The sequence below is a fragment of the Tuber melanosporum genome (genome assembly GCF_000151645.1).
Source record: "Tuber melanosporum whole genome shotgun sequence assembly, scaffold_44, strain Mel28".
NCBI classification, from domain to species: Eukaryota; Fungi; Ascomycota; class Pezizomycetes; order Pezizales; family Tuberaceae; genus Tuber; species Tuber melanosporum.
This window is the reverse complement of record NW_003299089.1, coordinates 9,004-61,093: the sequence shown is the minus strand read 5'-3', so window position 1 is coordinate 61,093 and position 52,090 is coordinate 9,004. Positions and strand designations below refer to the sequence as shown.

The 52,090-nt window shown below is 47.1% G+C and overlaps 6 protein-coding genes; 4 read left to right on the top strand and 2 right to left on the bottom strand.

Moving 5' to 3' along the window:
- Window positions 1-16,345: 16,345 nt before the first annotated feature.
- GSTUM_00008262001 (uncharacterized protein) lies at window positions 16,346-17,917 on the bottom strand (the record flags this gene model as incomplete). XM_002839950.2 has 1 exon in its annotated part: window positions 16,346-17,917. The coding sequence occupies exon 1, from the start codon at window positions 17,849-17,851 to the stop codon at window positions 16,346-16,348; it is 1,506 nt and encodes a 501-aa protein (XP_002839996.1). The 5' UTR covers window positions 17,852-17,917.
- Window positions 17,918-18,194: 277 nt separating this feature from the next.
- On the bottom strand, window positions 18,195-19,913 carry GSTUM_00008261001 (uncharacterized protein). XM_002839949.2 has 3 exons: window positions 19,502-19,913; window positions 18,851-19,444; window positions 18,195-18,789 (listed from the first exon to the last, which is right to left on the bottom strand). The coding sequence occupies exons 1-3, from the start codon at window positions 19,713-19,715 to the stop codon at window positions 18,518-18,520; spliced, it is 1,080 nt and encodes a 359-aa protein (XP_002839995.1). The 5' UTR covers window positions 19,716-19,913; the 3' UTR covers window positions 18,195-18,517.
- Window positions 19,914-23,520: 3,607 nt separating this feature from the next.
- Window positions 23,521-25,547, top strand: GSTUM_00008260001 (uncharacterized protein; the record flags this gene model as incomplete). XM_002839948.2 has 4 exons in its annotated part: window positions 23,521-24,013; window positions 24,069-24,540; window positions 24,608-25,036; window positions 25,099-25,547. Exons 1-4 carry the CDS (start codon window positions 23,843-23,845, stop codon window positions 25,545-25,547), a joined length of 1,521 nt encoding a protein of 506 aa, XP_002839994.1. The 5' UTR covers window positions 23,521-23,842.
- A 9,581-nt stretch (window positions 25,548-35,128) lies between these two features.
- GSTUM_00008257001 (uncharacterized protein) lies at window positions 35,129-37,154 on the top strand (the record flags this gene model as incomplete). The annotated part of the gene is made up of 3 exons (XM_002839947.1): window positions 35,129-35,425; window positions 35,811-36,167; window positions 36,729-37,154. 3 exons carry the CDS (start codon window positions 35,129-35,131, stop codon window positions 37,152-37,154), a joined length of 1,080 nt encoding a protein of 359 aa, XP_002839993.1.
- A 10,703-nt stretch (window positions 37,155-47,857) lies between these two features.
- Window positions 47,858-49,629, top strand: GSTUM_00008256001 (uncharacterized protein; the record flags this gene model as incomplete). XM_002839946.2 has 1 exon in its annotated part: window positions 47,858-49,629. The coding sequence occupies exon 1, from the start codon at window positions 48,034-48,036 to the stop codon at window positions 49,627-49,629; it is 1,596 nt and encodes a 531-aa protein (XP_002839992.1). The 5' UTR covers window positions 47,858-48,033.
- A 1,549-nt stretch (window positions 49,630-51,178) lies between these two features.
- GSTUM_00008255001 (uncharacterized protein) overlaps window positions 51,179-52,090 on the top strand; it is a 2,085-nt gene continuing 1,173 nt past the window's right edge. The window contains exon 1 of the mRNA XM_002839945.2: window positions 51,179-52,090. This exon is cut by the window's right edge and continues 1,173 nt beyond it. Coding sequence (XP_002839991.1) covers window positions 51,553-52,090 — 538 coding nt within the window. The 5' untranslated portion in view covers window positions 51,179-51,552.

Below are 52,090 nucleotides of genomic sequence, written 5' to 3'. Positions count from 1 at the left end.
GTATTGGTCCCTTATATTATTAGACGTCGGTCGTACCTAGAGGAACAGGTATCAATATAACAGTAAGACCAATGGAGTGTACTTTTTTCAAGTTCAAGAGAAGGAGTACTGTGGAGAGTGCAAAAGTCTTTCCATTTGTTATCAATATCTTTTGCTCTTTCTGTTCCCGCTGTCTTGTACATGGTATAAGAGAAAAGAGCAGAGGAAGGGGCCGATTAGCCGTAGCTAAGGTTGGCTCTCGTTCAATACAGATGTGGTCAGGGCTGTCTTAGCTTTGTCTGGTATAGTCATAGACATGAAGAGGATTTGAAAGTGCTTGGTTTTCGTAGATGTGGGAGAGGGTATCAGCTAAATAGTTGGTTCTTTCAAGGGTGTAGATAACTTTTGCATTGTATTTGCTGATTTCTCCTATTAATCATGTTCTTCTTCATCCTAGGATCTTGTCAGTTTTCAGGATAGTGAAGGGTTGGTGGTCTATAACAATGATAAAGGAGTTGTCCATTAAAATGTGGTTGAATGTGGCAAGAGTATAAATTACTGTAAGGGCTTCCTTGTCTGTGATTCCATAATTCATCTGTGAATTAGTGAACTCTCTGCTGTGTAATGCTGCTGGTCTTGTTATTTCATGTAAAGGTCCTTGTCCAACTCTTGTACCAACACTAACATCTGATGTATCAGTAATCAGCTATAATGGTTCCGTTTTGCTGTAGTTGGTAGACTGTATAACATTGGCATTGTTAATTAATTCCTTAATGTTAGTAAAGGCTTGGTTATGAATGTAGGTCCATACAAATTCCGCATTGCCAGTAAGGTCTGTGAGCGGTACAGTTATAGTGATGTAGTATGGTAGGAACTGGGGGATGTAGTTTATAAGTCCAAGGAATCATATAAGTTCTTTCTGATTCCAGGGTATTGTCCATTCTGTCAAACAAGATATCTTTTCAGGATCAGCATATCCCTTCATCATCAATTACATGCCCTTAGATTTCAAGGCTATTGTAACGATCCCTCCTTAGATGGTTAGGTTTTGGTGACGGGGAACGATACTTCTCTTTTTCTTCTTCTCCTCTTCTTTGTCTTACAATAGCGCTAGGCCTCTGCCTACGTTACCAATAGTACAGGACCTCAGTGTTCCATCGGAAATGCCTATTGTAAGCTTTCTCTAACTCTTCTTCGTAAAGAACTTTCATTGGTGTAACAATAATGTTGCAATAAAGATAAAGATCGTAAAGGTGTTTTATATTCGTTAACGTAATAAGTAGGAAAAGTACTTAGAAGTCAATCTAATTTTATTTAAACTCGTACCGCCAACACTGGCATACGACGAGCCCCAGGGCCGGGCCCCCAGGTTGTCGCATCCCGGATACTACTAACTACAAACTAACTAAACCTCCAGCCCCATACCTCAAACAAGTCCGCGCCATGCCCTAACATGAACACTAAGTACAAAAACCATCATCGGTAAAGAAAATCCTCCTCAGCCCAGCCTGCCCGCCAGCCAAGTTACCCATACAAAAATACAAAAGTTCTACTACCGCCACCTAAATGTGACCCCGCAATAACCCCCTCCACAGTAGAAATCCTCCCGAATGCCCCCACTCAATGATCTCAGGACATCCCCGCCAACTACCAGGCACCCTCCCCCAATCCCAAACAAAAGAAACACCCAAAACCCAAGCGCTTAAGCCCAACAGGAAAGCTGACCTACAGGGCGAGGGCTCCCTAACCGAGGGGGTACGAACCATAGTAGAGAATCCGGGGTGCACCACACCGGCAGAGCAGCCCAAAAACCTCGACGGAAGCAGCCAGGACGATATAGTCCCCAAGCCACCGGCACTTGACCGAACATGCCGAGGTATTCAACTCCTCCTCTAACTCCTCAGCTCGCTCCGCAGGCGGTGAACCCACCGCGGACTCTGTAGCAGCCGGTTTGCGATAGCGAACCGGCGAAGGCGATGACCCTTCCGAATCGGGAACAAGTGGCACAGGTGAGGTCTGATCTTACTTGACCCGGCGCTTCTTGTTTCTCTTCCTCTTCCCACCCGCGGGCACAGGTCTAGCAACAGGAGTGAACGGGCCACCCTGATCACCACCCACCACCACAGGAGGGATGCCACTAGAGGCGCTTCCCCGACCAGCCACGGGCTCAGCCACAGAGGACTCAGGCACCTGCCCCCCCAAAGGGGGTGATACCACCGCAGCTAGTGTCACCACACCAGGATCCACCCTATCCACACCAGGAGCAAGCGCCTCCTCCGATCCTGACGAATTAGGAACAGGACGACCCACACCACCATCCACAACCGTAGCCACAGGGGGGGCAGGGATAACCGCCGGCGCAACATTCTCCCGAGGGAGCTCCTCCGCTTGACCCTGAGAACTCTCGGGGTCTAGCCCACCCCCCCCAACCGAGACCACCGTAGTAACCAAAGCGACCGAGGGGACAGGTGAAGAGAGGATAACCGTAGGCGCTTCAGCCACTAAAATCGTGACCAAACTGCGAACCGTATCGCGTTCAGAGGCCAGGGCAGCCGACAAGGTAGATATCTCCTTTTCAGTGCAATGAAATCGCTGAGAAAGGACAGAGATGTGATGCCGAAGGTGAGAGACTTCGGCCTCCAGGGCGAAGTTCTTCTCAACGGCACAAGACAGAACCATCGACGAACGTAAAGCGGATGTGGCAGAGGGGATAGAGGCTCGCTTAGCCATTGCGACCGTGAGGAGGCGACGTAAATGAACAAACGTAAAAATAGGTAGAAGGAAGAAAGAACTTCCAACAATCGTAGGGGAGGAATTAACAACGATGCCCCCAAAAGGTGATCGAAGTTCAAGACTTGAAGCCTATCGTGAGATAGAAATCAAGGGCTCTGATTGAATTGACACCGAACCTTCACGTTCCGACATGGGGTGAAAGAAAGAGGAAAAGTACTTAGAACAAAGCGTGAAGAACCTATCCTCTTCAGCTGCATTGGCCTTCTTATATAGTATTCTTCCCGCCCGTAGTCATGTGACCCAAAGTGGTCACCTGTGCGAAATCAAATCATAACAAACTAATCATGTAACCAAGATTGTCACATGCTCAAAACCCATGACCTCAGAACGAGGTCATGTGCAAAACTCATAAACCAATCATAACGCAATAAATAAGTCATATGACTCGACTGAGTCATATGCGTGAAATCCATGACCTCATAATGAGGTCATGTGCAAAACATACATTATATGCACCAGGCCTACCCACAAGGCACACTCGCAAGGCATACTCGCCAGGCGCACTCCCATGACTCATATTTGAGCCATGTGTGAAGGCATCCCAAATCCCACACATAACAAATCATATGACTCAAATGAGTCATATGTGTGAAACAATAACATACCTGTAACTCATAACTATGTGTCACGTGAAAACCTTTTCCTCACCAAGCAATATTCATGACAGCTATCTGTAAACAGAATAGATTTATTTAGACTAGTGTAGAATTTAGCTTCTCTCAGCTTGGTATACACTAGACCAATATAGTCTATATGTTCTGCTTTAGAGTTTGAGTAGATGAGGATATTGTCAATGTATACTTATACAAAGTGGTGGAGGTATTCACTAAGCAGGTTTTCCATAATTCATATGAAGGTGGCAGGTAAATTCATGTCACCTTGTAGTATGACTCAGCTACTAAAACTTCCGAAGGGTATCTTGAAACAATTATAGCATTCCCTCTCAGGGTCTATCCTTGTTTGGAAATAAGCATCGCTTAAGTTAATCTTACTTCGGGATCTAGCTCTTCCAACTGCATTTAGAATCTGAGTTTGGTTTAGGATAGCAGAACTGTCCACTAACCGTGTTCTCATTCCGGACATAGAGGTCAACTAGGAGGTGAATTCTTCTACCATCGACCTTGAGTTGGACAAACATAGGTGCAGTACCTAGTGCTTATATTGGGTATGTAATGTGTTCACAAGGTGCTAATCACGTTATCGGTAAAGATACGATAGTTGGCAGGTGGCCTGCTCTTCCAGAGAGGAAGAGAGAGCTGAGAACTAAAGGAGGCTTCGAGGGTGTACTGAGGAACAAAGAAGTAACCGTTCAACCAAGTATATTGAAATGCTGTCTGTCGAAGTGTGCCTTTTCTATCATAGAAACAGGCGGTCTTTAAATACACAAATCTGTTCATGTCTTAACATGAACGAAACTAATCAAAGGTATCAATCGATACACTTTGGTAAAACTTCTTAAGTATCAAAGCGATACTTAAAACAAAACATAAAACAAAACCCAGTATCAAACGATACTTAAAACTAACCAAGTATCAAAGCGATACTTAAAACAAAACATAAAACAAAACCAAGTATCAAACGATACTTAAAACTAACCAAGTATCAAAGCGATACTTAAAACAAAACATAAAACAAAACCAAGTATCAAACGATACTTAAAACTAACCAAATATCAAAGCGATACTTAAAACAAAACATAAAACAAAACCAAGTATCAAAGCAATACTTAAAACAAAACATAAAACAAAACCAAGTATCAAACGATACTTAAAACTAACCAAGTACCCGTACCGGTTACAGGGTAGATGATTCCTCTCTTCTGGTTTTGGTTTATTCAATCGCATAGTGGGTTCTTGTATACATAAGAGATGGAGTAAGTTGGTTGGTTCTTTAGATTAGAGGGATACCATAGGCGGATATGGTAGTTTAATTCCCTCATAGGTGGTATTTCTTCTGGGATCTGGTACGGGAATATATCAGAGTATTCATTCAATAGGTATTAAGTAGTTGTTTCACAAGCTGCAGCCCCATATTCTCCGCTTATTAGCTTACATGAGACTCTGATCCTCTGTTCTGGGAAATTGATAATAGATTCTTCACATTTGATTATAGCCTTATGGTGATTTAGGAATAGCATCTCAATCAGGACATCGTATTTAACTAGGTTTCCTACTAGAATCTCCTTTAGGGGTAGGATAGCAGATCCAAGCTGAACAATTGTGCTGCTGATTTTCTGGCTTGTAGATTGTAACCCTTTGATAGCTATATTGACTGGTATAGGTTGGCTAAGGTCTCGGATTTAGAGTCCATGAGCTGCGACGAAGGCATTACTGATCATATCTCTTCCAATTGTACTAGTATCAAACAAGACTCAGGCCTTCTTGCTATTAATCAAGATAATACCTTTTAAAGTTATGTGAGTTTTGAAAGGTAAAGGTGGTCAGACACTATTGCATTCTGTGTCGATATATCCAATGTAGATCTCTTCGTACCCACTGGATTGAGCATTATTACTGTCACTTTCTATCTTATTAGCTAATACTTCTTATTTGATTGCTTTTTTTTTGCTCCTCTTATTGAGACTATTCTTTACCATATGACTAGTTTTTCCACACTCAAAATATTTACCATTCTGGCGTCTGGATTTCTTAGTGGATTTCATCTTCTTCTTGAAGGTTCAAGGTGTTCGAGATGATTCTTCATTAGAGTTATTGGAGGACTTGTATCAGTATTGCCTGTTATTCATAGAGGATGTCTGAGATTTGTATGTCTTTGTTTCATGAAGTCTAGCATTCGTTTGCTCACCTTTTGCAATTATTGTTTCCATCTCATTGCTATCTTCTCAAGTGTTTCCACTTCTCATCAGAGGGTAGGATGCATGGCATCGTAGAATCGTCACTTTAGGACATATCCTGAGATACTTGCTTTCTTTATTCGGTCTCTATAAATCAGGAGGTCCATGGCTACATCTGTGATTCTTTTAACATGTACTCCATTGACTTGGTAGCGCTTATTAAACTTCGTATATAACAGGTTGTTTATAATCGAAGATTGAAATCAATTCTTGAGGTATTCAAGTACTATTGCTCCTCTCTGTTGACGATTTCCACTATATTCCTTGTAGCATTGGTAGTAAGTGTAACCGGTATGGGTACTTGGTTATTGGTTTAGTTTTATGTTTTGTTTTAAGTATCGCTTTGATACTTGGTTTTGTTTTAAGTATCACTTTGATACTTGGTTTGTTTTAAGTATCGTTTGATACTTGGTTTTGTTTTATGTTTTGTTTTAAGTATCGCTTTGATACTTGGTTTTGTTTTAAGTATCGCTTTGATCCTTGGTTTGTTTTAAGTATCGTTTGATACTTGGTTTTGTTTTATGTTTTGTTTTAAGTATTGCTTTGATACTTGGTTTTGTTTTAAGTATCGCTTTGATACTTGGTTTGTTTTAAGTATCGTTTGATACTTGGTTTTGTTTTATGTTTTGTTTTAAGTATCGCTTTGATACTTAAGATGTTTTACCAAAGAGTATCGCTTGATACCTTTGATTAGTTTCGTTCATGCTAGACATGAACAGATTTGTGTATTTAAAGACCGCTTGTTTCTACGATAGAAAGAGCAGACTTCGACAGACAGTATTTCAATATACTTGGTTGAACGGTTACTTCTTTGTTCCTCAGTACACCCTCGAAGCCTGCTTTAGTTCCCAGCTCTCGCCTCCTCTCTGGAAGAGCAGGCCACCTGCCAACTATCGTATCCATTATCGATAAACGTGATTAGCACCTTGCGAACACGTTACATTTTTTTAACCTCAGCAAGTGGTTGAGAACCTGTCCCCGAATTTAGGCCTGATCAACCTATCGATATCCACCTCAGAACGCTAGCGGAGTGAAGCGGCAGAATCAGAGCACATTCGGCTTCATCTCAAACCCAAGATAGAGTCTTTGACGACCAGGAGTGAGAAGCAAATCCCACGGCAAGACCTTACAAGGAAGAAACAACCCCGGCGCTCGGTTAAAGAGCCGGGCGATCCTGCAAACACGGAAGATACACAACCTCCAGGAGAATTCCCTTCTACTCCAGCAAAGAAGCCTTCCTTTGAACCTCCAAACGACCCCGAATCTAGTAGCAAATCAGATATGGCTAGCACAGGAGGAGGGCCTTTTGGAGGAGGGAAGTCTCGGGCAAGGCCTGAAGAAGAGGAGGTACCCGCACCATTTGAACCCCCTAAGTTTAAACTTCACCTCCCAGCGAAGTTCACAGGCGAAGGGAAAGATCTCAAACCTGAAGCCTTTGAACGATGGGCCACAGAACTCTCACACTTCCTACTCTTACAAGGAAAAGATGTGGAAGACCCTACAACCGGACTTATCATTGGATCATTCTGTGAAGGAAAGGCAACCGACGCATACCACCAATGCTATAAGGATTTCGGCGGGAATGTAAGATTAAGATGATCTACAGTTCTCGATTACCTGAAAGGACGATTCCAATCCTCTATCACCAACGACCTCCTATACAACAAATTCAACCAGCTCCAGCAAGTTAACGGAGCGCATGTCAAGCTCATCACCAATGTGGCTACGGACCTAATAATGTATAAGGACCGAATGGAGAGAGGAAGTATCTCCAAATACATCCTGAAGCGACGATTCTACAACACCATGCACCCTACCCTCCGGCGAGAAGTAGAACCACTCGAGGAAGATGGCGATGATATTGCAATAATAATGGCAAGAGCAGAACGAAAGGACGCCATTCTCCATGAGACCAAGGCCTACAAAACACAGACATCCTCTAGTAGGAACAGCCAGCCACGACACAAAGCCTCCAGCAACTCTGAAGACGATACCCCACGGGTTTTCAAGAAGAAAATAAAATCCTCCAAAGAGTCGAGCCGGCAAAAAGGAGAATGTTTTGAATGTGGAAAAACAGGGCACATGGCAAAGAACTGTCCTACAAAGAAAGGAAAAGGAAAGGCAATTAAGCGAGAGGCGTCGGCCAACAATGTCGAAAGCAATAACGCCCAATCCAGTGAATACGAAGAGATCCATATAGGATATATCGATGTGGAATGCAATAGTGTTCGACCTCCGGCTACATTCAAAGCACACACCGCTCCAGAAGGTATCATCTTGATAAATGGCAAAAGGGCTCGAGTCCTATTTGACACTGGCGCGATCGGAAGAGATATGATCAGTAATGCCTTTGTCTCTGTCCATGGACTCCCCACTCGAGACCTTAACCAACCCATACCAGTCAATATGGCAGTAAAAGGATCACGATCTACAAGCCATAAAACCTGTAGTGCGACCATTCGACTTGGTTCTGCAGTCCTACCCCCCCAGGAAATGCTGGTTGGAAATTTGGCCAAATACGATGCCCTAATAGGCATGCCATTCCTGAACCGCCACAAAGCTATAATCAGGGGTGGGGAATCAACTATCGATTTCCCAGATCAGAAGGTCAGAGTCTCATGCAAGCCAACAAGCGGAGAATACCGAGCCGCAGTCTGTGAAACAACTGCCCTACGACTATTGAATGAGTGCTCTGATGTTTTCCCTGATCAAATACCCGAAGAGCTACCGCCTATGAGAGAGGTGAATCACCACATCCGCCTCCGAGACCCCTCTAATCTAAAAAGCCAACCCACTTACTCTATCGCTGACGCATACAAAAGCCCACTTTGTGATTGGATCAACCAACAACAAAGAAGAGGAGTCATCTACCGTGCAGAATCCCCAGGTGCCGCTCCTATGTTCGTTCAACCCAAAGCAGATGGCAAAAGAATCCGCCCCTTGGTTGATCTCAAGCTACGGAACGATAACACGGTTATGGACAGTGCCGCTATCCCAAACCAAACCCAGATCCTAAACGTAGTTGGACGGGCTAGATTCCAAAGTAAGATTGACCTAAGCGATGCCTACTTCCAAACAAGGTTAGATCCAGAAAGCGAACGTTACAACAGTTTCAAAACACCCTTCGGAAGTTTCATTAGCTGAGTTATGTTACAAGGTGATATGAATGCGCCCGCCACCTTTATGAGAATTATGGAAAACCTCCTAAGCAAATACCTCCACCATTTTGTTTGGGTCTACATTGATGATATTCTCATCTTCTCGAACACCGCAGCAGAACACGCCTACCATATAGGTTTGGTTTGTACCAAACTTAGGGAAGCTAAATTCTACGCTAGCAGAAACAAATCAATCCTGTTTACCACAAACTCGATATTTTAGAACATGTCATAGATGATGAAGGAATACATGCAGCCCCAGGAAAAATAGCCTGTTTAACGGAATGGTCGACACCCCGTAATCAAAAAGAACTCCTGCGATTCCTAAGACTAGTCAACTATATTGCCCAGTTCCTACCACACCATGCCACTGTGACAGCGCCACTCACAGACCTCACCGGCAATGCAGAATTTGTCTGGACCCACACTCATGACCAAGCCTTTACCAACATCAAGGAATTGATTAAAAACGCCAAGGGTATTCAACCTATCAACTATGGTAAACCAGAACCAATATGGCTAATTACTGATGCATCGGATGTTGGAGTTGGAGCATGGGTTGGGCAAGGGGCCTCCCATGAAACGGCGAGGCCGGCGGCATTACACAGCAGGAAGTTCACTAACTCTCAAATGAACTACGGAACAACAGACAAGGAAGCCCTTGCTGTGATGGATGCTCTCGCCGCTTTCAACCACATCCTAATGGGCAATACCTTTACTATTGTCACCGACCACCAACCTCTCACTAACCTTAAAACAGAAAGAATACCGGGAAGAAGAAGAACGAGATGGATAGGCGAGATCAGCAAATACGATGCAAAAATCATCTATGCCCCTGGAAGAACGAACTATTTAGCTGATGCTCTCTCCCGCCTATATGAGAATCAAGACCTTGCAAACCCTCCCCTTGTTCACGACCACACAAGACAAAGCGAGGACACCCCTGACGACACCTCCTATGAACAAGAACCATCAATGGCTACCGCCAGCTCTGCCGCTCCCTCCAATCCTTTCTCTTACACCATGTACAGTGCTGCCGGAACAGAACTGAGGAAAGGACATTGATGAAGAATGGAAAGACAATTGCACGCTCCGCAGCACACCTCCTCACGAACTTGAACAAAGCAGACTGCACTGGTCCCACTGTTATCACGACACCTGCCCTTTTCACCAAACTGAAATCAAGTTCGGCAACAGATACCAGCGACCGTACTATATGCCTGCTGATGATTCCAAAGACACCAGCTTCGATACTGCAGAAGGAGAAGAAGAGATGATCGATGAAAATAAGCAAACCCAACACCATCATGTCCTTAACCCTGCTCCAACGCGATACCAAGGTCTTGAAGAACTCGAACAAGCAGCAGCCTACGTGGATGCAATGTCATATTTACAACCCCCACAGTCAGCCCCGCCATCCTCTCCTCCTATAATCGATTCACAACCACTATATGGTGGACCCTTACGAGTATACAACAATGAAACCATTGTCTCGGTCATACCCCCTACTATTCCCGAGCATCGGCGTCAACTGTACGAAACCTTTGAGGAAGAGGAAGCCCCTATCGAACCAACAAGAGGATCCCTAATCGAGGATGAACGAGATGTTAGATCGACCACAGAAGAATTAACCTCCTCATTCCGAAGCCAAATGATAGCAGGATATCGCCATGACCCGATTTACTTCAAAGCCATGGATAGCTCCAGGCATGGAGACCTCGCCCCCTACAACATATCTAATGGAATGGTCTTTACCAGCACCCATTATGGTGAACATTGCCTATACATACCAAAAGGTTATATGTTCAATGGAATGACTATTAGAGAATATGTCATATCCGAGATTCACAACAAAGGACACCATAGTGCCGACCGCAACCTTCCATATACCTCAGAAGATGTTTACTGGCCTGAAATGCGAAAGGACTTCCGCGATTTTGTCAAACAATGTGAACTCTGCCAGGCAAATAAGGAGCGAACACAACTACCTGAAGGGAAAGCACAGACCCTCCAACTACCATGTGAAATATTCGAATCATATGCCATCGATTTCGCAGGACCATTCAACAAATCCGCTGGATTTGACACCATCTTGGTAGCTGTGGACCGATTTTCTGGATATACCTGGCTCCTTCTAATGAAAGTTACCGATTCCTCCAAAGACGCCTGGAATAACCTCCAACGATACCTGTTTACCCCCCATGGGTACCCCTTATCTATTGTCAGTGACGCTGATCCCCGTTTTACTGCCAGATTCTGAAAGCAAACCTTAACCTCCCTCGGAATAAACCATATTATGGCTGCCCCTGGACACCATGAGACTAATGGCCAGGCAGAACGAAAAATCCGCGAAGTTAAGACCGGAATTAGGAACATGATCAATGAACGACAAACCAACTGGGAACCAGCCCATGGTGAGCTCGCTGCATATATCCATGCCGGATTTTCAGATACCTTGGGAATGTCACCATACAAGGCAGTCTTTGGCCGTCAATACCCCCTCCTACCTACAACACTATTCAAGAACTCCTCAGTCCCTGCCTCTGACGACCACCTAAACCGCCACCAAGCAATTCGGAACGATGCCTTCCAAGCTGTTAAAGCTGCCCGATTCCGAAGCACCACTACTGCCCAGAAACGACGACGCAAACATATCCCGATCTCACCAGGAGACATGCTCATGGTACACGGTAACATGTTCATTACCAATGTTGGACGCAGCAAGAAACTGCAACCCCGATGGCGTGGACCCTTCAAAGTCATATCCTTTGACGAGCACACAGAGAACTACACTCTCCAGATGGATGGACGCATGTACCGCCGCAATACTGCAGTCTTTCACGCCTCTGCTGTCAAACGGTTCCACCCAAATGACGACTCCAAGGTCCCCGGAAGAACCCACTCTCGACCCGCACCTATCATCATTGAAAAGAAAGATGAATGGGAAGTTGAAGAAATCCGAGACCACCGCCTTTGGCATGGAAACCATCAGTTCCTAGTCAAGTGGAAAGGATATCTGACGAGCGAAAACAGTTGGGAACCACTAGAAGGACTAGAGCACGCTATTAATATGGTGAACGAATGGTGGAAAGACAACATGCCAAACGAATCCCTTCCCCCAACAATCAATTATATCACCATGTGCTGGACACCTACAATGCCAGAAACTGAGCGATGGCACGCGGAACTCGAAGCTAGAGATGGATTTTGGGCACCACACTTTGAGTCGGAGTTTGAAAGCAGCGATGAGGAGAATCAAGCCATGGAGCAGGCCCTCGACAACTTTATCTAGTCACCAATCACCATCCGATTACCATAACGATGTCAAACTATGTGGAGCTCAATGTGAGGCAGCAACAACAGGTTGTTGGACTGTTGTTGAACCGCGATGCTATCCAACTTGAAGACTATTTCGAAATCCTCTGGATTGACTACTGTCCTGATTGTGATCATGCTTGGGTTGATGTACAGCACGAATCTGGTATTCGTGACTACTGTGATTTAGACTTCTTCAAGTCTAAATGTTTCCTTAGAGTTTCATCTTGTCCTTGGTGTGATACTTATGATGAGGAATTTCTTGCGGAAACTGAAGCCATGAGTTTTTCGGAATCCGCTTTTGATGATTATTAGATTTTTTTTGTTTAAACAGTTGTTTTGTTTTGGGGAATGTAACCGGTACGGGTACTTGGTTATTGGTTTTGTTTTATGTTTTGTTTTAAGTATCGCTTTGATACTTGGTTTTGTTTTAAGTATCGCTTTAATCCTTGGTTTGTTTTAAGTATCGTTTGATACTTGGTTTTGTTTTAAGTATCGCTTTAATCCTTGGTTTGTTTTAAGTATCGTTTGATACTTGGTTTTGTTTTATGTTTTGTTTTAAGTATCGCTTTGATACTTGGTTTTGTTTTAAGTATCGCTTTGATACTTAGTTTGTTTTAAGTATCGTTTGATACTTGGTTTTGTTTTATGTTTTGTTTTAAGTATCGCTTTGATACTTAAAAAGTTTTACCAAAGAGTATCGCTTGATACCTTTGATTAGTTTCGTTCATGCTAGACTTGAACAGATTTGTGTATTTAAAGACCGCTTGTTTCTACGATAGAAAGAGCAGACTTCGACAGACAGTATTTCAATATACTTGGTTGAACGGTTACTTCTTTGTTCCTCAGTACACCCTCGAAGCCTCCTTTAGTTCCCAGCTCTCGCCTCCTCTCTGGAAGAGCAGGCCACCTGCCTACTATCGTATCCATTATCGATAACGTGATTAGCACCTTGCGAACACGTTACAGTAAGTATCTGTTGCCTTTTCTTCACAGAATGATCCTATATATAGTCCAGATGTAGGTTTTGCTACATATACCTTTTTCAGGAGGAGATAGTATGCAAGTTTAGTTGTCTATTGATCAAAAGCTTCTGGTTTGAGGTCTTTCTCCTCTCCAGAGAACTTTGATGATAAGTGGAATTTGAGTCCAGCGAGGTCTGTCAATTCGAGTTCTTCTTCTTTTTCTGGTCACACACTTGATTTTCCTCCTCCTGAAGGTCCTCCTCCTGATGGTCCTCCACCAGTACTAGTCATATCAGATTCGCTACTGGATTCAGGATCATTTAAGGATTTAAATATAGGCTTCTTAGCTGAGATAGGAGGGAATTCTCCTGGAGGTTGTAGTCCTTCCATGCTTGTGGATTCTTCTGGCTCTTTAGTAGAGTGCCGGGATTGTCTCTTTGTTGTAAGGTCTTTCCATTAGATTTGTATTCCACTCCTAGTCATCAATAACTCTATGTTGGTGTTGAGATAAAGCTGAATGTACTGTGATTCTGCCGCTTCTCTCTACTAGTGTTCCAAGGTGGATGTCGATAGGTTAATCAGGCCTAAATCAAGTAACAGGTTCTCAACGACTTGCTGAGGTTAAAAAAATGTAATGTGTTCACAAGATGCTAATCACATTTCGAAGTAAGATATGATAGTTTAACAGGTGGCCTGCTCTACCAGAGAGGAGACGAGAACTATAACTAAAGGATACTTTGAAGGTGTACTGAGAAAACAAAGAGTAACCGTTCAACCAAGTATATTGACATACTATCTGTCAAAGTCTGTCTTTTTCCATTGTAGAATCAGACGGTCTTTAAATATACAAATCAGTTCGTATCTAGCATAAATAAAACTAGTCAAAGATATCAAGCGATATGCTTTGGTAAAACTAATTAAGTTTCAAAATAATACTTAAAACAAACATAAAACAAAACCAAGTATCAAAGCAATACTTAAAATAAAACATAAAACAATACCAAGTATCAAGCAATACTTTAAAACAAACCAAGTATCAAAGCGATACTTAAAACAAAGCATAAAATAAAACCAATAACTGAGTACCTGTACTGGTTATAAAAGATACGAAGGCCAGAAGGCACAGTTCTACCAGCAAAAAGTGGATGAAGAAATGGCACGGTATGATAATTATGTTAAGGTCTGCTGAAATGAAGCGGCTTATGCAAACTTGAATCTATTAGTCGATCAACTCAATAACCTACTTGTGCTAGCTCAACTACTAGGACGATGCTTACTTGCACTGGATGTAGCGAAATTTCATTCTACAGAAAGTGTTTTTGACTACCCTACAATCTCACGATATCATTCCTTCCTTAATTCCCCCTGGATATACTGGATTAGTCCAGCCACTTGATGTTTCTGTCAACAAGCCTTTCAAAAGCATTTTACGCGATATTCTTGAAGAGCTCCTGGATCAGTATGAGAAGACCAATCACCTTAATCACAGTGAGATTTCGAAGTCAAACATGTCTGCCATTGCATAGCGCCAAGTTATTGTTACGTGGGCAGTTGGAGAAGCATGGGATCAATTTTGCTGCAAGCATCAAGAACCTGTAGTTGAAACCTTTCGCAAGTTAGGCCTCACACTACCTATTGACGGATCATCAGATGATGAGTTAGCCGTAAAGGGGATTGAAACTACACTTCTCGAAATGGGTGATTGGAGACAGAACGAGCAAATGATGGCAAGCCCAGAGGAAGGGCCTCCGATTGATGAGGAAACTGACAATCTCGGGATTGAATTTGTTGATAGAGAATAGGTACTAGTAAATGGGAGAATGGAAAAGAGAAAGGAAAATCCCCCACAGGTGTCCGCCAACAAATGAAAGATCACTTGTTCTTTTTTTTTATACTCGCTTATTTTGCCACCCCCTCAAAAATACGCCACATACTGATCCTTCGTGTTAGCGCCATTTCCAGTATGGCCAGATAATGCGGTAATAGCTAGCCCGGGCAGGACTATCGAGGGGTTTGAAAGTGGCTACGGTGCATCATAAAAGTACCTCCCCGTGATACTGTACCCCAGCTGGAGATCGGTAGGCGGTATTGGCTGAGCCGAGTTTAGATTATACTAATACGTACTGTACTATTCAATGCATTGAATTTCGGGCGGGGGGATTATCTAGACTTCTGCCGTCGCAAACCAAGCAATGAGCTCCTCTTGAGGCGAGCGCTATGCTCGCATACATCAGGTTCCCTCTCTTCTGTCGAAGGTTCGGGTTAGATGCGGATTGGTCAGGGTAGATTGTGGAAGCTGTGGGAGTCTGGCGGATAGCTCGGAGGTTCAATAGATCAGTGTGGGGGTTCAGAGATTGGCAGGGTGGATTCTCTATGCTTGTCTTTCCTTTGTTATAACGGGAGTGTATCGTACGGAGGAAAGGACAGTGCGCATGGAGAGCTAGTGATGGGTGTGGTGATCCAAGGAGGGATCAGGATTCATTGCTTGTGTTTTACTTATACTGCTGTCTTTACCGTTTTGGATATGATAGGAAGAAAGGGACGAATGAAAGTCACTTTTTACCTTACCTCTTACTCTTGTCCACATACTGCTATCATTCTCCACACATATCCACTTGGTCTTCCCTCCACCTCTGTGCGATTGGTCCTCCACCATTATTCTATACTAATACTTGTATCTTCAACCTAAGACATGCTTCCCGACCACAGGATAGTGAGTTGCGATGTGTAATTTAGTTAAACTGCAATGACCAACCCAGCCAATGGTTGGAACACCTATACTCGAGTAGGCTATTGACCCTTGCGCACCGGTTATCGTAGCAGTCGCACCGGATGAGGCAATATCATATATCTCGGAAATCACGGATACACAGCACTCAAAAATTGCATACAAGTGCAAGTCCCTCAAATAAAAACATCTATGTCCATGAGCTCCCGAGCAGAACATGCACCTAATAAGAGTGAGATCCAATGCACTTGACATAAACCCATATCCAAGGAAAAATTCCACCACTACCAGTATCCGCAACGAAAAAAACCGCAAAACCCATCCGGCCAAAGAAACTATGAAAAATAGCACTCAAGTCTCCGGATTGGAGTTACGTTTCGGATTATTATTTTTTAGTGACACGCTAAGAAAAATGCAACTCCAACCCCGCGACGACACTTCCAGCCTAAACTCCCACCCAGAAGAAACCGACCCAGTTCTACATTCATCCAATAAAGCATAGTCGTGGAAACAAAGGAGAGCAATAAAACCCAGCCAGTGGAGTGGTCCGCGCTCACTCATGAATCCCCTTAAACCTCACCAAGAGCAGTGGCCCTGAATCCCAGTGCGAAACCAACAAGACAAACTTCTCCGTCATGGCACCACATAGCCGCGGAGCTCTATCCCCGCCGACCTTCCCTGAATTCGGGAGATGGAGAAAGCGGAACCTGGCTTCCATCTTCTCAGGTGTGCGATAAGCCATTCCCGGAACAAAAAAATCCGAAGACGGAAAGCCGTCCTCACCCCCTTCTCCATCCGGTGCAATGTGGTGATTGTAGCAGCAGATCAAGCCGTTGTACTCGTGGGCAAATAGGTCGGTGGAGATTTGCTTCCCGCAGGCCTCTAGGTTGAACATATCCCCGTAGCAGTCACCAGTTCGAAGGTCAAAGACAAGTCTACTCGCCCTAGACACCTTACTCGTGCATGCGGTCCGATTGTAGACCTCAAAGTCAAAAACAAAGTCGTAACAGTCATTCCCAGAGTATAGAGGCAACCCATCCCTCAGCTCCCAATTGTAGTCCTTGCCCTCAGGCTGCGGTTCCAAAACCATCTCCTTCAACGCCACCGCCCCGGTTGAAAGATCTAACATGTGAACCACCCGCTTCTCGAGAGGTATCGATTCAGTGAGTGTCCAGACCCTTTTTCTCTCCGCATCAACCAGTAGCCTATGGAACCTCATATCCGAACCCGCGATATTCCAGAGCCATTCAATAAGTCCCCCTTCATATGTCTTTGAAGTCTCTTTCACCACATCGTGAACGACCAGGATCTTCAACACTGATATGGCGACAAAATTCCCGTCCCCGTGGATACTAGTAACACGCGCGTTGGGCAACTTGAAGCTATGCCATTCCATCGTTGACAAGTTCCAAGCGTAGCACACCCCCATAGAAGTAGCCACAACAACATGCGTAGGAAGCAATTGTACCAGCAGGATACGAGATCTATTCGGCAAGAACATCGGCTGAAGAACCTCGGTGATGGGAGATGTAGACAGGTCCACGACCTGAAGTTTAGTAAAATTATCAAACACGTATGCAAACTGTGACGTTCTATGACAGAAGGAGGTCATATTCATCGTAGTGGAATGCTCGAGCTCTTCAACGCTGTGAGACTCTCCATTGAGGAATGCCCATCGACGCGAAACCCTATTCTCATAGTAGATCCTCCATGACCCCGGCTGTGAGGGGTTATCTTCCAGCGGTAAAAGCTTGTTGGATAGAAAGCGACAAACGTCCTCCGATGTGAATATTTCATGGTAACGCTTCGACACGCGACGGATCCTGATGGTGTCAATCGGGTCAAGGTGCTGAATCACCTGGAAGACGAGCTCAACCGAGAGTGCGCCAATGATATCCACGAAGAATGGTGTCTGTTCCAGCAGAGTATGTATGTAATTCCAGTCAGAAGGATGGAACTTCCGTGCGAGCTTTGAGAGAAAACATCTTCGAGACGATGGGGACGATCTTTCAAAGAGGTCGATGGCCAGTTGGGAATCTATGGAGGAAGAAGTCGACATGACGAAATGAAGGAACGACAAACCTAATAGTCACCAAAAGGACCATAGAAGATTCCCTACCCAAGCTGAAAGCGGAAGGTCACGATGATACCTGAAGGATAATAATTGGTTGGTTTTTTTGGGGGGTAACTGTGACTTACCGTACTAACACCCGAATTGGACAGCCTGATTAAGCCATCCGCGGCAAACCGCTTTGCTTCCGAAGGATTTAATCTTGAAAACAAAGAGCTCTTCTACAAGCACAGTGCAGTATGGCGGAGCAGTCCCCCGTACTGTAGAGCCTCACAACCCAAAATTCGATACTCTCCACTGGGAAACCTTACCAATGTATTATCATACGACGGAAGAAAAAAAGGCAAAAATTCTCATTAGACTAATAATTCGAGAGATGGCTCTCGTGCATAATAATAACTATTATCAAGTGGGAACATCAACCATCCTTCCCTCGTGTCAACAATCCCGAAAACCCCAAACCATTACTTTTGTTTGATACACCCAAATCCCATTCCAACGGAATCCAACCTCAGCCCAAATACCCAAACGGGGACGAAAGGGTCCAGCTAATCCCCAATATCATTTTCCCCAACAAGGTAAGTTAAAGTAGAAATCAAGAAATCAAGAAATGAGAAACACAATCCCAGCCAGACAGCTAAGCGTATCGGTCTCTTACATCTCCGATACAATGTGAGCGTTCAAAGCCCTATTGAAGGAGGGATCCAGGTCATCCCCAAAGTCCGAGGGGCGACCGGCGCCACTGCTAGGGCCTTCGCCATTGCCGACGGAAGCCTGGAGTGACTGCTGAAGGCTGGGATTTGAGGTGGGTAGGAAGATGACTTTGGCGTTTGCCGTCTTTGCCATTGCTTGCATTGCCTCGAGTTGACGGATCTGCATTGCTGGCGCACTGGAGAGGATATCGGCAGCCTGGCGCATCAATTTGGCTATAGAATTGTCAGCAATTAATGACGGTCAAAGCATCTTCGAAGACCTCAGATGACTTACCGGACTCAACTTCTGCCCTGGCGGCAATGATCTTGCTCTCACCGATACGCTTGCTCTGGGCGGCCATGGAAAGGGAATCCTGAAGCTCACGGCTAAAGACAATATCCTTGATCAACATGCTTTCAACGTGCACACCCCAGCCAGTCGCGACATCCTCGATTATCTCGGAAATGCTTTGGGCAAGCTCCTCCCTGCGCTCAATAACATCCTGCAAAACACGAGCACCAACCACGTGCCGAAGGGTGGTCTGTGTGCGCTCAATGAGCGCCTGTCGCACATTCGAGATACCGAAAGTAGCTTTGTGCGGCGAGTCGATATTGTAGTAGATAACAGAGGTAAGGTGAACCGTGACGTTATCCTTGGTCATACAGACCTGCTGAGGAACCTCGCAGAGTTGGATCTTCACGTCGACAGGAATGAGCTTTTCGGAAAGAGGATTGATCTTGACGAGACCAGGGTCGACTGCGCGATGAAATTTCCCAAACTTGGTAACGAGACCGACACTACCTTGGTGGACCGGCTTGTAAGGATTCGGGCAAACAATGCAACACGGGACGGCACCAAGAAATCCGATAACAGATCCCAAACCGCTAACTGATAAAGCACGTCAGTGATAGGCCAAACCATGGTTAGAATATCCGTGATGCGTACTCATAGACCCATACCATCCTGTGGTAGACGCATCGTTCGGATCCTCCTCAAGGACCTGGGCATAGGAAGGTTGCAAATCGCTACGCTTGGCGGGTTGAACCGTAATCAAAGGAGATTCAGTGTTTGTCGACCTTGCACCACCACCACCGGACGCTGAAGTAGAAGCGAGATAGCCCCCAGCACTCTCGCCGACAGGGTTCTTAGTAGTACTCATCACTTCCGAACTTTTTCCTCTCGTGGTGGTATGGGTGGTAGGTGTGGAGAAGTACGTTGAAACGAGAACAACAAGATGTTGGCGAGGGCGATCAACTGGAGTGAGAAGGGGCACCTTAATTTATACTTGGATGTGGCAGAGAGGCAAGATCCCGCACACAAACGGCACCTAGGATAACAGAAAAGTAAATGCGGGGGGGGGGGGACGGTGTGTGTGTGGAGGGGGCAAGGCAAACTGCAGTTGGCTGGTTGGCACCGGCAATGGAACAATGTGTTTAATAACAAAAACAGGGCACGATAGACCATACGGAGGTAGAGCTCCTAAGTTTTGTATGTTACACTGAGCGCAACATACAAAACTCAGGCGCTGTATCATACCTCTGCAAACTCGAGTATGATACATATGATATTAGATTAGTACCAGTACTCGAGCACTGTACTAGTATTTACAGTACATAGGATATCGGTAAATACCCTTTTCTGTTACTGGTATCATATGATGCCACAGTACGAGTAGCACGAGTACTGGGGGTTAGTGACAAGTTCAACCCAACCCAAGAAACCCAAGAAGGCAAGTGAAAGCACAGAAGCTCCAGAGTGTCCAGAGCATAGCCACAACAAATTTCTTCGAGCTCTGCCCCTTCAACCACACGCATCCATCACCATCAGCGACTTCCTCCGTCCATTGCGAAGGGATTGCCAGCATCAGCGCACAAGTACCTCCCCAATCACCATAATATAGGTATAATCACGTTACCGGTATCCAAGAAGTTCCCCATCCCCAAAATTTCCTCGGCAGAATTCCCTCCACCCAGAATACCGGTACAAATACAGTACAGTACATATCACACCACGCAACTCCCTCGCAACATCCGTTCCATCCGCCCCAAATCCCCTGCCCCAAAGCCTCATTTCTCACTCGTCCACCTTAGGAAAGAATGGAAGCCCACCCTTGCGACCACCAGGCAATCCTCACCTCGTATCACAATACGATACCTCAAACAGTCCAGGTGACAATCTTTTCAAAAGAAAAACCGGAATCCTTGCCATGACGAGTGCTGACTCAACAAGGTAACAAAGAAACCAGAGATATGTCCTATTACTCCCGAAACGGGAATACTTCGAGAATGTCCCTTGGTGCTAAGCCTTACGGCGATATCTCCGTGTCAGTCTGTTCGAGTATTATACAACCCTATACTGGAGAATACTGTGGTTGCAAGTTAAATCATGCCGTACGGAGGAAGGCATTGGCATCTGAGTACGGTACTGTGCCGGTACCGTACACGGCGCGGTGGATGGACGGCTGTGGTTCCGTCTATCGTTGGATGGAAGTTGATGCGGCGTGGACGCACAATTGGCTGGCATGGGTTGGCATGGCACAGTTACTCATCGTACTGGAAGCTAGGTGGACTTTTACCTTTGAATTCGTTTTAAAGGTTTATTGTACTGGCACAGCACGCCTCAACCCAGCCTACTCGAACACAAGCGACACACCAACAGCTTGGGGGCTGATATCTGGGTCTCCTCTGACACCCCGACCGCTATGAACATCGGCTTCCAGCATGCCGGATTATTTTACCCTATCCTACGGAGGTATATCAGGACATAAAGCTCGAAACTACGGCACGACGTTGTGCATGAAAAAAGCGATTCCCTCACCAATTCATCCACCTATATTAGCTACGATCCCTCTTCCGTGATGAATAACGAGTTCACCTGGCCCCGAACCTATTCCCGGAAGCGTCCTGGCAAAATTGATTCATTGATTCTTGAGGTGTCTTTAACACCATTTAGTGGAAAAATGGGCGTCAGCAGTCACGAATACATTGCGACCCAATCTCTCCAGCACCGGCTTCCTCAGATGTTGCAACCTCAAGCCGCAGCAAGCATTTCTTTTGTAAACTAGATTCTCCATAGTTCAAGAACTTCCCCTTTCACCTCAATGCACCTGGAAGGATGTAATCAATCACGTTCCATAGTAGTTCACGGCAAACCCATGCTCCTCCCAGGAAAATATGCATATCGATATACCAGAAGATAGTAAATCCATGACAAGTTTCCTCCTATCACACACATACATACTCGAGTACACACTCCCCCCCCCCCTCCTCCGCCCAATCCACAACAGAAGGCTGCGCGCAACTTAACCATACCTCTCCAGAACTCCTCCACTTTCCCGAACCCCATCTCCCCCCATCAAGCTCTCAACTCTCGTACCACAAAGTCTATACCCCCTGTATTGTGTGGCACACACGTGGTACCCCAGGTACCATGATTCAGGTACCGGTACAGTAACCCCCCCACCACTTCCTACCCGTAACCTCGTAGCACTTTCAAAAAAACAATTGTTATCGTATATTTATCATACCACCAAACCTGCCCTTCCGCCCGGATTGCAATAGCACCTCTCATCAGACTTTTTAACTCGCAAATGAAGTTCTTGCAGCAGTCGCAGCGCACAGCGCGCCGAGAGAAGCACTGCCCCAAAATGAGCATTTACGATCACTCCCCCCCATCCAATTATCCTCTGGGCGAACCCACCAGGAGTATCATCTCCTCCACATTATTATCATACCCTTGTAGCGCAAGACACCAACCGATACCGAAATTCTCCACCACTACCCCCGACAAGAAAGATCTGCTTGACGGAGCAGCCACCGAAGGTCCAGCAGAAAGTGCACATATCGTACTCTTGGATAAACAGCCCTGCCATTTATAGCCGGACAGCGACCCAGACAGAACCTCCCGATTTTCACTCATATACTCGAGTATACCCCCTACGCGCCAAGCTATAAAAAAAGCAAGGCACCCACCCTCCGATAATCCATGATATCAGACCATCGTGCCGATGCAGAGCTCATAGCATAAATTTACTCTAACAAATCATGAATTACCAGACTATTGAAAGGAAAAAAAGGGGCAGTTAGAAGTGTGCACTTTCAGCCGCAGCGAAGAGTGACTTCCGGTGAATTGCGATCCACTGGTATAATATTAATACTGGTATCCCGCACCATGAAATACCAATACCAGTCATGGAGTCCTATGTGGTGAAGCCGGGATGGGATGCCACTGATGAGCTATCGTATGTATAAGTTACCCTCTGGAATGGCCCGAAGAAAGAGAGCGAGAATAAACCGGGGAACTCCTGTCAACACACCAGCGTTGTCTTTCATTCGTTTACAGCAGAACCCATCGTACTCGGGGCGGGGGGCGCAGATCGTAGGCGGTCTGGTCAAGGCACCAGCAAGGCAGGCGGGCAGGCAATAGCGGGAAGCCGAGTCGAGTGATGTCTTATAAGATACCGCTACCCAGGTTACTCATTTGCTGAACCATGGGCAGGATCATCGCGATCCTGGGTAGACCAATAACAAGTGCTGCGCCAGCTCTGGTCTGGTTGGGGGTTTGAGGCTAATGGCTTTTTCGTGGAGAAGTGCTGGTAACTTACTGGCTAAAATTTGGTGAGTGTAGGCAGAGTATGATACCGCTCAGTACTCAGTAGACTACGATACAGTACTCGATTACTAGCACTTGTACAGTACAGTACAATACTCCTCCTGAAAACTGCCACGGTGGGTCACAATGTACCGCCCCGTGAGTGGCCCAAGAAGCCTGCGAGCCAATCGCACCCCTTCCCCTCACATGTCCCCAACTCCCCTCCTGGCACCGCAACGGTTTGGTGGTAGGAGAGATTAACGGTTCTACTCGGTCTCCCGCCACCAATCACCCAGCAAATCACAGAAATGTTCTCAAGGCCCTGCTGTATCATACGAAGTACTCGAGCACCCGAGCACTGCACCAACCCTTGAAATCAGAGAATCCCACTATGACCTTTCCCCAAACCTCCAGGGTATCTATTACCGGTAGTCCCAGCGATTTCATCAAGTTATTGCGATACCGTAGCTTCCGGCAAACCCCAACTCTCCGGAAAAACATAAACACTTTATCCAAACCATCCGATGTCCATCCCACCTCCCCATCCCCACCGCCCCGCCCTTCCGCTCTCCGGTCTATCCTACTGGTCTATACTGCTCCGTTCCGTCACCTCACCTTCACTCTTCGCGCTTCCTTCCCCCCCTCTCCCTACCGCTCCTGATCTCCGTGAGAGAGCTCAACAGGCGGACAGACAGAATGAGCGAACCAGTTCCAGAAGTACTCACCATCGAGGAAATATATCCTCCAGAATTCGGAGCCGCTCAGAAGCAACGATGGGAGCACCTTTTGGCAAAGTTTGAGGAGAGGTATGGCGCCCCGGCGGACTACGTTGCCAGAAGCCCTGGGAGGGTGAACATCATCGGGGAAGTAGGAACCCTCCTTTCCTCCCCCTGAATATCCAAATACTGACAAAACTACCCAGCACATCGACTACATGCTCTTCTCTGTCCTTCCTATGGCTGTGAACTCCGACTTTCTCCTCGCAGTGCGCGCGATTCCAAATACCAATACCATCAAGATCGCCAACATCTTGGAGAGATACCCCCATCGCGAATTCCAGGTTCCCGCAGAGGGCGAGCTAGAAATCGATGCTGCGCAGTTAGAATGGAGCAATTACTTCAGAGCCGGGCTCCGTGGAGCTCTCGAGCTGCTCCGAAGGAAGGGACTCTCACCGAAAAACGTTGGGATGGAGATCCTTGCTGATGGAAATGTCCCTCCGGGAGCTGGGCTTAGTAGCAGTGCTGCTTTTACCTGCTCTAGTGCTTTGGCGTCCCTGACGGCGATGGGGGATGGGACGGTTGATAAGAAGGAACTTGTTAATTTGGCGGTGGTGTCGGAGAGATATGTTGGGGTCAATTCTGGGGGGCAAGTGCTCTGCTCGGTCTTTCCTGGGGGTTAGAGAAGGATCTAATGACAATTTGGCGGTGGACAGAATGGATCAATCGGCCTCCGTTCTCGGAGACCAAGGCAGCGCATTATACATCTCTTTCCACCCAACCCTCGATGCAATACCCGTAGCATTCCCGGAGACCACCCCAGAGCTCACCTTCGTCATTGCCGACACACTCGTCGCGGCGGACAAGCACACCACAGGGCAGATAAACTACAACCTCAGAGTAGTAGAGTGCACCCTCGCTGCGCAGATCCTAGCCAAGAAACTGAACCTGGGCCAACTCCCGGAAGATGCCGGGCCACTGGGTAACTCCTTCAAAGGCCTCATGGACAAGTACTTTCTCGGAAAAGACCTCCCACTTGACAAGAAATTGGAGAAACTCATAGAAGACACGAGGGAATACCTAGGCAAAAAAGGCTATACAAGGGAAGAAATAGCCGAAACTTTGGATCTAACAGTAGGAGAATTAGTCCAACGTTGCATGACCAAATTCCCCAGTAAATTCCCCCCCCCCCCCACCTCTTCCTCTCCACAATTACCCAATTAACAACCCCTCTAGTCCTCGCAAGTCATTTCCAACTCGGCTCCCGTGCCCTGCACGTCCTCCAAGAAGCCCACCGCGTCGTAACCTTCAAAGCCCTCCTCGACTCCTGCACCGCCTCCCCACCATACCCCACAGATACCAAAATACCTATCCAACTCGGCGCCATAATGAACGAATCCCACGAGTCCTGTAAGAACCTGTACAACTGCTCTTGCCCTGAACTCGACACGCTGTGCGAGATCGCGCGCTCAGCGGGCTCGTACGGATCCCGTCTCACCGGCGCTGGCTGGGGTGGCTGCAGCGTGCACCTTGTCCCGCAGGATAAAGTCCACGCGGTGAAGGAGGCTTGGAAGAGAGAGTATTACGAGAAGAAGTTCCCGGGGATCTCCAAGGAGAGGGTTGAGAACGCGATCGTAGCTAGTAAGCCTGGGTCTGGGGCAGCTTTGTTTCGGGTGAGGAAGTGAGCGAGTAAGGGATTCGGGGGGGGTTGGAATGTTATAATATTATAATATCATCCACCCTTCGCTTTTCGGGGCTTCGGCGGATTGCTGAGGTCTATAGCTTCAGAAAACAATTCCCCCACCCACCACTACGGTAGCCACCTCCCAACAGCTAAGAACCAACTCAGAACGAGTGACACCCCATGACCCAGAAAACTATACCCACGACAATAAAGAAGAAAAAGCCAACATTCCCCACCCCCACCATCCACCAGAACCAGAGGAACCACCCAAACCGAGCAAATTCCTACCCCAAGCATAAACAGGACAAGGCGTCAACTGGAAACCATTGCGCGCTGTTCTGTTTTGATTCCAGTGTGATGGGTGATGGTCACGGTCTGAGAGTTTGGAATTGTTTTTTTTTTTCTCCTCCATCATACGGGTGGTTTGTTTCACTTTTTGTTTCGAGATATGATACGTATTTGCTTTTCTTCACACACACTTTTTTTTTCTTTTTTCTTTTTGGGAAGTCCTCTTGATATCGGATTATGATGATAATGGCGATAATAATAATAATAATAATAATAAATTGAAATCCCAGAAAGATAGAAACGGAGAAGGAAAGGAGGAAGGAAGGAAAGAAAGAAAACGTTGTAGTATATGATATTCCCATTTTACAAGGACTTTTCATTCCAATTCAGCGTCTTGCCCTACTGTATCCAATACTACCGCACCGGTACTTTATCCTATCCATCCAAAGTAAAGTAAAAAAAGTATAAAAATAAAATATAAAAAAAGAGGTCTCAAGCACAGAATTGAACAGAATCGGCGAAGAGGAACAAGAGAAAGACTAAAAAAAAAAACCCACTAACTTTACTACTTCATGAACGGAAACAAAAATGAAAACATGAAAAGGAAAAAAAAACCCCACTTTTTATTCATCATTCATCCTCCCATCCCGAAACTCCACTCCCACCTCCATCACCTTCGCCATTCCTCGTCGCCCCATTCGAAAAATCCAGTTTTGTAAGGTACTCTGGCGGAACCGAAGGTTGATACTTTTTTTCCCTTTCACGATTCATCCCGCCTAACCCAGCGCCATAGGATATGAGCATATCTGTATTCGTCGGTAACGAGAATGGCAGCATGAGGCCTGGGTCTAGTAGTAAATTCTCCGGAGCGTCCTCTTCGTCTTCGTTTATCACTATGGTAGGGTTGCTATTCTGTGGGGGCGACGGTGGGAGTTGGTTTTGGCCCAGTGTGTTGCCGGCAACCGGGGATACGGGGGTGTTATTCGCCGAATTCCCCTTTTTAGGCGTGGTGGAAAGGGATTTGGCCCTGTTGTGGCTCTTGTCGTAATTCCTCATCTTGAGTCCGACTAGATACTTCATTCCTTCTCTGGGAAGTCCCTTCTCCCCAACTTCTGGTCTGTAGTTCTTCGTCGAGTGGAGGAGTTGTTCGGGGTTTAAGTGCGTGAGCTGGCTAATTGTTGATTTTAAAGCGTCAAAGTCTTCGCCCAGGGAACTAAAGCATTGGAGCCATTGCAGGAGTTGGATGACGGGTACTAGATGGCGCCTTGCTGCATCAGCCACGTTCTCGCCGCTAGCCGCGAGCGCTCCGCTCTCATAGTGCTCCGGCTGGCGATTGTTTGTCCGCGCCCAGTCTTCTAGTATTGAGACATTAAGGCGGATTTGCATTGCTTTTGTCCGAGCGAGGTATTTCCGATTGGACATGATGCGATTGAAGAGCTCTGCACCGATCCAGTAGAATAGTTGGCTCAGAACTTGTGAAATGATTACTGAATGGATGTCATACAGATCCAGAACAAACAATGTAGAAGATAGCAGGGAGGTGATATTGCGGGGAGCGGGCTTTGCCCGCTGCTTTGGAGATGGCGGTCGGTACCGCTTCTCAAGCATTGAGGGTTCAGGCGATTTCCGCTTGGGCTTGAACAGCCGCCATTCATTCTGAAAATGGACATCCTCAAATCCTGGGATAGTCTCATGATCTAGCATTGCCTGGTCCATCACTCTATCCATCCGTCTCTCAGCATCCCGCAATATGAGTATAAATATCTCGTTTATCAACTCTGAGAGATGCTGCTGGAACTCAATTGTGGCACCCACCAGGCCAGCGTCCTTCTTCAGATAATGAAGCAAAAGATTTGCATTGGAAATCCAAAACGCAAGAATAGTCATATCCAGCTGATGCATTTCTACCACATTATTAATCTTATCCATTGCAGACAAGAGAAGCCGGGACAAGAGTTCAGGTGAGCTATGGTAATGCGCATACCGAGCGCTAAGAAACAGAACATTTGCAGGAACAGGCTTCTGGCTCGGTGACCGCTGCGGTAACATATTGGTTATGACAACATCCAGCATCCGGTTCAATTCGTGCTCTTGGAAGACAAACATCTGATCGTTCAGACACTTATCCCACACAAAGTCCTGGAGTTCATCGCCCTCCTCATCTCCGGGCGACTGTCCATGGGTTAGCCCAAATCCGCTAAACGGCCCAAATCCTCCAGGGATTATCCCTGATCTCACCTCGGGCTGCTCGTCAAGCCCTAAGCTCGAGAGGTCCACTTCCAGATTGATTGCACTCTCCATCATCATCCTTCGCTTCATCTCATTCTCTGCCATTTCCTCCTCGAACCTCTCTTGAGCCAAGCCGTTGTCGTAAAAGTCATCACTAACACCTGCCGTGCCAATATACCCACTCCGATGCAGATAGTCAGATATCTCACTGTTAGGTGACACAAAGTCAAACGCTCTTCTGCCCGAAGAGCTCCGAATCTCTGGTGATGCGCCATGATCTAGCAGCAGTTTTGCTATCCCTTTATGCCGGTTCGTCATAGCCCACATCAATGCGCTCCACTGGTGTCTATCTTGTTGGTCAACGTTGGCCCCCGCATCCAACAGAGCGGAAACAACATCCTCATGTCCCTATTCCGAAAAAAGGAAAAAAGGGAAAAAATAAAATAATCAGCCCTCATCCTCTTTGCACGCGCCGGAAGCAAAACACGAAACGTACGAAGCAGCTTGCATATATCAGCGGGCTTGTCCCTTCCTCATCTGGCGCATTAACGTCCACATAACCCTTCCCTTCACCCTCCAATATTCTCCGTATCCGAGCCTCATCTCCGCTACTGGCAGCCATGTTGAGCGCCTTCTGTAGTGACTCTCTCTTCTCCTCCTCCGAAAGATTCGGGTTACGAACGATGTCGTCCACGTCCCCCAGACCCGACCCACCCATCCGGAATGCTTCTTGAGCTGCCAACATAGAAACAAGCCTACTGTCACTATCCGCGATACCCTTCACCAACTCGTCGTCGTCATCGCCATCACGGTAGTCCGGGTCGAGATTGAAATTTAACCGGGCGGGGACGGGTGCGGTTATGAATTGAGCTTCGCCTGTTGACCAGAATTCAGGCATTGAGCCACAGTTAGCTTCCTCATCCCTGGTAAACTGAATTTGAACATGAATCCCAATTTCCGAAGGGGAGGGAACCGAATCAGGAGCTGTGTGAGGAGGAATGACGAAAAGATACCCTCTGCGGGGTCAAGACATCACCGGGGTAGTTGGTAGAAGCAGATGATAAGACTATCAAAGACATCAAGAGAGGGGCTGGCCAGTCACTGTACCTTGCCAGGCATCGTAAACTTCAGTCTCAGTAGCGAGAGGTGGAGTCCTCCGTCGATCGTTAAGAGATCTGGGAAGATCCGGGGGCAGAACGCGAGGCCGTACAGTGCCGACATCGAAACTGTTGTCGTCGTAAGGATCCCCCAAATCCATCTGGCAGAAGGGAACAGAGAGACTTGTCGGTAATTCGACAGCTTTATTGGGAGAAGGCGGTGAGGATTAAAGGGATAGGATAGGTAGGTGGACGAGCTTCACCTTCGCTTTCTCCCTTCTTTATGGTTGATACTCTGCGGAATAATGCTGCAGCGGGTCACTCTCATGCCCGAGCTGCCAAGACAACCACTTTTTTTTTTAGCTTCGCCCCATCGGTTGTCGTCTCCTCACTCACACAAGCTCCCTTCCCTTTCCCGTAGAATACTTCTGACCGATGCAAGACTATCCCGATGCAACGGAATATTCTATTAACCTTCTATGATATTTTGTTACTTGAATTGAAGAGGAATTCAAAAATCACACCGTTCACTCACAACACCACATAATACCATACCCATGCAAAACCCTCACTTCACTCACATCTTTGTCTGACATGCCTCATGGCTTATATTCAAGTTTAATCCCAATCGCTCCATAGAGCCGGGAACAAAGTGGTCAAAGCAAACCCTGGTCCCACCAAGAATGAACACGAAAGGAATCCGCACAGCCTCAGGCCGCCCATTCCTCACCCTCTGGATACAATATCCCCCCCGATGCTCCCCTGATTTTTTTTGTCCTTGTTTCTGTTTTTGAAACATCTTTAATCATCCAAATGCATTCAACATTCACACCATACAATGTTGCACCAAATATACAAAGAATCTGCCGACAAGGCAGCAAAATCCTGAGTGTCCCCACAACCATAGCTCGTATTCCAAAATGCACACTTGTCCCTACCCATCATAGCCCTCGCACACCGACACCTCAGATATGCGGTTCTGCAAGCACAAGATGGGCCAAGACAAATCACGCATCTCATTTCATTCTATCAGTCACGCCTGATAGAGCAATACTTACTCACCCATTTTCCATACTATGCTCATGCACTAGAAGTGCTTAAGCTCTTCCCCGCCCCGACTTTCTCAGCGTCAGAGATGAGATGTCGTGATCTACCGGAAAAGCCGGCCGGTAGGCACTGCATACACCGTACCGAGTTCTTGACGTTCTCACTATGCACTGAACATTGTATGGTGGGTGAGTAAGCTCTTTGGTGTTTCACTTGGTGAGGATGGTGTAGTACCCAGTATGATATGACATGATAATGTCCTGTAGTGCACTGCCGGTAGTTAAATGTTAGTGAGGCGAAGCAGTGTGATTGGCTCGTGGGCCACTTCGCCCACTCAGAGAGCGACATATCCTACCGTAGAGCTACTGTGGCAGTACTAGTAAGGAGCTCCCCCCCCAAAAAAAAAAGAGAGAGAGAGAGAGATCCAAGATTGGCCCTTCGTCTGGTTACACTCACAAAGCTTTAGCCAGTGAAAACTGAAATCCCCAGTAGCGTACGAGTGGCGGTGCTAAGTTGGATGCTTCCGTAATGGTATGTTCGAAACGGTATCGTGAATCGCAGCGGTTGAAATATATGGTCATAATATCATATGATTGGATGGTAGTGCAGTGTTTTAGCATGACATGTCTTGGGTGACCAACACCCGCTGTCCACTACGGTAGACTTGTTTTGTTTGATATGTGAAGGCTTGGTAGATGGTTTTTGACGAGTGATGGGCTGTTATCACGGGTTCCGGGTTGGAATGGTTGGTCCTGCAATGGCCATTAGTCTCAAGCTGGCGGAAGAGGAATCGTGCCTGGGTGAGGATCGCACGAGCTGGTACGATAAAGCTCTTGATATCCCTCCGGGGACAGTCTACTATACGGTACTGTTCGGAGGTGCGGAGAGCTCACCTTCCCACAAAGGCCAGAGGTTCTAATAACTTTCCCTTTTATTCTCTCTCACGCACTCTCTCTCCATAAACCTGGTTGGTTCCCGATAAAATGACTACCCTTGGCACCGGGAATAACGACCCGAGGTGCAATAATATTATACCAATGGATGACCTCCCATTAAGGTTTAGAACAAATTTTTTTTCCAAATTCCAACCGGCCTCATCCTTCATGTAAACACCACTGCTAAAAATTGCCCGAATGAACTTTGCCTCCGAATATTGAAACATTATCAATCAAATCCTTGCAAGCGTAAATATCACACCTGCAGCGTTTTTGTTAGATAAAATTTACAAATTCATGCCTGCCTGCAAGAAGTCATCCAATAGATAGTGGTAATACAATCAACTCATTTCTTTCCCATTCTCGAGAGAGAGAGAGAAAAATGAGATGAGCCACTTCAAACTACCAGAGCATGAACTACAGTCTACTTACCGTAGGTGAACGAGCAGGTCCCATCATGCCACTCTTGCAGTGGAGTAACAATAAGTATAGAAATTTAAGATTTGGCCACGTCGATCCCTGGAGTGAGATTTGGTACTGACTCTGGCTACTGTGCTCCGCTGTAGAACCTTAATTGAGTGTTACTGCGGGCATCTCGGTCCAAATGCCGCAGATTATGTAGTGGCAAAGCAGCCAGGCTCGCCTCTCCCACTCCCACTCCCCCCACCGCCCCTGCCCTCTCTACTCTCCAGCCCTCCCAGAGAGTCTGCCTGCTAAAAACTCCAGATATGCCTTTCCGAGTGACAACGCGTGAACGCCTCTTTCTGTCCCATCCCTCCACACCCACCACCACCAACAGCAGACATGCTCGAGTACCGTATTGTCAGAAACAAAGGTAGCACTTGTCGACAAGCACGGCTCAAAGCCCATCAGACAGTTTATTCATTTGCGGATGCGGCACGATGCACAAATGAGATTGTTAGGGGCATAAATCAGTCAAGTCAAAAGTGCTTACTTCGGACTACTCTTATGTATTTTTTTTTTCCTATGATATCTCTTTGCCACTGTTCCCCCTTCCGAGTAAACATCGCCGGAAGGGAAGTGCGAAAGGGGGGGGGGGCACGTTGATTGAAGTTGTGTTGATGCGATTGCGTGGGTTCCGGCTCTTGTGGGAAGGGGGATTACGGTATCATATGAAATTTTTACCACCGAGAGTTATTTCTTCTCCAGGGGGGATATCCTGGACTCTACTTGTACTCGTACTCGTACATAGATTTATGGCGCAAGGCGGGGACAGAATAGAATAGAATAGAATAAAAATAAAATATAATAAGATGAGAATCATGAGAGCAGGCGACCAACTACCGTTAACGTTTAACGGGGAGGGGAGGAAAAGGAAAGGGTATCTCCTCCTGTGCTTTGAGCTGTCAAGACGCCAAGCGAGCGACCGTTTGGGAAGAGTTTTTGCTTTAAGGGGCCCAATCAACGCAAGTTTGGCCCCAAGTGGAACGAAAGGCCGTGCGAGGAACACCCAGGCAGGATAAGGGGTTGTCTGCTCAGTGGAAATTGCGCTGCGGGCGAAGAATCGAGATCGGTCAGCGAGTAGAAGGGTCATCCCGAAAGAGGGTTCCCAGGGAAAGGATGAATTCGAGAGATGCATGGATGGGAACGGATGGATGGGGGCGGATGGAGGGGTGTGCTGTATTGGTGGGTGATAGGTGATGGGTGCACTTGCACAGGCACAACAGCAATGACCACCGTAGGAAGGTAGCCAAGCAAGTGCGGTAACCAGGTGGAAGAAATACCGGTAGCAACAAGAAATAAAGTACCGCTCTTCGTCAAAGATGTATAATGGTACCGGTGTTCGAGCATAGCAGCGGAGGGCAGGTATGATAGAAGGAGGGGGGGGGGCAAGCCTTATTATTATGGTGCCTTGCATTCCCTCTTGTTTCTCCTTGCTTTTGTTCTACTTCTTCTGCTCTTGCCCCTCATCGTCGTCTGGTTTTCGCTTTCGCCCTCATTGTTATGATACTGACGACGGTTACGAGGCTCTAGTACTATTGGTGGAGAGGTTGTGTACCGCGTATCATAGGGCACCTGGGTGTGTATTCTTCATACCTACGCCACCTACGGCACCTGTACCGGTACTTGACTCCCATCCATCCTCTCCTTCCTTCCTCCCCCTTAGTGGTAAAAGATACGGATAGCGTGTTTCTCATTAAATTTTGCATCCAAATAAAGAAATATCATTGCTTTCGTCTGACAGCTTCCTAGAATTCAGCACATCCTATTTCTCCCCCGGGGAGCGAACCAACAGGAGGAGAATCAACTTTGTGGGCGAACCAACGAAACCCCCGTACCTGGAGCTGCAGCCTTCAGTTGGCAAGCCACAACATCACCGAGCGTCGCTGCCCTCCCTTTCTTTCAAGGCAACGCACACACTCTCTCCCACCAACCGCAGCTTTTCATCTTTATATTCCGCCACTGTTTCTACTTTCATTACCGGGACGCTCAGCAATATCCATCCCTTGTTAAATTGAGGATCTCGCCCGGTTTTCGGTGGACCACAGTACCAAATCACACTCAATCTGCTGGTATTACACCGGTATCATTTTCGGAAATAAAATCCTAAATTTAGAAAAGAATCATAAAATAATATATACATCGCTCTAGGAAAAAAAAGGGAAAAGAAAGGTCAATTTCACCAAGAGCCTATTCTAATAACCAGGGGAAAAAGAAAAAAGAAAAAAGAAAAAAGAAAAACAGCTATGGGCGGCGATTCATCGCCCCACAAAACCCCTCCTCATCCGCCCGCACGGACACCGCTGGTCTTACCCCAGAATGCGGCGATGACCTCGATGACGACTCGTCCTCAATCTCAACCTACTCCTCCTATACCGAACATGAGGTCAAATCCTATACCACCAACTCCCACAGATGCAACGAGCACTCAACAACCACCTTTGATGTACCACCTGAGGGCTCGCTCGTCAGAGTCCTTCTGTCAACGTGATACTGGCCGTGCATCCGCCTTTTCAATGTCACCTGACCCGGCCTTCCACCGCGTGCGAATTAACAATAGTACCCCTTCGGCAGTGCTACAGCCGAAGTCTTCACCGACTCCTTCAAGACCTCACGGAGGTCCAGCATCAATAACAGACGCGAAATCTGTTCGGAGCTTGGCGGCGGCGTCAACGATATCGCCTGAGGATGAGGTTCTTAGTTTGAAGGTTCGCTCGCTGTACGATTCTGGAGTAGGATTAGGGGGAAGTGATGCCGAGAGTCTGTTTTCGAAACGGGTATCGAGCATCTTGGAAGAGGGTGGGAAAGGGGGAAGTAAGGTTACGCGCAATAGCCATGTGGCAAGGAATTCGCAATCTGGCGATGAGGCTGAAGGAAGGATTAGTTTGGCTGTGGATAAGACCGAGAGTCCACTGCTTGGTAAGACAGAGGAACCACTTGGTGGTCCGACGGAGGAAGAGGTCAAACAAAGTGTCGATAGACCGAACGGTTTGGGAATTACATCCATGGAGAGGAGCGAATTTCTTTTAGCTGGAGGAACGGAGGACTGGGAGGATCTTAACGGGGGAGACGTGGACCGGTTTGTTTAGCTCTTTCTTTTTAAAGTCCTTTTCTTTCCTTTCGTCGCCCTCTTCTGGCTACCCGTACCAGTGTTTTTGCAAAAGCGCTGTGGGACGTCCTATGTTTCCTTGGACGTTTTCGAGACGTTGCACTGTTTTTGCTTTTTCCTTCAGCTCATCCCCGATCTTGGAATCTCACTCGGAACCCCTGGTCACACATCACGTGATATAGAAACTAGAAATTAACCCACGATGTGAAACTAAAGGTACGGCTTCATCGATCAGACGTACGCACCGTCTACACCGAACCCGGCCTTCCCTTCACCAAACCCCCAGACAAGATCTTCAGCTTTCGTCCCCCCAAAGCGTATCTCCACAGCACTACACCTGCACTCGACGGCCCCTCAAAAGCGGGCTCACCACTTACAAATCAAGCTCTCCCCCTTTGCATCATCTGCATCAGAGATGCTGCGCTCGCCGCTCCCCGGCGCAACAGCTACTCTCCACGCAAAGGAGAATAGCAGATCTAAGAAGTGGCGGGAGATGGCTGTGGTTCGGAAGAGAGGGGAGCGGGGAGAAGAAGGAGGTAAAGGAGGGGGAACAGAATGGGGATTCGTCACGGTGGATGCTAAGTTGATTAGCAGAACTTGGAAGGGGATTCCAGATTGTTGGAGAGCGGCGGCATGGCATGCGTTTTTGACGGCAAGCGCTAAGAGACGTGGGATTGGGAGGAGTGACACTGAGTTAGTGACGATATATACTGTTGGTTTCCCTGCCTTTTTTTTTTGTTCTTTGATACTGTGTAGAGGGCTCCCCACATTGCTTGGGTAAGACACCGCGCCAGAGGCTAGGTGGAAAAAAAAAACCGGGCTCGGCTGAACTAACTACTCCCCTCACGGACAAGAGGTTCCCTCGGGTGGGACTCTTCTGCAATATATGTTGCTGAAACAGCGGCTGGAAAAAGTATTACATTGGTGGTGTGGTGGTACGCACGACAATCCCCAAAGAGCCTTTCCCGGTTTCGCAACTCATTGTTCTGCCCAGGGGTCACATAATCAAGCCCCTACGCTATCAAAATCACAGCAAACTGCCCCAAGTACCAGGTCTCAAAAACATTGATCTAATTTAACTTTTTGATTGAATACAGGATTTCATAGAACGGCCATCAGCAGATGACGTCCAGATAGACCTAGACGTTCCTCGAACAATTAGTTCCCACATCATGTTCCGACGCAGGTATCGCGGCGGCCAACGTCTCCTCTTCCGCACCCTCCACGCCCTCTCACTCTACTTCCCAGAGGTAGGCTATGTTCAGGGAATGGCGAGTCTAGCGGCAACACTGCTGTGCTACTACGATGAGGAGACAACCTTCATAATGCTGGTGCGCATGTTCGAATTGAGGGGATTGGAGAAGCTTTATCAGGCTGGGTTCGGTGGATTGATGCAAGCCTTAGACGAGTTTGAGGGCAGTTGGATGAAGGGTGGACAAATTAGCCGGCGATTGGTAAGATAGATTCCCACCTCTCCTTACAAATCTCCCTTCTTTCACCCTTTGTGAAAATCATGCAGGGGAACCGCCCCCGAAGTTTCAGGACAGGGGTGGCGCGGAAAAGAGTCTGAGGCTTTTTTTTGCGAGCAAGAGAAGAAAGGAAAGAGGGGAGGAAGACAAAGGCTGCTACCGCACAGGCAGTGGGTGAGCGGTGGTGCTGGTGGTGAAATGAGGCCACCAGGACTACAACATCGGGACGGGATTTTTTTTCTTTCTTCGCAACCGTTGAACCGAGCCCCGCACCATCACCATCACCACCACATCACCCCTTCGTGCGGTAGGGGTCGAGATCTTCACCTCCCCTTACCTTTGCTTCGCCAGACCTAGGCCCTAAAGAATAGAAGTCAATCAGTAAGGGCGATGTACAAGCCCACTCTCGGAAACTCCCAACCATCCCCAATGCAGCCCCGAACTAACCAACCTGCAACCTCCGCCATCCGTCCGGTTACTGTGTACAGTAGGAAAGGAGAACAGACAAAGTAACTTAAACCAGCTAACAAATCACCCGCAAAACAGACAAGCCTAGGTGTAACCCCAACTACCTACGGAACACGTTGGTACCTAACCCTTTTCAACTACTCGATGCCCTTCGCAGCCCAACTCCGGGTCTGGGACGTCTTCATGCTCCTCGGTGACCCGGACCCAGCCTCCAGCGCCGTCACCCCCGCCTTCAGTGGGAGTCTGGACGTCCTACACGCAACCAGCGCCGCTTTAATCGATGGGATGAGGGAGATCCTGCTCAAGAGTGACTTTGAAGGCTCCATGAAGGTGCTGACCAGTTGGATTCCGGTAAAGGATGAGGAGCTGTTGATGAAGGTCGTTAAGGGGGAGTGGAAGGGGAGGAGAAAGAGGAGGTCTAGGGGTGGCGGGAGTGGCGGAGGTGGTGCTGCCAGTGGGGGAGGAGAAGGGGGAGGAGGTGCGAGCCCGGTGCCGCAGTCTTAGTAAGAGGGTGACGATGAGATACAAGGAGAGAGAGAGAGAAGGCGGGGAAGGAGGAAGAGAGAGGAAAGTGAAGTCTCCTCGAGCTTGATAGTACCGGTATGGCTGTGTGTGCTTCTGCCTTGATCTATGCGTCCGTCTACCTGGCCCGGCCTTGACTCACTTGCTCTCACCCCCTCACGTTCCGCAGCTTGTCTGTCCACGGATGGATGGGTGGATGGATGCACAATACACAATCAATCGGTCACACCCACAACCCTGCCCATCCATCCACCCATCCATGGGAAAGCAGCAGCAATCCCAGAGTTTGCATTATACTGGGGTGGCGTCCGACCCCTCTTTTTGGAAAAACCACCACCACCATCACTCCAGTTTGCTTTTCCTTGCTCCGCTTTCTCTACCGTATCTGCGAGTTGCCTCTCTTTCTTTCCACCTTTGTCTAGTTTTTTCTCACTCTCTTGCCTTACTTCCTAATGCACAATCACCAATCAACATATTTGTTGGCTCTAATGGCGACACATGGCTTTTTTTCTACCCTTTCCTTCCCTTTCCCTTTCTTACTTACTTGCTATCGTTATTTTCTTATTCCATTTGCAACCCCTCGTTCCTTTCCTTCCTCCGCACCCATTGAGAAATGGAGGGTGCAAAAGTACTTGTTGCATAACATGGGGGAGGGGGTTTTCACTTGCCCTTTACTTTTTTTTAATTTTTTCTTTCTAATTTTTTCTTTTTCCACTCGACTGCTATGACTACGGTATTGCTGTCTGTCATATCATATCTGAACGAATGAATGAATGAACGGGATGGTTTTTGCTCGGCAAGGATGGATGGGTTTGTGGGTGGTTGTTATTTTACTTTTTTTTGCCTTTTTTTTTCGCTTCAAGCTTCGTTATGCTTGACTTGACCTACCGGTATTTGGCTGGTGAGATTGGATGGATGTGTGCTCGGTATTGCATGGTATGGTATTATATTCATTTACTTACCACGTACTTCTTCGCCTTCGCACTATTGAATTCTTGTCTGGTGTTTTTTTTTTTTTGGCTTTATAATGCTTATCTTCGTGTCTTGTCTGTTACGGCACGTCCAAATGGTAAACTTTTTTTCTTCCTTTTCTTTCCTTTCATGGCTCCTTCTAACTCGGCTTTGGTGATGGGCGTTTTTTATTCTATTCTTCATTCTACCCTTCTCCTCTTGCTTTTGATAGTACAAACTTACCTTTTTCTATTCTCTTAGCTCTAGAATAATCGCCTTAGCTCCTTTTTAATGCAAAATTAAAAGGTTTTTTCCCCCCCTTCCATTTCACCCCTAATTGTCCTATTTCACAGTCCGCTGATTCATACGTTATCACCCAACGATCACCAGTACCGGTATTCCCATCGCAATCCTGAACCCGTCGAGTGGCGTAGAGCAAAGTAGAGTGTGGCGATTATTAGAGGAGGAAAAAAGAAAAAGAAAAAAAAACTGTTGCACTCGAGTAGATCCCGAAACCTGACACCTCATCCTTCAATCCTTTCCCCCGGCCGCTAAATCCCCAGGATGATCCATGCTTGTCAAATTGCGGCTGACATGGGCACAGCATTGTGGGGAAGGGAGTGAAAAATGATTTGAAAATAAGAAAATAAATAAAAAAAGGTAACAATGTACGAGCACAGTACGAGTACTGTACTCGTACCTTTCTCATCGGCATGACCGTAGCGATATGATCATATCAGCACGGCGCGGCACAGACAAGCGAGGCCGACCCAATTCACTTTATAATGAGTGACACAGCCTCATACCCCGAACTCTTCTTCGGATTTGCGCCAAGTGTAAATTTAATAGCGATGGGAGGGGGTCAACGATCAGAGGGGACCAAACAAAATCGCCATTTGCCAAGACACTTTTTAGTCCACCGTCCGCTGAGCCCCCCCTATTCGTTGACCCCCTCCTACTCGTATGCTAGTTGGAGCGCGCTAGTGTTGGTACTCGTACAATACCAATACTGGTATCCACACTCACTATTACTTACTAACTACCGTAACGACAACGAGGACTTCAAAGGAATGTACGGTACTCCAGCAATTGTGGTTCGCACACTACCGTACAATAACAGTAGGATTCTCAGCCAGGTCTGCCCGTCGTACCTGGGGGGTGCCGGTTTCATGTATAGTGCTTGGTCGCTTGCTTGCTTAACTTACGGTACTCGAGTACGGTACTCGTACTTGCTGCTCCAGCTCGTATGCAGGACATGCAGTGGTTGAAGTGAGGAGCCAATACGAGTGTGCAGAAATGGCGGGATGATTGGTTAAACGACGAAATAGGGAAACCCCCCCCCCCGCATTGGCGGCAAACGGGTTGGTGTTTGGGTGAGAATGATTTCGCCCAACTGGCTCCTATCGGTACGAGTACTTCTCTGGCCTATCTTTGCTTTGGACATGTGGATGTTTCTGCTTAGAGTCTTCTGGTTGACGGCACCGAAGTGGTGGTTGGGGCGGTTGTGGGTAGGTTGGGGAGGTTTCGATTCCTGCGGTGATGGGGGATTCGCTCGGTGGGTAATTCCTGAAGGCTGTGTGGGTCATTCTCGGAGATGATCGATGCTATCTGCACGATTTCTTGTCTGGGTTTTACAATATTTCAGGCGGTTAATGATTATTTATTATCCTGAATGACGCTGTTTTTTGGTGGAAAATTGTCTTGTCCTACTATTTTCTTCACTTGTGTGGACCCGGCCATAGGAGGATAAGTAGTGAATGGATTAATGGAATTATGCATGTGGTATGCACCCCTCCCTTTATCGTCCAATGAAGGGTTAGAAGTGATTATTACCGTGCCGTAGAGAGGGAGAAGAGAGAAAGTGTCGTGTGTCGTGTGCATATATAAACCGGTACTGGCTCACTCGAGCGGTGTGAGACCCGAAATTGGGTGAATCTTTGGAATAAGTGCCGGTAGAGTATTGTTCCCGGCCGGGAGGAAATTGGTGGGAGTGTGGGATTTGCGGGAGGTGTCGGTGTAGCTCTACGAGTATGGTGTTGGGAACTGATGGTCATTGACCGCGAGATCTTTGGAAATGGGTGTTCCACGCTGTACTGTACTCGAGTAGTCGGGTTAGGGTTGGATTAGGGTTTGACACTGATATTGACGGCCGGTGTATCGTACAAGTGGACTAACGGCTGTCAAGGGTGGTTCAAAAGAAGGCTTGAAAGGGGGAACCTGGCTTGGCCGTCCAAAAAGGCATTCATCGCCATGTTATCCCTTGACCAGCAAGACATTGAAAATGTCGCGCCACCTCCGCCAGTTTTCTGAGACATAGATGACTAACGCGAGTTTGACTCTGTACCTTGGTATTCCAGTGATTGTCAGCATTGTGCGGATCGCAGGCGCGGTCATATACGGCAGTGAATATTAGCTGTGGTCTAAAGTCTACTTAAGTACCCAATAGACTGCTTTTTAACCTCCGCCTCGAGCGTTGACAAGGGCAGCACGAAATTTTCAATGGCTTACCGGTCCAGGAGCTAGAATCGCATTGCCAGGTGGTATTGGGGCGTCAGCTACGCCCAGGGGTTCGCATCTGCGGGGTCTGTTCTTCGGGGATTTTGCAAAGAAGGCCTTCCGTGATTGAACACGGGGGGTTAGAAGTTGGGATAGAAAGAGGGGGTGCTATAATATCTTAGTAAGCGAAAATAGCAAGAAATATTCATGAGGCATGAGGTTCTTCAAGCAACTGAAGGATATTTGTAGGACGTATAGGAACTTTCTGCTTCTTTTGTTGTAATTTTATTTGTTTCTTTACCTTCAACCCGCTTCAAATATCATTGTTTATTTATTCTTTTGCTAGAAGGGGTTCTATCCTATAACCCCCCGGTTCGAAAAAGTGCGCTCCAGCCCTTCGATCGTCTTTTGATCCAACCCCCCCCTTCATTGCAATATTAGCCATAGGTACCCAAAACCAGGAGTTAAAGAGCCACAACGAAAAATATAACCCCTCCCCTGTTTTCGGGTACTTACAAATACGTACCGGTATGGCCTGGGACAAACGCTCGAGTGCGATATTCGTACGGTGATAGACTACCGGTACTGGTGTCCCGATAGAGAAAGCCGTTGTGATGTGTGTGGCTTGACAACATTCCGATTAGTAGGTCTAACCGCGGAAACGTAGGATGGCGCAAAAAACACTTTTCAACCCACATCAGGCTTTGTGGTGGTGCGCAACCGCCACCGATTGCTTATGTTTCGAAACCATTTTCTTCGCTTTTGTCTTCGTTTTTCTTTTTCTTCATTTTTCTCTTCCCCACATTATTGGTAAGACAAACGGCCGTCCTAACAGGATCCGCTGATTTATTAACTCCTTCCGATCACCCCCCTCAACCCCCCGTTCAGTAGGCGGCCCGTGTGTTCGGTTATCAGGATTTGATAATTTTATTCCGATTTTTTTGATCATGAATTTTGTCGAGTCTACCATACTCGAGTATTGCTTTCCATGCGCAGAGTCGCTTATTTCCTTGGCGCACGCTCAAGATTTTAGAGTGTATCGATAATAGATTTATCCTTCTGGGATTCTGAGACATGATACTACATGTACCAGTACTCGAGTACCGACGAATCCGGCGCTCTGAACTTCTTGCATGGAACTTGATTTATGCTTCCGGGTCGTTAACGGCGCTGTGCTATAGCTGCAATAGGAGCGTCTAATGGAACGATTGAAAAACAGGGAGTCAAAAAGGTATCATAAAGGTGTAACTGAAGCAGTTTCGTAAACCCTAATACTTTAGAACTCTGTAACTTGTTGCAAGGTATCATAATATGCAAGTAGCATTAAATAATAAATGTGCAATAGTAACCATAGGGGGAACAAGAGACAGGGGGGAGGTATTCGCCCGCATGCCAAAGTTTAGGCCAATGTGCGGTACGGTAGGTGATTTCAGGAAGTCTCGATCCAAAACAGGCTGGCCAAGCGAAGTGTTTGAGAAATTGATTGATGGCTAATACGGCAACTCGGTTCTAAAGGGAAAAGTAAGAAGGGACTGCAAAAAAAAACTCGGGGGGTAATCATTCACCAATAGACTAGTAGAGCAGGTACCGGTAGCGGTATGTAGACCCAAGTAGAATAAGTATGGCAAACAAAAAAGGAGAAAAGGACAGCAGGTAAAATAGTGCGAGATGTACCGTACGAGTACAGTACCGTCATCCTACTCCAGCAGAGCAGTCTAAATTCTTCACCGGGTGCGCCATACCAAGCAGTTTGCCACAATATTACGCAAATTAAAGATCGCCTTCTAGAGGAACGCTTTGACGCTGTCCTTCCCAAAAGAGGTATCGGGGTCAGCAATTGGGAAAGGATATTTTGAGGAATCCGCAGATGAACTTAAGATTTTCCATTATTGACCGATTTAGCATATCCGGGCATCGCTCGCACGTCCTTCTGAGACCCTATCAGGAAAAGGCTATCAGTTATCGCTTCCTTTCTTTTTCTTGCTTCCCTCCCCCCTCCCTTTGCTTCTCCCAATACCGGTATCTCGCCAAAAGGATTCAATTCATTAGGCGTATGATATCAGGCTGTGATAGATCCAGTAACATTATGCACTCCGTATCCGCGTCCAACAGCAATAACAACAGAAGCCTCCTTCCCCACCTTATAAAACCATAGGTATTGGCTTTTGGCCAGCTGCGTAGCAGGCTCCTTGGGGGCTTTGTTTTATTATCATCAATCCAAGTTTTACCTAAGGATGGAAGATCCTTCACCTACTTGATGGCTCTTTCATACCGTAGCTGAACCTCGGAGCCAACTAGACCACGGGTAAGTGCGGAAAGGATGAGTGCCGATAGGTAGAGTTTTTTTTTTTTTTTTTGGGGGGGGGGACAGGATAATCCACTTTCGATGATGAAAAACATGGACTTTCCGCCCTTCGTCACATCCCCCTTCCCCTCCCGGCAACGCACTCAGTTCCCTCGGTTATAAATTGTCTGTGGGTGTTGAATGCTGCTCGCGTTTACCGCCTAGCTTGTTGAGTGAGGGTTTAAAATGTGAGGGAATGGTGATTTTTTCTCGGTATGCATTTGTCTTGGGATATATGATAGGCTTGAATTTGCTGTAGAGATGAGCGAATAAGAGAAGGGGGGAAACTCGAGGGCTCTATACGAGCACTGAACGAGTGAGTGCAGTAAGGTATGATGAGAGAGGAGAGGCGGCCCAGGAACTGGATCTAGCTCTGCTCTATGATAATAGGAGAACGGTTGTTTGTTAAGGAAAATACGTACAGTACTCACACAGGCTTGGTGCCCCTTCTCGTGCCGCATCGAACCGGAGGTCGCTCGATCCGGAAGAGAGAGACATCGTGGAAATTTTTAACTGGAGACAGGGCTGCATGTTAGTTCATCCCTCATACCTCACACAATTCCCCTTGGAGTCAAACGGCGGAACAAATAGAGGAATATGCGAACCAAGGGTCCAATGCTGGTATGATACTGATGTGATTTTGCGGTACGACAACTCCCAAGGAGCATAGCGTGATGATTTACCCTGATTTGTGTGCGATAGACCTTAATAATTGCTGCGCTCTTGTCAATCCTTGAGACTGCTTCATTCTTTAGCCACTGTTCAAGTTCGCTGCCTGTATATGCGGTACTCTGCCCCCGTTGTGCTGTGCTGGATGGTAGGCGCCGTAACCGGCTTCCCTCTGCGTTTCTGTCTATCAGTAGACTATTGTATCTCCTCTTTCTCTCTGACGCTGCAGGTTTCTCGTATTTACCGTCCGGCTCCCATCCGCCCAGCCTTGTTTACATGTCACTACCATTGTTGCCTCAATAATATAGTGATAATATCATATCTGGGCAGGGTGAAGCGGTGCCGATACTGGAGTGAAGTAAGGCTGTCAAGCAAGCAACTGCAAGTGGGAGAAAAGGCAATGCTCATCCAGGATTCGCGGAAAAGCAGAATCGACGAACCTGGTCAGACGGCCGGATGCGCATCAGGATTGGGCTGATTCGGGAAAACTCTCCGTAAGACAAAATGGGAGGAGTCCTAGGAAAACGATAGACCAATGGACGGAAGTAGAATTCAAGCATTGAAAGACGCTCTGTCCTTCTGTTTCTGATTGTCTCTGTCGTCCTGATTTTGACAGGTCGATATTGTTGGGTTAATTATGTTTTGTTTTTTCGTCCCTTTGTTTTTTTCTTTTGAAGTTTTCCCTGGTCAAAGATGTGGTAATTTTCCTCCCCGATTCTTGTTCAAGCCATTTCAGGGATCATTGGATCAACCCTTGCCAATAACCATCGTTCCGGGTCATATTATGATCACCTCTCTCCCATTCCTTAGATCCTACTGTACGTATCTCCTCTTTCCCACCTCTTTCCCACCCACCTTTACAGGCAACGTAGCGAGCAGGACCTTTACGTGCCACTTTTGAAAGGATGAAACAGCCCGCCTACTAAACGGGGCAGTCGGTTCCGAGTTCTCACGACTGATGATCCAGGACGAGCTCTGGGATTCCAAGCTGAACTGAGCGCCCCCTAGGTGTTCCTAACCAAGTACTGTACCTTATATCCTCGGCCCCTGGACCCAGTTCTACTGCGAGGTGGTCCCAAAAAGGTAATTTCATTGGCATTTGCTTCAGGGCTCCTGCACTCTCTCAAACGGCCAAAGCTCGCCCATTGTTTAGTCGGAGTCATTTGTAAGGAAGCAGCATCGTTGGAGAGAACTGTATGAGAGCACTGTTTGTATGTGCGATGTTCCTTGTCATGCATTGATATGCACCTGCTTACCTCCTCACTAATACAGAGTGTACTGTAGAAGCACGCTTTTGTGCGTAGTAACATTCACTTTCTTTCCCACTGCAGATGGGGTGCTACAAGTAAAAAAAAAACCAGATATTCCCGCTTTGTTTGTTTGTATACCAGTCCCTTTTTTTTCCTTTTTTTTCTTTTTCCCTTTTCCCCCGCACCTCTCTCTCTCTTTTTCCCGACTGCCGTAGCAGACCTGGTACCCGAGGGCCCGCGGGAGACTCAATCGAGTAAGATTTCAAGTATTGTGGGTATTATTTTACAGTATCGTCATGATCGCTAGGGAGCCATATGTGGATGCGGAGTAACATAGTCTATGGAACGTGATCAATTATTTACTCGAGTATTTACTTGTGTCAGGTTAATTATTACTATTTTCTTTTGCTCTCGCTTGGCTGCCCTTCTCTAAAAAGTCCGGACAATCAGCCCGCTATCCAGGTTCCAGAGTTTTTCTCTAACTTGCAGGTAACCCTCAGAGTTACAGTACCTCTTCCCTCCCTACATGTCGTCCTTTCCCCTTTCCGCGCGGAGTCCCCGAGACCGCTGACACGGCATCAAACCTCCCGACCCTCATAAGAATCAACTTTCTCGTCCGAATCTCCCTATCAACAGCCGTGTTCTTGTTCAGCCTGCCTACCGTACGGTATCTGTCCTCATTCCACTTCGCTTCGTGCCGAGAGTCAACAGCTCCATCAGCCATCGTTCGTGGCGCGATCCTGTACCGAGATTAACAGTTCCCCACGGTTTCAAGTTAGATCATCTCATTATATACCGGCACGAGGTCACAGTGCTAGCACTCGTACATGAACTTTGGGTTCTACAGGGCGTACCGTGTACGGTAATCTACGATTATCCTGGCATACTGTAACAACCGATCACGGGAGGAACCAGATCCTATTAGCGGCGAAAGCCTGGGAATATCGGGGCCATTTTCATTCGACCAAAATCTCGAGGAGCCCTTTCAATTGCTTTCTCTTCTTTTTTCTTTTTTTCTTTTTTTCTTTTTTTTCCCTCTCTCTTTTCTTTTTCCTTTCCCTTCGGGAGGAGGGTGGTGGATTGAAGGTACTCGAGTAGTACCGGTACCACCACCACTACCGTACTGCTATCGGTACTGGATTGTCTTAAGTTAATACTTGTACGAGTACTTGGTACATAGGGTACAGTGAGGCATGCGCTATCGTTGATTTGAGCCAATTCTGGTAAGGATAATCTTTGTCTCTTTCGTCAACCCCTGTCAGGCCAAAGCAAGCCTAGCGCGTTATCGCTAGTGCCGAGTACGTGCGAACAAAGGCGCATCCGTGCAACACCAACCACCCGCGGGGCCCAACAACCGCCAACCGTTGACTTATTCCTCTCGCAGCAGCGACGACAAAGTCACGGACCACGCTTTATCCACGCGCACACCACGCTTTCCTTTACTGCTGCTCTTTTTCCTCTTTCTTCTTCTCCATTTTTACTTTACTCTATTTTATTTTATATTTTTTATATTTTATATATATACATATATTTTCTCTTCAACTTCTGCCCATCTCCATTAAAAAATCATTCCGCATTTATTTATATATTTTTTAGACCGTTTTTTAACTGCTTTCGTCCTGTTAAAAAAAAATTTCTTCCTTTTTTAATTTTTTGCTCTCTTCTTTTTTTCTTTTCTTTTTTCCTTTTCCCTCCTGTTGGCACTTTTTGGCTCCTCAACCTCTCCAACTTGCCTCTCTCGTCGGGGAAAGGGTCCTCCTTGCCATTTTTTTCTTTCCCTTTTCACTCCCGTTGTATCCCTTCTCTCCGGTGCAGTTGAAATTTCGTCTCTTCACCCCCGGGCACTGCTTTTTGGGATCTGGAAGAGAGCTGCTCCGGGACTTTGGTGTTCGTTCCTTCTGCACCCTTACCCCCCCCTCTCTTCTCTTCTTGTTTATCTTCCTTTTCTCTCCAGTCGCTCCTTGGTTGTGTGTCCCTGGCTATCTTCAATTCTCGAAACCTTACATTTTTTGTTTTCATTATTCTTCTGTTCGATAGCTTTTTATTTTTATTTTTATTTTTATTTTTTCCCTTATTTCCTAGCCTGTGGTTTTCTTCCCTTTCTGTTCGATTATTACTTTTTCGACATTCCCCCCCTCCACCATCCCCCCACTTTCGCTCCATCGAGTCCACTGCTTTTGGTATAAGCTGGGTGGTGTTGCAGTGAATCTTATTTTTCTCATCCGGAGTTGCTACGCAAGTTGGTCAATTCCACTGGGAAAGTGAGAGAGTGTGTGTGCGAGAGAGGAAAGGGACGACTGGAAAGGGAACGATTGCTCACAGGCCAAACTGAGCTCTGCTGGCATTGCTACACGGTGCGTGTTCATTCACCATCGTGCTTCCACCTGTCCCGTTTGCAGGTTTGCAGCCGGCAGGTCGTCCGTATTTCTCTATTTTTTTGGACTCTTTTGGTTGGCCTTTGTAGCGGGGGAGAGAGGTGGACTCTTGTTTTGGTCCAAGGATAGACCCTCCTCTGCTGCGTACATACATACCCAGCTGGGTAGGGCGTCCACATCGAACGAACGAACCTTTTTTTTTTTTGCGGCTGGGATTTGTTTCGCTTCAAGCCCCCTCTCATCCGCCACAAATTAGTTTTGCTGCTTGCTTGCTGCTGCCTCTACTTTTGATTCTGGAGCCGCTAGCTGCTATTACTACTAGCTGCGCTTCTGCCACTTATTTCTTTCATTTCTGCCACTGTTGCACCCGCTCTGTTACTACTGCCGCTACCACTGCTATATTCAATCACCGCTGGTTGTGCTGCTGCTGTTACCGGCTATTACACCTGTGTGGTGCAATAGAACACAACTTGTGTTGCGTGCGGGTGTGTCTGTTCTGCGTTGTGTGTGTGCTTGTGTGTGTGTGTTTTCTTGCGTGTTTCATTATAAGGTTCAGCTTCTCCGAGTTTCCTGAGCGGGTAACTACCACCCACCCCTCCAGGCACCAAACGAATGTTTGTGACGCTAACCCTATCTTTTCTATGTAATGTCTAGGTAACCGACTGTCGATGCTTCGGACTTCCAGTAGCTGTTTCCGAATCCTTTTCTCCTCTAAAGAAATTCTCTCGTAGTGGTCATTCTTGCTGCCGTCTGGCGCAGCGCTCCGTACCGTCTTTATGACTACTCCTCACAGGGGGCTGCCACCTCCGCAGGCCATGGCTCTGCCATCGCCTACGCAAGCTTCGAGCGGCGTAGGTCAACTTCCTCACCAATGGCATGGCTCCGAGGATATGTACAAAACTTGGCTACTGGCAAAGTTGGAGGAGGAACGGCGAAAGGCCGAGGAGGAGAAGACGAAGCAGGAGAAGATCCGAGAAGAGACCAGGAAAATAGATCTCGAGATGCTGCGGGAGTCTTCTAGGTTTTTGATACCGCCGCCGTTAATACCAATCGTGCTGGCTGGGGGGGGGACTCTCAAAGGTGCTGGTGGGGAATGGTTGAACGACTATGTTTCGCAGTACATGGGACATCTTATACAACAACAGCAGCAGATGGTACAACAGCAACCTCAGCATCACCAACAGCAGGTCCACCAGATGTCGTCTGCGCAACAGTGCACGCAGGCCCCTGTGCTGCGAAGGGAGGCTCGTTCAATAGGTCAGCAGGGTGGCGGGCAAGCTCCTCATCCTCAACAGATGGGGCCGCCGCCGCAAGCGGGCATAGTGCCTCCGCAGGCGGCCCAAGCTCATCCCCCTCCTCCGCTATCACAGGGCTATAATAACCCGGCATACCCACCACCGCCTGGTGGTCAAAGGAGTGGACCACCACAGCCTCCCCCTCACCCGCCGCCGCCGCCGCCTATGCAGCAACCCGGGCCTCTCTCTCGTCTGCCAAAACTAGATACAAATGATCAAAGGCAGGCCCCGCACCAGCCGCCGATGCATACCGGAATTCCACCGACCCAAATGGGTGGACATCCTGGCCCTCCCATACAGCATACCCCACAGTCATCTCAGCAACCCCCGACTCAACCGGAGACCTCAGTGTCCCAATCCCCGTCAATATTCTTCCATCATTGGCAGCCCCCGCCTAGTACTAGCGTCGGAACCTCTACCCCGGTCCAGGCCACAGCCTCACCGCAAGGGCAACTGGGGTCCCCGTTTAATCGCCAGCCACAGCCCAACCAGATCACGGGTCCCGAATACACGAGCTCACCCAAGAAACGAAAGACTTCGACTCAACAAGGCCCTTCCGCTGCTGCTCCCCAGCCATTCTCACCCAGTTTTCCTGTCACACCATTACCCACCAGCACACGAACGCGAAGAGGTCACTCAAGGCATCGCAGTGATACAGCGGGTTCAGGAACTCGAGGGTATGAACCCTACCCAAAAACAACACCCCGAGGGCACAGAGGGTCGATTGGCGAGGGGTCAGCTCATGGAGGTGGGCCGCCGTCGGGTGGCAATGGTGGTGGATCTCATTACCCACATGATCAACACCAACATGAGCAGCATCAACAGCATCAGCACCAGCATCAGCATCAGCAGCATCAGCACCAGCAGCACCAGCAGCACCAGCACCAGCACCATCAACAGCACCAGCGTCCGCCTTCTGTCCCCCCCCATCCCCTTCCACAGCATAGACCATTTTCGCCCAAGTCGGAAGGCAGGAGAGAGACCTACCAACCTCCTGCTACTTCACAACCACCACCATCTGAGGGAGGGGAAGGGGATAATCGGAGCAAAAGTAGAAATAGCAATGGGCGAGATTGATACGGCACTCGCCCTAACGTTTTTCTACCCTGACCTGGCCACTACCTAACGACACTGATGAATCCCATTCGCAAAAATCTCGTCAAAATTGGGTTGTACCACTACAAAAGAAACATTCTGTATTTGATTTGGCTTACTAGCACTAGGAGTTTGCTACCCTGTATTACTATCACCTTTTTTTTCTTTTCTTTTTTCGTTTAAAAACCTTTCCCAACCTTCGTTTCTACTGTCTAAATACCTAGGGTTTTTCTTTTCGCTTTGCTTTCGACAGGGCCGTGCACACTTGTCCGAGGGGCCCCTATGTTTGCCTTGCTCACAATCACGGGAAAACGTTGTATTCATTTCAAGTAGTTCTAGTATCTTTTTTTTTTTCCGGCCCCATTTTGTTTTATTTTGTCAAATAGCGTATTGTGGGAGAGGCGCACCTCGGTTCTTTTTTCATTTTCTTTCTCTTCCCAAGTTGCATATTCTTCTGACTCCGGGCTTCAAGTCGCTTCCATAAAATTACTGGCTCCCACTAATCTACCGAAGGAAGGGTTCGATATCGGGATTGTAGGGGGACATTTCAAATCTCTTTTTTCTCATTGCCGGTGTTTTGGGTTGGGTTGGACTGGGAAGTATGGAAGGCGGTTAAAAAAAAAAAGCCGTCAGTGACCTGCCTGTACTGTACAAAGCATCATATATGCACATGTACCGGGTGTCTCTAGCCTTTTTAGCTAGGAGAAAAGTTAGTTTTTTTTGCTTTTTGCCTTTTCCTTCTTTCATGTCTGTGGAGAGAGGGGGTCATGTATTAGTATCATTTATCATGGTATATCAGGATATCGATATACCGTTGAAGAAGAAAATATTCAAGAACACATTATCATCAATTCCCTTTCTTTCTTTCTTTCTTTCTTGTATTTTTTTTTAGAAAAAAAAAAAACCCCCGTCAATCTCAGTCGATATTATGCTATCTGGGCTATCATATTTCATATTTCACATGTAGCTCTCTATAATACTCGTACCCGGTAAAGAAGTTCCCTTCTGTTGATCTTTCGCGCTCTCACGTGCTGCGCGTTTTCCAAGTATTGTATTACCGATATTTACGAGTACGGTAACTTAGCATCCACAAACCTGGGCAAGTCCACTTCAGCAGGTTGGTAACTTATCATAATATGTAGGGAAGAGAGAAAAAAAAAGTAAAGAATGAAAGCCAGAACAGATCTTCAAGTTGTCTGTCACCTTGTCTCCTCCGAGAACCAAGAAACCCCCCCCCCCCTTCGAAATATTGCTTTTTCCAACCAACCAAACCAAACCAAACCAAACCAACCCGCGGTATGAGGGAGAAAAAGGAAAAATAGAGAAGGGAGGTCAGATCTGTCCGTACGAATTACAGTCTTCACCATACCCACGACGAAACTGGGGCGGGTGACGAACAAACAGGGGTATTTGGTTAGCAAAGTAGGGTAACAAAAAATTAATTGTTATGATATAATACTGATCCCTGTTTCGTCTAGTTTCGTCGTGGTGACCTTCCTTCCTTCTTCCCTCCATTCCTTCCTTTCCTTCTGTGCAAATCACACGGTACATTACCTCCAACACCAGTGGGGTGCGAATGGGACACCATCCATCCCGGTGAAGCCAGCCAGCCAGCCAGCCAACCAGCCAGTTTATTACTGCGATATACAAGCACAGTACGACAACAGCGTAATATAATCTTCCCGCCATTTTTTTTCCCCCTTCACCTTGCGTGCATTGAGTTTGCTGTACTCGCAAGGAATCTCGTTAATTAAGATTGAAGGGGGTGTCTTGGCGGTGGGTAATATTTGCTTCTTTTTTAACTTTTTTGTTTTTTTCCCGTCGCCTTGTGTGATCCCTGCGGGGGATCATTTTTGGCGTTTTCTTTTTCTTTCTTTTTCTTTTTCTCTTTCTCTTTCTCCGGTTATGCATCGGTTTCTCAGAGGAGGGGAGAGTACCGCTAGTAGGATGAATAGGAGGAATTGGTTGGCGGAACTTCCGCCCGTGAGTGATTCTAGTGCGGGTGCCACCGACAGCGGAAGCTCCGAGATTGTGAGATTCTACACCGACAAATCTACCGACCACCGAAACCGTACTCTATCCGAGATCCTCTCGTCCACAAACTCGGAGCTCGAGCGTTCCCACGATTACATACAGACGCTCTTCCCGTTGCCCGAGCCCTCGCCGTATAATCCCCTGGCGCCGACGATCGATTCGACCGCCGCAGCCGCATTCCGCTCCTCCTTGGCTCTCCGCCTTGCCCTGCGTTCCAGCTTGCGCCGCATGCTGTCGTTCTATGGCTTCGATACGGCTGTGAACGCTGGTGGGGAGTTGGTCATTAGTAGGGGAGATGGGTGGGGTTCCAGGAGCGCTTTTTGGAGGAAGAGGTTCAATCATAATCATCTTAGGATCACGAGGATTATTAGGTGTCTGCGAGTGCTCGGGTGCGAGGGGGATGCTAGGC

Bases quoted from the DNA above. Each gene is read 5' to 3' on its own strand.
- GSTUM_00008261001 (XM_002839949.2), bottom strand. From the start codon at position 19,715: ATGAGTACTACTAAGAACCCTGTCGGCGAGAGTGCTGGGGGCTATCTC. The intron at 19,445-19,501 runs GTACGCATCACG...GTGCTTTATCAG, and splicing joins AGGATGGTATGGGTCTATGA to TTAGCGGTTTGGGATCTGTT. The intron at 18,790-18,850 runs GTAAGTCATCTG...ACAATTCTATAG, and splicing joins CAGGGCAGAAGTTGAGTCCG to CCAAATTGATGCGCCAGGCT.